This window comes from Hylobates moloch, unplaced genomic scaffold, assembly GCF_009828535.3.
Source record: "Hylobates moloch isolate HMO894 unplaced genomic scaffold, HMol_V3 SCAFFOLD_1, whole genome shotgun sequence".
In the NCBI taxonomy this organism is placed as follows: Eukaryota; Metazoa; Chordata; class Mammalia; order Primates; family Hylobatidae; genus Hylobates; species Hylobates moloch.
Window position 1 is genome coordinate 152,336,748 of NW_026652276.1, and position 72,089 is coordinate 152,408,836.

At 37.0% G+C, this 72,089-nt stretch overlaps 1 protein-coding gene and 2 pseudogenes across 1 annotated transcript; 2 read left to right on the plus strand and 1 right to left on the minus strand.

Annotated features, from left to right (window-relative positions):
• Positions 1-18,397: 18,397 nt before the first annotated feature.
• LOC116809613 (U6 snRNA-associated Sm-like protein LSm5) lies at positions 18,398-18,668 on the minus strand (annotated as a pseudogene).
• Positions 18,669-25,705: 7,037 nt separating this feature from the next.
• AGR3 (anterior gradient 3, protein disulphide isomerase family member) lies at positions 25,706-48,887 on the plus strand. Its single transcript, XM_032753453.2, has 8 exons — positions 25,706-25,745; positions 29,093-29,228; positions 33,879-33,942; positions 45,670-45,722; positions 46,269-46,345; positions 46,865-46,928; positions 47,702-47,785; positions 48,668-48,887. Exons 2-8 carry the CDS (start codon positions 29,120-29,122, stop codon positions 48,715-48,717), a joined length of 501 nt encoding a protein of 166 aa, XP_032609344.1. The 5' UTR covers positions 25,706-25,745; positions 29,093-29,119; the 3' UTR covers positions 48,718-48,887.
• Positions 42,041-44,083, plus strand: LOC116809614 (cell cycle checkpoint protein RAD17-like; annotated as a pseudogene).
• Positions 48,888-72,089: the final 23,202 nt, after the last annotated feature.

A 72,089-nucleotide genomic window follows, 5' to 3' on the forward strand; every position in this document is an offset into this window, starting at 1 on the left:
ATCCCATCCTGTATATATACTACAGTTTCTTTATTCAATCATTGATTGATGGGCATTTGGGTTGTTTCCACAATTTTGCAATTGTGAATTGTGCTGCTATAAACATGCACGTGCAAGTATCTTTTCATATAATGACTTATTTTCCTCTGGGTAGGTACCCAGTAGTGGGATTGCTGGATCAAATGGTAGTTCTACTTTTAGTTCTTTAAGGAATCTCCACACTGTTATCCATAGTGGCTGTACTAGTTTACATTCCCACCAGCAGCGTAGAAGTGTTCCCTGATCACCACATCCATGCCAACATCTACTGTTTTTTTTGGTTTTTTGATTGTGGCCATTCTTCCAGGAGTAAGGTGGTATCGCATTGTGGTTTTGATTTGCATTTCCCTGATCATTAGTGATGTTGAGCATTTTTTCATATATTTGTTGGCCACTTGTAACTAATGGTGTCTTTGGCCTTTAAATTTGCACCCATATCTTGACCCTTTGCATTTTTCCACTCTATCAAGAAGAATCAAAGAAATATAAACTCAAGGAAAAGTTCAATAAGAGAAAACAGAGCTAAGCCAGCTACCACAATCTCCTTGATAAGGCTCTCCCAAGAAAAAAGCAGCTTGGGCTGCTTTATCATGTCTGCTTCATGTAAACCCTTTGAGAGGAGTAGCCAAACAGAACATACCATGAGGAAACAGAAGCTTTTAACCTCTTTGAGCTTCACCAAAACATTCACTCCTTTAGTACAATAGCCCAGTGAAAACTTCACCCTTAACCCAAGTCAGAATTTTACTTTGCAAGGAATAAGATAAGCAAAGAGAGTTTTAAACATCTCAAAAAAAGGGATCAGAATTCAGGGGGGCCAGCAGAATACTATAAAGGAAGGTAGAGTATAATAGCAAAAGGGTAACTCAAGCTTAGTTTTATTCTCATGATTGCATCCAGCCAGGCCAAAGAGATTTAGTAAATACATAATAAAATATCTAGGATAGCATTTTTTCCAAAATTTCAATCAGCTTGAGAAAATCATTTATACACACAAAAAAGGACTCAGAACAATATTACAAAGTAACTTTGACCTGAAGAACCACTGTAGGAAGAGATCATGCCAATAATGCTTGACCAAAAATGAAAAATGAATGAGTCTCATCATGCACCACGGACCTTTTTGACTAAAAAATTTTAAAAATGTTCTTTCATCTAAGAAAATAACCACGTGTACATTTATGGAGAAATCCATCATAAACTAGCTGTCTGGACAATTCTTAATAAGTACTTGAAAATTTTAAACCTCAAACATATAAAGAATTACGATAAAGAACAAAAAAATGTGGTGGGAAATATGTGTAAGATGTGTCCAGTATAGGTAGTAAGTGAGTAACCTGTGAAACATGTTAGCATAGAATAAATGAAATAAGCAAGTAGAACATATGATATTTTTACATAGACTTAAAAGGATAAGGGGAAAAAAACCCAAAAGCATTATTTAGGAATAAAGAGGAAGGGAAGGATGAGGTAAACATTAACTATGCATAAGGCACAAACCTTCACTTCTTTTCATAAAGGAGTAACTGTTACAAGATTGGACAACAAGACAAGTAGACAAATACTGAAACAACTGTTTTTCATGAATTACACAATAGGGAATATAGGAGGTAATTCCTGAGAGGATAAACAATGAAGTGAGTTCTACGATCACCCCAGCTTTTTGCCTGGAGGTAATTTCTGGACCATAGCACAAGGAAGGATAATATTAACAGAGCTGAGGGGAAAAAGATTCAAGTTCAGGGAGACCACGAGGGTTAGAAATTATGGACCAGAGGATGGGTTAGGTATAGAAAGGGTTATATACTGAAAGAACTACAGAAATATGCATAGGGTTTTCCTTAAGTCTTTGGCTGAATGCCAATTTACAAACACATAAAGTGACATTCCAGGAGGCCAGAGAAGAGCTACTGCTGGGAAAGAACAAAAATCAAGAATCTGTAAACTAAACAATTCACTGAGTTCACACAGGGCTGGGAATTGTTTGAGTTTCCACCAGCCAGAGTGGAGAGACTTCATTGAACATATGAACATTCACAAGAAATCTCTTGGGTCACACCTTAATAGTGAGACTAAACTGCCCTAGAATAAAAGCTACACCAGGACCACCTTCAAAAAGCTTAAAAACATGGCCTGTAATAATCAAGACTGTCATGAAAAGATCCTACACATTTTAAATAAATTTTTTTAAATGCCTCAAAAACGTGAAAATTTAAATATTTGTCATCCAATCAAAAATTACCAAACATATAAGGAAGCAGAAAATTTAACCACTATACAGGAAAAAATCAATCAATATAAACAGATCCAAGAAAGACAGTGGTGAAAGAATTTACAAAGAATAATTCTAAACAAGCTTTTATAAATAGTATATTTTTAAGAATATAAAGAAAAACGTAAGTCTAGTAAACAGGGAAATAGAATATATAAAAATAATCAAAGGAAACTGTTGGAGATAAAAAATACAATATCTGAAATAAGAATTTCATGGAGTATGATTAACAGCACATTAGACACTTCAGGAAAAATGATCAACGACAATATATAACAACAGAAACTATGCATACTGGAGTACAGACAACGCTCCAAGAAATGTCAAATACATATATATTTATATATTATATAAACATTCACAAAGTGATAGAAGAGAGACAGGAAAGAAAGTGAAAAAAAAGTTGAAGGTATAATGGCTGAAAATGTTTCCAAATTTGGTAAAATTTTAAATTCACATATACAAGAAACTCAATTTATCCCAAGCAGGAAGAACTCAAAGTCAATCACAGCAAGTCAAATTTCTGAAAAATAGTGATAAAGAAAAAAATTCTAAAAACCAGACAGAACTAAAGGATTCAATATTTTAAAAAGAATAAATCTAAGTATTGTCATAAATTTTGTGTCAGAAATGATTTAACACAAAAAAACAATGTAATGATATCCTACAGTGCTGAAAGAAAAGAATGTCTATTTAGAATTCTAAATCCACTTTTAAAGAAACAGTCTTTAAAAAACAAAAGGCAAAATAAAGACATTTTTCAAAAGTGGGAGTGAAAAGAATTTATCAGCCACAAACATGCACTCAAGCAAGTAATTAAGGGCATTCTTTTGGCAAAAGGAAAATGATCACAATGAAAACTTGGTTCTACTCAAAGGAGTGAATAAAGCTTCAAATAGTCAGTATGTAAGAAAACATTTTTTAAATCTGTTTTAATTTCTCTAAATAGTAATTGATGGTATAAAGCAAAAATAATTCAATGTATTATGGGGTTTAAACATGTAGAAATATAATTCAACACATCTGTTCCAACCACTGATAGATCAAGTGGGCAAAATATGAATAAGGACATAGAAAATCTGAACACTGTCAACCACTCTAATCTAATTAATATTTATAGACCACCTTACCCAAAAATGACAAAATATATATCTTTTTGTTATATATCTGTGATATATATGTATCTATATATTTATATATACACACCCAAAAAAGAATAAATCTAAGTATTATCATAGATTTTTTGTCAGAAATAATTCAACACATCAAAATGAAATTAAAAATCAATAATAGAAATATACCCAAGAAATTCTCAATATTTAGAAATTAACGTGTTTTACCAATGTGTAAAAAAGGAAAAAAAGAGAAATTTAGAAAATCTTTTGAACTGAATCAAAATTCTTTGAAAAGATCAAAATTTGGGGGGATGCAGCTAAAATAGTGTGTAAAGGGAAATCTGTGAATTAAATATTTTTATTAGAAAAGAAGATGTGAAATCAGTGGCCTAAACTCCTACCTTAAGAAGTCAGAAAATGAAGAGCAAATTAAATAGAAAGGAATCAGAAATAAGGAAATAATAAAGTGTAAACCAATAAAATATATAACCAAAAATAGAGAAAAATCAATGAAACCAAAGTTGGTTCAATAAAAAGATTAATAAAGTTTATAAACTACAACATAGACTTATCTAGAAAAAAGAGAGAAACAAATTGCCAATATTAGAGAAAAGGCGACATTATGGCAGAGATTTTAAGCATAAGAAAATAACTTTATGAAAAACTATATTCCAACAAATTTGAATATATACATGACATAGTCAAATTCCTTAAAATATTCATATTACAATAACTGACCCAAGAAGAAAGAGAAAATCTGCATAGAATATCAACTTAACAAAACTGAATTCCATAATCAGAAGTTTTTCATTCCACTTCTGCACATATGGAGTAGAAGAAGTACCTTTTTCTACTATGCCCAATAAGGGCAACTAAACAGTCAGGACATTTATATATAAAATTAGCATACGACGACTCTGAAAGATGGAGAGAAGAAAGCAGACAAGTTAGAAACCTTTGGTCTTGAAAAAGATTATGTTCGTGAGTTTTGGGAATTTTTTTATCCTCTTATATCCCAAACTTAGTGTTGAAGAAGGCAGCAAGTCAAAAACACCAGCAGGAGTTGATCAACAAGAAATTTCAACAAAAGTCAGTTCATGCAACCAAAGAGCAGGAAAGGGACAACCTAGAAATACAGAACATTTTTAGACAATATCTACTCTACTCCACCAAAGTACCATATAAGAAAAACCCCTACAAATTCACGCTCACTAACACAGGTCAAATAAAGAATCTAGATTCCTATCATTGTCAGGCTGGAAGGAATCACCTCAACTTACCTGTCAGGGTGATGTCAAAGAAGGCCAAGGAGAAACCTGGATTTTTATATTCATGAGGTCACAGTGAGGTCTACTCTCACAGTGTCTGTGAAGACCACACAGGGAGCCTAGACTTCCACACCCACTAGGTGATAACAAAGTACTCTTTTCATTCACCTCTGGGTTAGTGTCAGAAACCTAGTAGAAAGTCGGGACATTCACCGTCACTCAGTATTAATGAGGTCATCTCCCCTGTGGCCTCATGGAGGCTGCATGGGGAAAAGTGGCAAAGTCCTCCTATTCTTCTCAGGCAGAGTGGTATTAGCAAGGCATAACGGGGAGTCAGTACTCCCACCCTAGGTGCCAACTGAGGCCATTTGGGGGAACTGGAATTTCATCTTCCCCTAAAAATAAGTGGGCATTATTTCCTAATTCCCTACCCTTATAACAGTGGAGTCAGAGGAGGACAGCTAAAACAGAAAATTTATTAAGATAGTCTCATAACATAACACCAAAAATGTCCAGGTTTCAGTGAATAACCATGCATCATACTAAGACCCAGAAAAGTATCAACCTGCATGAAAACAGACAATAGATGACAGAAATATTAAAATTCTCTGACAAGGATTTTTAAACAGTGATAATAAAAATCCTTTAATGAGCAATTACAAACATGATAAAACAAATTTTTTTAAAAAGACAGAAAAGAAAGAGAAAGTCTCAATAGATAAATAGAAGCTATTAAAAAATCAGAAGGAAATTTTAGAGCTGAAAAATACAGTAACAAAAATTAAAACTAACTAGATGGGCTCAACAGCAGAATGGAGAAAACAGAAGAAAGAATCAGTGAACTTGAAGATAGAATAAAATAAATGACCCACTCCGAACAACAAAAAGAAAATTGACTGGCAAAAAATAAACAGAGCCTCAAGAACCTGTGAGACCATAACAAAAGATCTAACATCCATGTCATTGGAATTTTGGAAGAGAAAGAAGGTAAGGCTGGAAGAATATTAAAATAAATAATGGCTAACAAATTTCCAAAAATGTAAATGACAGAAATTCACAGATTCAAGATTCTGAGTGAATCTCAAACAGAAAAAAACCCAGAGAACTCCTCCTAGAGACATATCATAATAAAAAATTCTAAATAACTAAATACAAAGAAAAAAATCTAGAGAGAAAAATTATACATTACCTAAAGGGAAAAAATATATTATCAATTAATTTGTGACAACAATTCAAATGACAGCAGATTTACCATCAGACACTATAGTGAACACATTTTTCAAGAGCAGAAAGAAAAAAAGAGTTACCAATACAAAATTCCATCCAGTGAAAATACCCTTTAAAAATTAGATGGGGAATCAAAATCAGATAAAGAGAAATTGTTGCCAGCAGATCTACCCTGAAAGAATGGCTAAAGGAAGTTCTTGAAATATAATGGAAATAATAAAAAGATAGAATCTGAGAACATCAGGAAGGAAGAACAAAAGAACAAGTAAGAATATCAGTAAATACAACAGACTTCTTGAGTTTTCTAAATTATGTTTCAAGGTTGAAGCAAACATTAGAACACCGAAGTAGCTCATAATTTATATAGAGTAAATTTTTAAGATAATTGTATTATAAGAAGAGGAAGGTTAAAGGCCATAAATGGAGATTAGTGGTTGTCATGGCTTACAGTTGAAAAAGGGAAGAGGATAGGGGTGACTATAAAAGGATAGTATGAGGGAGATTTTTGTGATGATGGAAGAGCTGTATATATTAACAGCATAAAAACTGCACACAACTATATACACATTTTGTGGCAATACCAGTTTCCTGGCATTGTTATTGTATTGTAGTTAGGTAAGATATAACCAACAAGGAAAACTGCTGAAGACTATGCAGAACCTCTCTGGACTATCTTTGCAATTCCTTGAGAATATATAATTATTTTAAAATAAAAGGCTTTTTTTTTTTTTAATTTTAAACTTTCCACAAATAAAACTCTTGTTCCAATTGTCTTTATGGTGAATTCTACCACATGTTTAAAATAAAGAAATGGAGGCATGTTTGGATGACGAAATAGGTGGAGGCAAGATGACTGATTAGAAAGCTAGGGTCCATGGCACTCACAGAGAGGAAAGAAAAGGGATGAGTGAATTCAGTACCTTCAACTGAGGTATCCAGGTTCTTGCATAAATAGGCAAGCAGCTGGACCAATGGAGAACAACGAGAAGCAGGGAGAGGCAGCAGCCTACCCAGGAGTGGCATGGAACCAAGGGAACTCCCACCCCCAGCCAGGGGAGGTGGTAAGTGATTGTGCAACCCCGCCCAGGAAGTCACACTTCCCCTATGGATCTTTGCAATCTGTGAATCAGGAGATCCCCTTGTGAGCCCAGGCCACCAGGGCCTTGGGTCCAATACACAGAGCTGTATGGAGTCTTGGCAGAGCAGCCACTCAGGCATGCAGAGACCTAGGAGTTTTACATACTCTGACCCCCAGGTCCCTGCCAAGGTGGAAAATCCATTGAAGAGAAAACACCAACACCAACACCAACAAAAAACACAAAAACTCCATTCAAAGGTCAGCAACCTCAAAGATTGAAGGTAGATAAGCCCATAAAGATGAGAAATAATCAATGAAAACAAACGCTGAAAACTCAAAGAGCCAGAATGCCTTTTCTCCTCCAAATGACCACAACATTTGTCCACCAAAGGCACAGAACTGGACTGAGGCAGAGATGGTTGTATTGACAGAAAGAGACTTCAGAAGGTGGGTAATAACCAACTTCACTGAGCTAAAGGAGCATGCTGTAACCCAATGCAAAGAAGCTAAGAATCATGATAAAACAATACAGGACCTTATAGTCAGAAAAGCCAGTTTAGAGAGGAACATAACTGAGCTGATGAAGCTGAAAAACACAACATGAGAACTTCACAATGCAGTCACAACTATCAATAGCAGAATAGAACAAGTGGAGGAAAGAACCTCAGAGCTTAAAGACTATATTTCTGAAATAAGACAGGCAGGTAAGAATAGAGAAAAAGGAATGAAAAGGAATGAACAAAACCTCTGAGAATTATGGGTTATGTAAAGAGACCGAACCTATGACAGATGAGGGTACCTGAAACAAACAAGGAAAATGGAACCAAGTTGGAACACATACCTCAGGATATCATTCAGGAGAACTTCCCCAACCTAGCATGACAGGTCAACATTCAAATTCAGGAAATGCAGGGAACCCCAGAAAGATACTCCATGAGAAGATCAACCCCAAGACAAATAATTGTCAGATTCTCCAAACTGAAATAGAAGAAAAAACATTAAGGGCAGTCAGAGAGAAAGGCCAGGTTACCTACAAAGGGAAACCCATCAGACTAACAGTGGACCTCTCAGTGGAAACCCTATAAACCAGAGGAATTTGGGAAGCCAATATTCAACATTCTTAAAGAAAATAGTTTCCAACCCAGAATTTTAATCCAGCCAAACTAAGCTTCATAAGCAAAAGATAAATAAGATCCTTTTCAGACAAGCAAATGCTGAGGGAATTCATTACCATCAGGCCTGTCTTTCAAGAGCTCCTGAAGGAAGCACTAAATATAGAAAGGAAAGACTGTTACCAGCCACTACAAAAACACACTGAAATACAGAGACCAGTGACACTATGAAGCAGCCACACAAACAAGTCTGCATGATAACCAGCTAGCATCATAATGGCAGGATCAAAGTCACACATAACAATATAATCTTAAATATAAATGGGCTAAATGCCCCCAAATAAAAGACACAGAATAGCAAGCTGGATAAATAGCCAAGACTCATCAGTATGCTGTCTTCAAGAGACCCATCTCATCTGCAAAGACACACACAGGCTCAAAATAAAGGAATGAAGGAAAATTTACAAAACAAATGGAAAACAGAAAAGCAGGGATTGCAGTCCTAGTTTCTGAAAAAAACAGACTTTAAACCAACAAAGATAAAAAAAAAAAAAAAGACAAAGAAGGGCATTACATAATGGTAAAGTGTTCAATTCAACAAGAGGGAACTATCCTAAATATACACGAACCCAATAGAGGAGCACCCAGATTCACAAAGCAAGTTCTTAGAGACCTACAAAGAGACCTAGACTTCCACATAGTAATAGTGGGAGACTTTAACACCCCACTGACAATATTAGACAGATCACCAAGACAAAATTAACAAAGTACCTAAATTCAGCTCTGGATCAAGTGGACCTAATAGATATCTACAGAACCCTCCACACAAAAACAACAGAATATGCATTCTTCTCATTGCTGCATGGCATTTCCTCTAAAATTGATCACATAAGCCAAAGTAAAACATGCCTCAGCAAATGCAAAAGAACTGAAATAATAACAAATAGTCTCTCAGACCATAGCATAATCAAATTAGAACTCAAGATTAAGAAATCCACTCAAAATCACACATCTACATGGAAGTTAGTTGAACAACCTACTACTGAATGATTCTTGGCTAAATAATAAAATTAAGGCAGACATCAAGAAGTTCTTTGAAACTAATGAGAACAAAGAGACGATGTACCAGAATCTCTGGAAAGCAGCTAAGTCAGTGTTAAGAGGAAAATTTATAGCACTAAATGTCCACATCAAAAAGCTAGAAAGATCTCAAGTTGACAACCTAACATTTCAACTGAAAGAACTAGAGAATCAAGACCAAACAAACCCTAAAGCTAGCAGAAGACAAAAAGTAACCAAGATCAGAGCCAAAATGAAGGAGACAGAAACACAAAAATCCCTTCAAAAAATCAGTGAATCCAGGAGATGGTTTTTTGAAAAAAATAGTAATAATAAAATAGACCACTAGCCAGACTAATAAATGAGAAAAGAGAAAAGAATCAAGTAAGCAAAATCAGAAATAAGGGGAATATCACCACTGACCCCACAGAAATACAAACAACCATCAGAGAATACTATAAACACCTCTATGCACATAAACTAGAAAATCTAGAAGAAATGGATAAATTCCTGGACACTCACACCCTCTAAAGACTGAACCAGGAAGAAACTGAATCCCTGAACAGACCAATAACATGTTCCGAAATTGAGGCAGTAGTAAATAGCCTACTAACCAAAAAAAAAGCCCAGGAAGAGACAGATTCACAGTGGAATTCTACCAGAGGTACAAAGAAGAGCTGGTACCATTTCTACTGAAACTATTCAAAAAACCGAAAAGGAGGGACTCCCCTCTAACTTATTCTATGAGGCATCATCCTGACACCAAAACCTGGCAGAGGTACAACAAAAAAAGAAAACTTCAGCTCAATAACCTTGATGAACATTGATGCAAAAATTGTCAATAACATACTGGCAAACTGAATCCACAGCATATCAAAAAGCTTATACACCATGATCAAGTTGACCTCATCCCTGGGATGCAAGATTAGTTCAACATATACAAGTCAATAAATTTAATTCATCACATAAATAGAGCTAAAGACAAAAACCATATGATTATTTCAATAGATGCAGAAAAGGCCTTCAATAAAATTGAGCATGTCTTTATGTTTAAAACTCTCAATAAGCTACATATTGAAGGAACATACCTCAAAATAGTAAGATCCATTATTGACAAGCTCATAGTCAATATCATACTGAATGGGCAATAGCTGGAAGCATTCCTCTTGAAAATCGACATAAGACAAGGATGCCCTCTCTCATCACTCCATTCAACATAGTATTGAAAGTTCTGGCCAGGGAAGAGAAAAGGTAAAGTGTGTTCAAATAGGAGGTAAGGAAGTCAAATTATCTTTGTTTGCAGATGACATGATCCTATATCTAGAAAACCCCAAAAGCTTCTTAAGCTGATAAGTTAAGCAAAGTCTCAGGATATAAAATCTATGTGCAAAAATTACAAGCGTTTCTGTACACCAACAACAGGCAAGCAGAGAGCAAAATCATGAATGAACTCCCATGCACAATTGCTACTAAAAGAATAAAATACCTAGGAATACAGCTAACAAAGGAAGTGAAGAACCTCTTCAAGAACTACAAACCACTGCTCAAAGAAATCAGAGGACACAAACAAATGGGAAAATATTCCATGCTCATGGAAAGGAAGAATCAATAGCATTAAAATGGCCATATTGCCCAAAGTAACTTACAGATTTAATGCTATTCCCATTAAATTGCCACTGACATTCTTCACAGAATTAGAAAATACTATTTTAAAATTCACATGGAACCAAAAAAGAGCCCAAATAGCTAAGACAATCCTAAGCAAGAAGAACAAAGCTGGGGGCATCATGCTATCCAAACTGTATACTATAAGGCTACAGTACCCAAAACACTGGTACTGGTATAAGAACAGACACATAGACCAATGGAACAGAATAGAGAAATCAGAAATGAGACCACACAGCTACAACCATCTGATCTTCTACAAACCTGACAAAAACAAGCAATAGGGAAAGGATTCCCTATTTAATAAACGGTACAAAAGAACTGGTTAGCCACATACAAAAAAATGAAATTCGACCCTTTCCTTACACCATATACAAAAATTAAGATGGATTAAAGACTTAAATATAAAACTTAAAACTATAAAAACCCTAGAAGAAAATCTAGGCAGTACCATTCAGGACAACCATGGGCAAAGATTTCATGATGAAAACACCAAAAGCAATTGCAATGAATGCCAAAATTGACAAATGGGATATAATTAAACTAAAGAGCTTCTGCATAGCAAAAGAAACTATCATCAGAGTGAACAGGCAACCTACAGAATGGGAGAAAATTTTTGCAGTTTATCCATCTGACAAAGGTCTAATATCCAGCATCTATAAGGAACTTAAACAAGTTTACCAGAAAAAAAAAAAACACTAAAAAGTGAGCAAAGAACATGAACAGACACATTTCAAAAGAAGACATACATGCAGCCAACAATCCTTTGGAAAAAAACTCAGTGACATTGATTATTAGAGAAATGCAAATCAAAACCACAATGAGATACCATCTCACACCAGTCAGAATGACTATTTTGAAAAAGTCAAAAAGTAACAGATGCTGGTGAGTTTATGGAGAAAAAGGAATAGTTAAACACTGTTGGTGCGAGTGTAAATTAGTTCAACCATTGTGGAAGACAGTGTGGCAATTCCTCAAGACCTAAAGACAGAAATACCATTTGACTCAGCAGTACCATTACTGGTTATATCCCCAAAGGAATATAAATCATTCTATTATAAAGACACATGCACATGTACGTTCATTGCAGCACTATTCACAATAGCAAAGACATGGAATCAACCTAAATGCCCATCAATAATAGACTGGATAAAGAAAATGTGGTACATATATACCATGAAATACTATGCAGCCACTAAAAAGAATGAGACTATGTCCTTGGCAGGGCCATAGATGGAGCTGGAGGCCTTTATATTTAGCAAACTAACGCAGGAACAGAAAACCAAATGCTACATGTTCTCACTTCTAAGTGGGAACTAAATGATGAGAACACATGGACACATAGAGGGGAACAGCATACACTGGGGCCTATTGGAGGGTGGAGGATAGGAGAAGGGAGAGGAGAGGGAAAAATAACTAAGTCATACTAGGCTTAATACATGGGTGATGAAATAATCAGTATAACAAACCCCCATGACACAAGTTTACCTATGTAACAAACCTCCACACATAACCCTGAACTTAAAATAAAAGTTAAAAAAATAGAAAAGAAAAAAATCAGAAAAAAAAAAAATAGTTGAGTGGCTAAACAAATTGAGATCTGTTTATATAGTGGAATAACACTTGGCAATAACAAGGAATGAACTACTGATACAAGAAATAACATGGATGAATCTCAAAAATGTGGTTAGCATAAGAAGCTAAACACAAAAGACCGCATTCTATATAATTTTATTTAGAAAAGACTAAATTAATCTATACAGACAGACAGAAGAGTAGTGGTTGTCTAGGGTTTAGGGTGGGCCATTGACTACAAAGTGGCACAAGGAAATTTTGGAAACTGATGAAAATATTCTTTATCTTAATTGTGCTGGAAGTTACATAAGTGTGTAATTTCTTCAAAAGTCTTGGAAATGTAATTTTCAATGGATGCATTTTTTTCAAATTAAATATCATTAAAGATGTAAAAGTACACATATATAAGTGTGTGTATATATATATCTTTATATATTTTTCTAGATTCAAATTATGCCACCTTCAGTAACATCATAGTTAAGTCAGTCACGCATTGTTGACACTTATTCTGGCTCCTCATGTTTTCTGCCCCATACAGACAAAAGTCATTGCTATATAAAAATAGCTACTGGTCATTTTGCCCTGTGGTCTCTCAGATATACCAAGGTGTCTTTGAGCACCTTCTTTCTGCTGAGCCTCCTTTCCCACATGCAACTCAGTCATCATTTGCCTACCATTAACAGGGAATACTAATGAAGTGGAAAGGGGCAGGATATATGGATATTATGCAGCTCTAGATTTAAGTATTGTAGTCCCTCCTTCTCATTTGCATCCCATCCAAGTTATGTTACTCTTTGTCCTTTGCTTCTCACTGTGTTCTGACTCAATAAGCCACGTAGTTTGAGGTCTTAATTTGGTCTGTGAGACCTTGGATCCTGACTTCTGAAACAGTAGCATAGTTAGAAGCTATCATGGCATCATGGTAATTTCTCACCTTGACAAGACTACAACCTAACTATATACTGTGAAATGTAAAGATGTACAATGGAATCAACCTTAAGAATTGGAATTTTTAAGACATTTGTACAAAAAAGATACATGTAACAATGAAATAGAGAGAAAACCCCTACATAAAAGTGGCCAAACAATGAGAAATAGTGGAATTAAAAGAAAGTAATTTCATATAATAGTAGAAAAATACAGTTCATTGTGACATCAATATGTATCTGGTATTGGTGAGATAAGGTCCCTAATCATGATGGTAATCAGTGATTACTAAAGTTATAGTGCCAAATATTAATAACATATTCATATTTTTAAATTGTATACTCCATTCACACTTTTGTCAGTGAAAACTTGGCATAATTAAAACAACGTGGCACAGGCACATTGAGACATATATAAGTAGTAGTCCTCTTTCCTTCCATTATAAAAACTTAGCAGTTTTAATGCATGCAAAGATTAATATAATGCAGATAATTTAGCTGTAAGTTTGGTTCTGAATCACCAAGAAAATGATACAAGTATTCAGAAGAACAGCTTAAATAATTATAGCAAATTCAAAACATTACCAAAATCACTGGTCTGAAATCAGTCATAGGTCCATTTCTTCTCAATGAGAATAATCGACAGAAAACAAAAATATCAATCAAGTATCAAATAAGATTTAGGTAACTACTATGGGCTCAGTAATCTAAGCACTGCACATGATGCGAAAACACCTTGAACGTGAAAACTGCCTGCTCTTAGGCCCTTGCAATCCAGTCTTCTTCAACCAATCTACATGAAACAGTTTACATATATTGCAAACTGGTGCATTAATTCTCATGTGGAGCAAAGGAAAAAAATCAGGACACTTTAAAACAAACTTTGTCACCAATACTGAGAACCCCACTCCTATCCCCAGTCTACTTCCTGGGATCACCAAGGTAATGTAGTTATGCTAGACACGAATCTGCCTTTCTGAATCTTCAGAGCTGTATCTGCCTCTTGATGCCCTTCAGAATCAAGGCCTTCATCACAGCTTGAAAAAAGATGTAGACATGCAAAGACCAAGCTTCTCTCTGCATATTTCATAAAATCTCCCTCCATGTGGGACCTTCCCATCACTAAAGCAATGTAAAAATTAGCAGCCCAGACCATTATCAAGAGGCTAATGAGAATGAACTTTGATACTTGTACTTGGAACCTAAACCAGAGATCTTGTGGGCTCTTGATAAGCCAAGTTATATATACACAGGCTGATATTCAACCAATAGATACCGGTACAGTCATCCCAGTTGTTAATATGTGTAAGTACTTCCCTCAGGAGTTGATAAATAGGCACTGCAGCAGTTGTTCCCCATCAGATCCTCCCTACACCCATATGGAGCACCCTTATTTTCCCCTGGAAGCCATAGCCATCACTAGATTTAATTCATTGGTACCTATGCCACATCAATTGTTAGATATTCTGAATCTATTCCAATAGTGTGTGCCAGTTCACACACATAAAAAGATATATTTAATATAATATCCCTTGGGAGGATGGACTTTTCAGTTCACCCAGTTGCCTAGCAATAATTGGAAACATTAGTTGGGTCCCCTGCACCCTCCAACTGTTTGTAGATATTTTGCTTAAGTAAACAAATGTGAATGTACCTCGTAATTCTACTCTTAACACACAAATACCAGTAACCTGGGGTTCTTCACATCTTTTTTTTTTTTTTTTTTTTTGAGATGGAGTCTCGCTCTGTCACCCAGGCTGGAGTGCAGTGGCGCGATCTGGGCTCACTGCAAGCTCCGCCTCCCGGGTTCACGCCATTCTCCTGCCTCAGCCTCTCCGAGTAGCTGGGACTACAGGCGCCCGCCACCACGCCCGGCTAATTTTTTTGTATTTTTAGTAGAGACGGGGTTTCACCGTGGTCTCGATCTCCTGACCTCGTGATCCGCCCGCCTCGGCCTCCCAAAGTGCTGGGATTACAAGCGTGAGCCACCACACCCGGCCACATCTTTAAGCAAAGAAACTTTGGAAACACCTGATAAAGTATATAACTGAAGAATATTTGAAAGACAACTTAAGCTTTAAGCATTGAGCTCATTAGAAGAACTAGACTTAGTGATCTGGTCCAGTAAAATTCTCATTTAGAACCTATTAGGAATATTCTGCACTGAAAATCCTTGGGGGCCTCTATCAGTTCTATTATCTATTAGGGGAAGAAATACCAAGATGTGCAAAGTGGTTAGGAGTTGTTCCTAGTCAACGTCTTAGGAAAATGAATGTGGCTGTCATACATATCTTAAAATGCTCCTTTTTCCCCATGGCAAGGTGGATAGGAAAATCATGTCACAAGTTCTTATCCAGGAACTTTGCACCACAATCTAAACATGTCTCTTTCCTCCACCATGTTCAAGTTTCACTTCACTGCTAGCTTGCCCACTCTGCTTTCCTTTGACTGTAGTGACATCTAATGTCAGAGTCAGAGAGCAGCTCAGCTCAGTTCCTGTTGAGCTTCCAAATTTACTCTTCAGGTTGTAAACCTACCTCCTCGGCAGACAGACAGTTCACTAAGATAATTTGTTGGGCCAAGAAAAACATGAACAAAACTGAATTAAACTTGTTTAAATTGAAATGGAATTAGTACTTGAATCGTGAATTTTCAAAACTAGCTCCTTCTCCTCTTGAGAGAAGTCTACCCTCTAAAAAATCATGTTTTGGGAAAATACGTAATACATCAGTCCATCTTATTGCTAAGAGAGTTTTCTCACTAGTTCCTGGGCTTAGTGGGCTCACTTGAATAATAGTTATATAATAAATAAGAGAAGCTAATATTTATTGGGAACTCATCAACTATCATTTTTTAAATACTGATTTATTTTCTCTTCCAAAAAAAGGAGCAACTTGACCTTTGTATTTGCTGTCTTATCTTCATTAACTACCAAAGAGCCTGCTCTAGGGTAGGCCCACATGTTTGGGAAGGTACTGCCTGCTTTCTGTCACTTTTCATGTTCTTTCACATTTCATCATTACAACACTTCTGTACGATAAACATTACCATCATTTCTATTTGCATTAGTAATTTGTCTGTGGTCATGGTGGCTACTGAGCAGGATTGGAACCCAGACATCCTAGCCCCAGTATACAAGGACCACTAGAGGCTGGATGCTCAGGGCAAATGGCCCCATGATCACTTCTCCTCGCATAACTAGCAAGCCATGACAACTGTTAAGGCAATGACAACAATGTTAGAGGAAGCATCACAAAAGGTGGGATTGAAATCAGTGGTCACACTGTGAAGTAAGGTGTGAAAAGAAAATTCTCTTTTCGTGTTCCTGCTTGACTAGAGAATCAATTCCTTGTCATGGTTCCCTATGGGTCTACTCCTCCAGATGTCAGAACCTGTCTACTCTCCTTCTCTAGGATTCCCACTCTTAACTACTATGCATACTGCCTTCCATAGTACGAAGAACACAAAATTTGGGTTCAAATGATCTAAGTTTAAGACCAGGCTCTGCTACTTATTGTGAGTTTGGACAAGTCATTCAACCTATGTTAGGTTCAATTTAAAGTGGAGTAAATGGTAGCATTCTATACAAGATGCCAAACTCAGCCCACATTCTTCTATTTTGAATATAGTAAGGAGACAATTATACCCACTTGGAAATGACAGAAAGATGTACTTAGTCAACCTGAAAATTCAAGAAATCTCTCTACGGCAGCACAAACAAGATGTGAGGACTGACATGCCCATAATCTAATATGTATAAAAGACAGCCTGCAGGGAGTAAGGGAAGGGACAGCACCTGCCTCCAACAGTTTGCAGTGGGGCCTGAAAATAAAGCTAAGTCATGTGATGATTTGTGGGAGAAATTGTTCATTCTGCTGGCATTTCCAGGAAGTACAATAAAACCTGGAGTCTTAATGCAGTGGGGAGCTACAAAGGCACCCACAGTGTAAACCTGACAAAGGTGCTGGCTTAGGAGATGAGGTCACTCTGGAGGTTTAATAGCTGGCTAAACCCCTTACAGAAGCATCTTATCATACAGATAAAAAAAAAACAAGATCTGTAGTCATAAACAAAACAATTTGAAAATAGAAAAGAGGTTTCAAACTGAAAAGTGTGATTGCTAACTTTTTTACTGTAATGGGAACAATAAAGAATAAACTGACTACTACAACGATCAAATCGGTTAAAAAAAAAAAAAACAAGGAGAAATTCAGGCCTTTGTGGAGGCAGGCTAAAGAGATGCGAATTATAAAGGACACACAGATAATAATGTCAGATTTCCAATACAGATGGTTTTACTTACAATTTTAACTTTATAATGGTGCAAAAGCCATATGCATTTAGTGGAAATCCTACTTTAAATTTTGAATTTTGATCTTTTTCCAGGCTAGTGATATGTAGTAGCAGACTCTCTTGTGCTGGGCAGAGGCAGCGAGCCTCAGCTCCCAGTCTGCCATGCGATCTGGAGGGTAAATCAATACTCTGCAGTGCAGTGTGTTGCCAGCTGATTTTACCCAGTTGAAGGCTAATGTAAGCGTTCTGAGCACACTTAAGGTAGGCTAGGCTGTTCAGTAGTTTAGGTACATTAAATGCATTTTTAATTTGCAATATCTTCAACTTATAATGTGTTTATCAAGATGTAACTCCACCGTAAGTTGAGGAACGTCTCAAATCTGGAAAACAAGCTTTCCAGAAATAAAGAGTTGATCATAATGAAAATCAATAACCAGCTAGATGATAAGAAGAAACATTTCCAGAAACTAAACACAGCCTTGGTGTTTATAATTAAACACATTTATTGAGTCTTAGGCAAAATTAAGAAGTAGCAATTTATATTTTATAATATCTTGATGAAATTTTTTAACCAAAACACTTCCATTTTAGTCTTCAAATAAACTCTTTTCTTTTTTTTCCAAGATAATCATGATTAACTTACAAAAATGGGTATACATCTTCAAAACATTTCCCTTAATAGGAAACTTAGCTTTATAGGATCTAAACACTAAAAGGCGAAAAAAAATCTATTTTCTTTTCATTCCAAGACAAAACAAGGAAACACATTCATACCTCAGGTCCTCCTCCTCCATGAACCAACATTATTATATTATTTCCATTTAGCGAAATCTGATCTAATTTAGTATTCTTTCTTCTGGTGGGATTTCAAACTCAGTGGTATCTTACAGTACCATATTGACAAAGTTATCAAATCCCAGAAGAGTATCAACAATTTCCTCATCACTCTTCATCACAATGAGAATTTTTGATTCTTAGATTTGTCTACAAGCTCTAGCAGTAGCAGCTGTAAGGAGCTGATACTAGTGTTAGCCGCCATAACTGTGATGGAAATGGCCTTGATTAATATTTTTTTTTTTTTTTTGGAGACAGAGTCTTGCTCTGTTGCCCAGGTTGGAGTGCAGTGGTGCCATCTTGGTTCACCACAACCTCCGTCTCCCAGGTTCTAACGATTCTCCTGCCTCAGTCTCCTGAGTAGCTGGGATTACAGGTGTGCAACACCATGCCCAGCTAATTTTTGTATTTTTAATAGAGACTGGGTTTTGTCATGCTGGCCAGGCTAGTCTCAAACTCCTGACCTCAGGTGATTCGCCCGCCTCAGCCTCCCAAAGTGCTGGGATTACAGGTGTGAGCCCACCACGCCCGGCTTTGATTAACATTTTTAATTTTAAGAACAAGCAAATAATTCTATAAGCTTCTAGACAAAAAAAAAAAAAAAACAGGTCGCACAATAACGACAGATGGTCCTCAAACCTTTCTTCCATAACAAATAGAGGATGGTGTACACTAAACAGACAGAACCCTCAACAGCTATATCTAAAATGTACTGAACTATGAATAATCCAACATTCAAGCAAGCTCTCATTCCCATGAGATGAAAAAAAAGGCATTTTAGACTTACAAAGATTAATTAATATCACCAATGTACCCTTCTTCTAAAATTATACACACACACACACACACACACACGCAAATTTTACCGAGCCTATTAGTAAAGCAAAATAAATAATGATAAAGATAGGACATAAAAGAAATTTCAATCAAAAATGAAACTAAATGTCAAAAAGGTTAAATATTTAATTATGAAATAAGCAAATGCTAAATAATGTTATCAATTAAGACGCTGCCTGATAGCTAAAAGTAACAAAAATTCATCTGGCTTAAACAATAGAAAGAAAATTTTTTTCTTAGAAAAAGCCCTGAGATATGACAGTTTCAGGCTGGAGGCTGGTTAAAATGGTGATTCTCATATGTAGACACACACACACAGGAGCACACACACACACACACACACAGAGATTCTCTCCATCTTTCTCTCAGGCTCTTTAAGGTACATCAACATTGTTCTTCCTAATCATCCTCATGAATCTAAGGTGGCTGTCAGAGTTCAATACATTGCATCCAGATATGACTGTATCAGTGGAAAAGGGAGTCATTTTCTTTACATTTATTGATTTTTTTTTTTTTTTGTCTGCAACAGAGTCTCGCTGTCATCCAGGCTGGAGTGCAGTGGCGCGATCTCGGCTCACTGCAGGCTCCGCCCCCCGGGGTTCACGCCATTCTCCTGCCTCAGCCTCCAGAGTAGCTGGGACTATAGGCGCCCGCCACCTCGCCCGGCTAATTTTTTGTATTTTTAGTAGAGACGGGGTTTCACTGTGTTAGCCAGGATGGTCTCGATCTCCTGACCTCGTGATCCGCCCGCCTCGGCCTCCCAAAGTGCTGGGATTACAGGCGTGAGCCACCGCGCCCGGCCACATTTATTGATTTTTATTAATGAAACGGAACTTTCCTTAGATTTCTGCTATTTCATCAGCAAGAATTGTATCACATGTTTATGCCTAAACCAACAGTGATTTAGAAAGGGGACCACCATGATTGGGTAAAAATGTCATCACTAATGACATTTTGGGATGGATAATTCTTTGTTGGAGGGAACTATTCTGTACATTGTTTAAAATCCTCCTTGCTGTCTACCCACTAGATACCTATAGCACCCTCCCCAATTGCAACAGTCAAAAATGTCTCCAGACGTTGCCAAATGTCCCCTGGTTAAGAACCACTGGAATACACTCATCAATGTAGCCCCAGAGTCTGGCTATGGGGCCCATCTTAAATATAAAACAGCACAGTAGAAAGGGAAAAGCTGAACCAAATCAGCATGCTTCAGAAAAGAGAGTTATATGAAAGAAAAATAGTCTTAAGTAAACAACCAACAATATCTTGTATGGTAATTCTTTAAAAGCAATATATAGCAATGGTAAAAATATGAACTTAAAATTCTGTATTAATCAACTAAGAGGGGTTGGGTGTAGTGGCTCACACCTGTAATCTCAGCACGTTGGGAGGCTGGGCAACTTAGTGAGACCCTGTCTCTACAAAAAACACAAAAATTAGCTGGGTATGGGTGGCACGTGCTTGTGGTCCCAGCTATTCTGGAGGCTGTGGTGGGAGGATCACTTGAGCCCAGAAGTTAGAGGCTGCAGTGAACTGTGATCATGCCACTGCACTCGAAGTTGGGAAACAGAGTGAGGCCCTGTCTCAAAAAATAAATAAATAAATAAAATCAATCAAGAGGGAAATGAATGAAGAGTTTTAGCAGGACTGAGGACTGTTAGTGTACGGTTTAATCATCAAGCACAGAAAATATCAATTTTTACTTATAAGAATATACAATTTAGTTGACTTTTAGAAATACATCTTTGAAAACTAATTTTCACTGTAGATTTGTATATACAATATTTAGCCCTTAAGAAGAAGATCAACTAGAGGAGCTATATTCTCTTTCAGGAGATAATCTTCTATTAGAATTTTTGAAGCTATCAAAATAAAATGATTCCCTATGGAAAGATTCATAGCTTCCCTAGAAACATATTTTATTCTATGGCTTGGTGCTTTTACATCTGCAGCTTATGAATATATTTATTTTTTCATGTTAAAACATAACTTTTAAAACTCGGATCACATTATAACACCTTATTTGCCAACTCAAAAAGTTCTTTATCCTCTAATCTCATGGTAAGACCACATCCATATTCTCCAGCCTGTTGTATGGAGCCAAATGCCCCACACATCACTCAAGAGCCCTACCACTCTTTCCTCCCCAAACCCATTATCGTCTCCCTCCTTTCCCTGCTTCTGTTACTCTCTGGCTCCGCTTTGTTCTTCCCATTTTCTGTATCTATCCTTCATCTACTTGAGAACTATTTGGGGATCTCACTTCAGATTTACCATAGCTGCCTCCGAGCTACACACAATCCATTTTAATTTTATTCACGTCTTCCAAAACAGGCCCTCCCTGACCTGGGCTGAGGAAACTGGCCAGGCTAAGTCCCTGATCTCCACCGTAGGAGGAAAAAATGCTATGCCTGTTTAAGATATAAGAGTATTTTTATGGGAAAAAGTACAAAGTTTATCACGACAAGCTACAGGTAAGAGCCTGATTGAAGGACTTGAATCTCTAATCCAAAAGTTACAGGCACAATTCTACTTAATCTTATTTAGCTCACAGGGCAAATACCAAGAAGAAAATCTCATTTATATTTATATTGTAAAAATACCACAGGTTTATCAAGTGTTTAGATGTACTACCCTGCAAGTTCAGAGCCTTTATGCTTAATGGAAATAAAACATTATTGTTTTGCAATAGGAAGTGTAACTAATTTTAACAGAGCAAGAACCTGTAATTACAGACATTGATTATGAGAGGCTTATAAAAACACTATGCATTTAAATGTTTGGTATAAAATTACATGGCTCAATAATGAATTCTGGAGCTATCTATTGCTTTAATCCAAAGAGTCTTTTTTCTCCAAACCCAATATAACTATTTGCCTCTACAGGATTTAGAAAATAGTCATACATAAATGCTCTCTGCAAGACATTATTCTCTTTCATTTACAGAATAGTTTCACAAATACCTGTCCTAATATGGTACAATCTTCAATATTATTACATAAAAAAGAGGTTCAGAAGTATTCCTTGAATGACACCATTTGTGTTAATATACAAACATAAATAGGTAGATATAGAAAGAGATAAACAGATTATTGATAGATGATAAACGGATAGAGACATGCTTTAACAGAGAGAAAGTGTTTCTGGAAGAAGACTCAGAAAGTAATTGTTATTGCCTCAAGAAGACCCATAGACTGGGCAAGAGGAATACCTACTTTCCACTGTCAGCCTTTTAAAATGTATATATATTTTCTTAGTAAGAGACTGATAAACTGAAATACAGACAGATGGACACACACACACACACACACAAAGTGAATAGGTAATCCTAATCCTATATTTAACTAATATTTATGTGACCAATTAAACTTGTAAAAATATAGAACAATGCCCTCAAAAGAATCAACTCCAAGAGCAAAATAGCTTGATTTATTATTAAAAGAGTATATAATTAAACACACTTATATTCTGTTCCTGAATAGAATGAAATAGAGAGGCCCTGCAATTTTGTAGCTTGGAAAATTAATGAAACATTTAAAATAATTATAAGGCAAGATGACTTATTTTACTTGTTTCATCTTGCAAAATTTTCTGTTGAAGAAGGTACTCTAAGCAGAGGCTAAAAGACAATATTTGAGATAATATTTCAGTAAGATTAAAATTAGAATTAAAACTGTCCTCCAGTGAACTGAACTTTCTCAAATTACCAGGTAACCCAACAGTTATAGAAAAATTATTTTCTTAATTAAAAATAGGATGTAATATGAGCTACAGGAAGAGTCAATTGAAGTTGTTGACAATTCCAAATCCATTAACCGTAAAATTGACTTTGAAGATTATTGCAGGCAATTTTATGAAAAAATAAATATGAGGTCACATTGAAAAAAGAAAGACAGTTAATGCCAGAAAAATACCAGCCACCTGGTATCAGATAGGTACAGTTAAGAAAATGATTAACATAAATATATACAAAGAATAATTTGTATAATTTGCCATCATGTACATGAATATACTTTAATTTTACTTCCAAGAATAATCTTTCATAGAACTATTTGTGATCTATTACACAATAAAACCAATTTTGTCTGACAAATAAATATTTCAAAATATTATTTTAAGATGCTATAATTCCAGTGACTTTATTACCTCCTTTTACTTTCAAAATTGTCCTGGGTTAGAGGACACATTGCATTATTACCCTAGTAGGAGAGACCCAAAGACACTGATCAGCTCAGACATTACAGGATCTAGTTTCACTACCCCACAGGTACTCGACTTCCTCTTTCTCACTCTTATCTTATAGTTTATTTAAATGAATATTATGTGAGAAGTTTAACAGGGATGCAGAATATTTTGAGATTTTTCCATAACCACTCTCAGTCAACAAGAAGTTGAAAGCATTCCCAGACTTTTCACTAACAGAGAAATGTAAGGCTTATTGCCCAGCCATTTCTTTGCTTTGCAAAGGCTGGTTGGATTTAAAATTAAAATTATATGTCAAGTTTCATAACCTTCAGCAAGAAGGATTCCATTTGAATAGCATGTCCCAGGGAAGGGTCCCTTTGAGAATCCTAAGTAAGGAAGAAAACACAGTTAGACAAGTACACAAATCAGCGGTACGGTTAAAGAATACACAGCCTAGCTACACGAAGTTTCTTTCAGGACAATGGAGAGTTTAATTAGGAAAACAGTAAAATTTTCTATATCAAATGAGAAAATCCATATAGCCATCTTTATAGAACAAAATCCAACATTCCTGGTTTTAAGAGATGTAGTTTAAGAATAATGGTTACCTTCTTAACATGGTCAACTCAGCCAAATCCAGCACTACATCTAAAGTTAAAATATTAGAAGCACACCCCCTTTAACATCAGGAGCAAGACAATCATCACTCCCATTCATGCACAGTATATTTGCTAATATATTCAGAGAAATTAGACCCTTCCCCACAAAAAAAAGAAACAAAAAAAGAGTGAGAGGAGGGAGGGATGGAGGGAGGTAGAAAGGAAGGGAGGAAGAGAGGGAAGGAAGAAGGGAGGAAAGGAGGGAGGAAGGGAGGGAGGGAGGAAGGAAGAAAGGAAGGAAAGGAAGGAAAGGAAGGAAAGGAAGGGAAGGAAGGGAAGGAAGGGAAGGAAGGAAGGAAGGAAGGAAGGAAGGAAGGAAGGAAGGAAGGAGAAGGAAGGAAGGAAGGAAGGAAGGAAGGAAGGAAGGAAGGAAGGAATTTATAAACAATACCCTGGATTAAGGTTCAACAAACATTTTCTGTAAACATTTACTAAAGATAGTAAATATTTTAGGTTTTGCAGATCATACAGTCCCTGTCACAAGCACAGTTGACCCTTAAACAACATAGATTTGAATTGTGTGGGCAAGTTCTGCATCCACAACCAAAAGTGGATCAAAAATACTGTGTTCACGGGATGCCAAACCTGCATATGTGGAGGACCAACTTTTCATATCTGTGTGTTACACGGGGCCAGATATGGGAGTGTGCACAGATTTTGGTATCCACTGTCCTGGACTGTACCGGACTTTGCTGTTGCAGTGCAAAAGTAGCCATAGACACTAGTAAGCAAATGCACATGGCTGCATGCCATCCGCCACATCTCTCTCTACTTATGGACACTGAAATTGAATTTCATGTAACTTTTACATATCACAAAATATGCTTCTTTTGGTTTTTTTTCCCCAACCATTTAAAAATGTCAAAATCGTTCCTGTTTCCTGGGCTGTACAAAAAACAGGTATACCAAATTTGATGACACCCTGCCCTACGTTATTTTAACAGTAATTAATTACTCTCAATTAATTAAACAGTATGTATTGATAAATTTAAACTTATCTAATTGCCTATTTTTCTAATTTTTTTGCGCAGTAAAGCTTTTATAGAAAAATTGTAAAGAATAATCAAATTATGAAAATATTCAATTTTAAAACAGAATTTTTATTTCCTTCTGTCTCAAAAAAAAAAAAAGTATCAAATCTCTTTAGCTGTTAATTATATTCCTGTAAACAGAGTAACCCTTTGGAATTTCTATTTGAACAATGGCATGCACACAGTTCTTAAATTCATTCCGGTTTCTTTCTTCCTTTTTTTTTTTTTGTGCTGAACTTCAGCCAAACATTAAATTACCTTGGGAAATAAAAGGTAAAAGAGAAAGAAGCACAAAGATGGTATTTGACCTTATTTTATGAGGACATTCAATCTTAATTTACAGAAAAAGAAAAGAGCTTTTTTAGTGTGAGAAGCATGAGAACTGGAAAGAAGTACAGAGTTTTTCAGACCAGCCTATTTTTCTAAGTTTGTTTTCCGGTAACTATGCTCTTGTTTCTATGCAGGTGAGGTTGTAGGTCAGGTGTGTGCGTGTGTCTATAAATCCACACCCATTTTTAACCAGAAACATCCAGAATACATTTCCAACAAGAGCACTGGCCAAGTCAGGTAAGCAAGCAAAGTTTCCAGATTACTTAATCAGTGGTCAAGCTTTGCTATATTTAAATAATCACCTTTTGCTATTTAAAAGTGAAGCTTTCAGTAAAGGGTAGGAAAGTAAAATGAATTTTTATTTTTCTTCTTTTACTGAACTGGATTTCCTTTGCTGGTTTCAGAGTTTTATCTCTATTTATACTAATGGTATTAGAATAAATTGACGTCAAGCACAAAAACGACTCTTTAAAAAGTATTCTACGAGTAATAATAGCTCTTCTTTATATTAAGTCTTGTTTTATTTTAAAATATAGGAACTTATAGTATCAGTTACTTATGTTAAATTACTTTTGAAAAATAAAATACTAGTGTCAGAAAATGCTAATTGACCAATGTTTATACAATCTAATTGCTGACACATGGTTATGTGCCTCCCAAATGCATTTTAAGTTGCTGTAGGCCTGTAACCACGCCATATTTATCTGTGTTCCCCCGAGTAGCTTAACCTTGCAACTGATACTAAAGGACCCTCAGCAGTTTACACTATATTTTACCAAGGAAAGCATTATTTATTCAAAATCTACAATGTACAAGTTGTACTGCTTTGTCACAGAATATATTTAATATCTATTTTATAATTTATCAGTGTAAAACCAGAAAACCAAGATTTTTATTTTTTAATTAGAAAGTATTTGACAATAATACATAAATACTTGAAATTTTAAAGAAAAAATGGCTCCCACTTAACTCTAAGCTTGGCAGCTTTAAAATAGCAAGAATGATGAAGCTATGCTTTTTCTTTTTTAAAATGCAGATTCCGCCTGCTTGTCTCTGTACCTAACATAGAAAAATCTTTCTAAAGGTTCCTCCAGATTGACTTTTCTTAACTCTTCTTTATATCCAAGATCCCTGGAAGAATTTTAATGAGGTTTTGGACCCTATTCGCATGGAAAAGGAACAGAGGCAGATAAAATTTTGCACACAATTTCCAGGGGTTTTGAGCCTTCTCTAGCTCATCCACAGGCCTTCTAGAAGCCTGCTGGATCCAGGTTAAGATCCTGTCCTAGATGGTTGTTTCAGTTCCTCCACTGCAACTCCCAACCTGTCTAACGAAGGCTGCCTTCCCTGGGTTGGGCTTCATGTTCCAGAGTCAACTGTCCCTGTCCTTTACTAAAATCCACCCTTTTTTTGTTTCAGTCTTTCAAGTATAAGATGACCGAGGCCTTAAGGTATAAGATGACATTCTGAAATGTTTTATGGTTTAATAAGTTATGAGAACTTAAACTGAAATTCTTATCGGGCATCATGATAATTGTTTAACAGGGTTTTTATATGCCTGGAAAGAAAGGACAGGAGGGGAGGGGAGGGGAGGAGAGGGGAGGGGAGGGGAGGGGAAAGAGGAGGGGAAAGGAGGGGAAAGAGGAGGGGAAAGGAGGGGAAAGGGAAGGGGAAAGGAGAGGAGGGGAAAGGAGGCCGGGCGACACAGCTCACCCTTGTAATCCCAGCACTTTGAGAGGCTGAAGCAGGTGGATCGTTTGAGGTCAGGAGTTTGAGATCAGCCTGGCCAACATGGTGAAACCCCATCTCTACTAAAAATACAAAAATTAGCCGGGCATGATGGCGGGTACCTGTAGTCCCAGGTACTTGGGAAGCTGAGGCAGGAGAATTGCTTGAACCCGGGAGGCGGAGGTTGCAGTGAGTGGAGATGGCACCACTGAACTCCAGCCTAGGTGACAAGAGCAAAACTCTGTCAAAAAAAAAAAAGAAAAAGAAAAAAAGATAGAAAGAGAGAGAAAAAGAAAAGAAAGAGAGAAAGAGGAAGGAAAGAAGGAAGGAAGGAAGGGGAAAGGGAAGGAAGGAAGGGGGAAGGGGAAGGAAGGAAGGGGAAGGGGAAGGAAGGAAGGGGAAGGGGAAGGAAGGAAGGGGAAGGGGAAGGAAGGAAGGGGAAGGGGAAGGGGAAGGGAAAGAGGGAGGGACTACTGGGGATTAGGGAGGGGAAATAAATTAAGGTTAACCTGGAGGGGTAACGATTTTCAGTCCACAGAGGGGCTGTAATAGATACACCACTGGGAAGGGGAAACTAGTATAATGGGAGGAATGAGGAAATGTCTGGAGAAATCTAGAATCTGTAAACTTCTTTACCACCAAATTGTTGTTCTCCTCTACGACTGTGGTTGCTATTTTACAATAACTAGGTGATTAAAATTGCCAAATGTTTTACCAATGCCAAAACATTGTGTCTTATTTTTCATTTTCCACAGTGCCTACTACAATAAAATACAGCAACATCCTTGTTTGAACAGAATCACTAAAGAATCAGTCACTAGCCATTTTGGCTAAGGAATTTTACTATTTTGGTGACGAATTCAATACTAAATAATGTAAGTCGATAGGAAAGACATCTTAAAGGAACTTTGAATCAATGTGAAGGATGTCTGTATTTTATATTTTGAGGTAAAGTTTCAAAACTGCATGCGCCAACCATTTTAAAATGAGTTTTACATGCTAATGCTGTAACTAAACATCTCACAAGTATTAAAGACTTTCTGTAATATATTTATCAAGTGGTTTATGACCAGATCAGGCCCAACTTTGGACTTTAGTCTTTATCTTAACGTGCAAAGTACAAAAGACGCACATTGAGTTAAGAATCAGTTTGAATTCTAGCTAACCAGGAGAGAATGTAATCATGACACGTCTACTCTTTTCTATACATATGTCTAATTTATAGTAATATGACAGTACTTGATTTTTATAAAGAGCTGTATCATAAACTGAAGGGCAAAAGTCTGAGTAATTGTTGGAAGGATGAGAAAGTCAAGAAACTATAAAGGAACTGAAGGACAAGAATCCTCCATATTCTATTTTTCCTCTGATTTCTATTTTAAGCAATATTTATTCATGTATAATCTTATCTTAGCATAGAGTTAAAATGTTTTGACCTATTTATTAGATGAAGGAGAATCAAAAGGCAAAGAATATTTCTGCATGCTAAAAGTCACTTCATAGTTTACAAGACATTAAAAAACATAATCCTATTTGAGTTTCATCTTGTTGGTGTGAACACTACAGGCCGGTTCAGAAGCAGGCTTTGTGTGCCCTGATCCAGCTCTCTTTTATTATACAGCACTATGCCCTGGAGGCTCAGAACATGACTTCTCACCAGCTGAGCATGTACTGAGTTGATTAAGTATTTTAAAAATAAAATGTGAATGGAAGTTCTATGTGGTTGGTTATACCATGTCAAACCAAAAAAGCAGAACAGTTTGTCATCACAGTATTGGTCCAACTCTTAGCAAATATCTTCTAATAATAGCTTGAAGTAACTCACTGGATGCTGAGAATTCCTTTCTGTCATCTAGCTTCTTCTGAGAGATTCTCTAGAAGACATGATGCTACACTCAGCCTTGGGTCTCTGCCTCTTACTCGTCACAGTTTCTTCCAACCTTGCCATTGCAATAAAAAAGGAAAAGAGGCCTCCTCAGACACTCTCAAGAGGTGCTGTAATCTCATTTTATTTTCTAAACTCAGTCATTTGGATTGCTTTTTAAAATATCTGGTGTCTTCACTCATAGTCTAATTATAAAGCAAATTCAACTAACTGAATGATTTTTGTTGTGTGTGACTTCAAAATGGATTTTCAAAAACAGAAGGAATCAGTTTATTTAAGGCAGTGAATCAAATCAACTAGCAAACAATAACATAAATTTGCATTATCTTTTGCCAAAATAATGGAGAATTGGCTTGCTGTCTATAACTTTGGTAACCAGAGTCCTAGAAAATAATGATTGATTGCTATGTCATATTGGTGTCCTAATAGCAATTTAAGATTCCTCAAAATTTGCTCAAATTCCCAGTCCTCTATTTCCCAGTCCTCCAAAAAAAAAATTTGGAATGATTTTATATAAGCCTTCCCAGAAAATTATACTATACCCCAAACCCTGAGAATTCGGGGTAACTAAGTCTTTGCTATATTGACTCTGGAAGACAGTGGTTTTAGACATAATCAAGGATTACCATCGGCTACATGTTTAGAAAACATTTCTTTTTGTATTTATTGTTTTACTTTGGCCTAAGAAACAAATATATATTCATGTGTAAAGAAACACTTTATAAAAAAAATTCTCTTTTTTTTTTTTTTTTTTTTGAGACAGAGTCTTCCTCTGTCACCCAGGCTGGAGTGCAGTGGCACGATCTTGGCTCACTGCAAGCTCTGCCTCCCAGGTTCACGCCATTCTCCTGCCTCAGCCTCCTGAGTAGCTGGGACCACAGGCGCCCGACACCATGCCTGGCTAATTTTTTGTAGTTTTAGTAGAGACGGGGTTTCACCGTATTAGCCAGGATGGTCTCGATCTCCTGACCTTGTGATCCACCCGCCTTGGCCTCCCAAAGTGCTGGGATTACAGGCATGAACCACTGCGCCCGGCCAAGAAAATATTCTCAAAGTTAGTTTCTATATCTCTAAGTAACAGAAGTAGGAACAGAATTATTTGTCCCCACATAGCTATTCAAAATTAGCAGTATTACCACAAAGTACTTGACCATTTGTTTGCTCCATTCACATTACCACTGCAAATAGTGGTCAAGTGCCTTGTAGTAATACTGCTAGTTTTGAATAACCATGTGGGAACAAATAATCCTGTTCCTACCTCTGATATATATATATATGTATATGTAATATATATGATTATAACATAAATTATATATTATATATGATATATATTATAGTATACATTTATGTTGTATTATAATAAATTATATATAAATATATGCTATAATATAAATATATTATATAATTTCAAATTCTAAAACATTGACTTGCTTCTCAAGTACACTCATTTCTTAACAGATGTATTGAGTGCCAGCCAAGTGCTCATCAATGTTTACCTAAGCTAATTAACTCTACTTCAGTTTAACAAACACACAAACTATATATACAGAAAGTCAATATATTTTTGCAAAAGAAAGGAATGAAAAAGTTGAAATATTTTCCTAAACATAACTCTCTCTCTATATATAAGCCTAATTGTTGTAAAACAATGAGCTCAGTAGCCTTAAAGTGACAAAGACTAAACTAGTTATTGCCCTTAAAGATTTTCCAGGTCTGCATTAAGCAGCACTGTGATAACTATACCTCAAGGCATCAATATTCTGTGTGCTAACTTGTAAATATTTATTTAAAACTCTTGTTGAATGTTTTGAAAAATATATTACATTTGTATGCCCTATTTTAAACAACTTAAAGGTTCTGTTATTTCAACTGATAAGAAACCAATTTAACACACAAGATGACTGATATTAGCTGAGAACACCATTATTGAGAATTGGTTTATATTTGGCAAAGTCTTTTACCATCTATTGCTACATGGGAGACAATGGAGAGAATGAGGCTCAGAATGAATGAAGATTAAAGGTAGGGGTGAGTGGGAGGAGTCTGGATACAGTATAAAGTGTAGCATATGGAGCCCCTTAGATCACAGGGCAGCACCAGTTAAGTAGAGAAGGTAGTAAGGAGAAAAGGAAGATTAATTAGAAAAAGGTAGTAGAAGGTTCAGGGAGAAAAAAATACACACACATAGAGTGATCCAAAAAAAATCCAACTTCCTTTGCATCAGAATTGCTGAGTACCTAGTCCAGTGATTGGCAGATAGTAAATACTTAATATATGTTAGATAAATGAATAAAATCTCAAAAGACAAGAAAATATAGCCAGAGATAGAGATAGGGCTAGAATTAGAGTAATGAGCAGAAGCCATGAAGTGCATTTAAACTGTGTACCAGCTTTGACCTATTGTGATTATAACAGAGTATATAAAAAAATCATTATAATGCAGTATGGCTTTCCTACAGAGCTATGGACAATTTGTTGAGAATAGAGATTATATTGCTCTATGTTTGTATTCCCACTGCTTTGTGGAGTAAGTTATGCAGCAGATGTTCCTTTACTGTTTGTGGAACTAAATTGAGCAGGAGCAGAGAATAGAAATTTTCCCCACTGCTAATGCTCCAGCATTGAATGATATTTGCAACAGAAGAGGGAAAATTAAGCAGAGGCCTAGTCTCACTAGCTGTTTTAGAATAACTTTTACTTAACGTAAAATGTGGTGTATAGATATTGCATGTGTGCAACCAAAGTTGGAAAGAGAATCTTTCAGGATTATTACAGAGAGCAAGAGTTCCTGTTAAGATGTGGCATTAAACTAACAAGAGATGTTTTTCAATGTTAACATTTTAAATCAGGCAAAAAAAAAACAAAAAACAAAAATGTTGCTGGTGAGTATATAAAATGATACAGCTACTTTAGAAAATAACCCGGCAGCTCCTCAAAAATATAAATATAGAGTTACCATTGGATCAGCAGTTCTGCTCCTAGGTATATACCCAAGATAAATGAAAATATATACCACTCAAAAACTTGTATACGTATGTTCATAGCGGCATTATTCATAAAAGACAAAGAGTGGAAACAACCCAAATATCCATTAACTGATGAACAGATAAATAAAATATGGTATATTCATACAATGGAATAATATTTGACCACAAAAAATGAATTAAATAATAAATTTCACTCTAAGGATGAACCTTAAAAAGGTCATGCTGAGTGAAAAAATCTAGTCACAAAAGCCTACATATTGCACGATTTCATTTATATGAAATGTCAAGCATAAGCAAATCTACAGAGACAGAAAGTAGATTGGGGTTTCTTAGGGCTGTGGCAGTTGAAGAAAATGGGGAGCAGGTGATAGCTAAATGGTATAGAGTTTCTTTTTGAGGAGATGAAAATGTTCTAAAATTGATATGATGATGGTTGTACAATTTCATGGATATGCTGAAAAAAGTATACATTTTCTTTTTTTTTTTTTTTTTTTTTGAGATGGAGTCTTGCTCTGTTAACCAGGCTGGTGGAGTGCAGTGGCGCGATCTTGGCTCACTGCAACATCCACCCCCAGGTTCAAGCGATTCTCCTGCCTCAGCCTCCTGAGTAGCTGGGACTACAGGCACATGCCACCACACCCAGCTAATTTTTGTATTTTTAGTAGAGACGGGGTTACACCATATTGACCAGGCTGGTCTTGAACTCCTGACCTCAAATGATCCACCCGCCTCAGTCTCACAAAGTGCTGGGATTACAGTCATGAGCCACCATGCCTGGCCAAAAGTATATATTTTCAATAGGTGAATTGTATTGGCGTATGAATTTTATTTCAATAAAGCTGTCGCCAGAAAACAAACATGAAAAACAAGCAAAAATCATGGAATCATATTTATCAAATTATTATCATATTTACCATGATATTAAAGCCAGAAACTGTGGTCTGACAACATTTGAAACGTACAAGAAAATCTGGGCCCAAACTGACTTCCAAATATTGCTAATTTTCACATTAATTCAATCTCTCTCACTCGTAGACTGAGACACTTCCTGAAAATACTCAGTAATGTTTTTGGAGGTTCTGCACATTCTTCTCCTTGACGATCTTATTCTTTAATTGCTAATAAACATTCCCAACTACTCATACCATTTCTTTAAGGCTAATGCATTCTCTCTATATTCATTGCTTTCTCTTTTTTCTCTCCATTATTTTGGGTGTTTCCAAAACACATGTGTTTTATTATGTCTCTCGGCCATGAAATTCCCACACAAGAATTTTTTCCATGTCAATTCAAAGCAAAACTTGGAATTCCCTTATTTCACAATGTATACTGATTTAGAAGAGGTCAACATCTCCTGGGACCCAAAATAGGAGGACATTGTAGAGTACAGCCCACAGGATTCCTAATAATATTACAAAGTATGCAAAGATGAACTGTTACTTTCCAAACATTCCTAAAGCCACAGCTTTTACATTATCCAAAGATGTCCTTTCAATCAGCTCTAATCATAACAACATGTATTAAGCACTTACTGGGTTCAAGGCCATGGGCCTTGAGGTTTGAAATGCAGTAGCAAAACCTCAGTACTGCAATCTAAAGGGAAATCACCTCCATATCTTGTGAAAATTGTGTGTCCTCTGCACCATATGTCAGCCAACAGCTTGATGGCTTAGTTAAATATTTGTAGGTAGATATCTGATTAATAGATACCCATTTCAGAGCTCTTCTCTAGTTCTGGGTTACTGCATTGATTTCTCTCTTCTATTTCAGGATGGGGAGATGACATCACTTGGGTACAAACTTATGAAGAAGGTCTCTTTTATGCTCAAAAAAGGTAACATGCCTCTCAGCTCATTTTTTTCCTTTTATATGTAGTAGACTCATAATAATTGTACATACTTATGGAATATAGAGTGATATGCTGATACATGTACACAATGTGTAGTGATCAAATCAGTGTAATTAGCATATGCATCTCCTCAAACATATCATTTCTTTCTGGTGGGAACACTCAAAATCCTCTCTACTAGCTTTTTTTTTTTTTTTTTTTTGAGACGGTGTCTCGCTCTGTCGCCCAGGCTGGAGTGCAGTGGCGCAATCTCGGCTCACTGCAAGCTCCGCCTCCCGGGTTCACGCCATTCTCCTGTCTCAGCCTCTCCGAGTAGCTGGGACTACAGGCGCCCACCACCACACCCGGCTAATTTTTTGTATTTTTAGTAGAGATGGGGTTTCACCGTGGTCTCGATCTCCTGACCTCGTGATCCGCCCGCCTCGGCCTCCCAAAGTGCTAGGATTACAAGCGTGAGCCACCGCGCCCGGCCTCTACTAGCTTTTTAAAAACATACAATAAACTATTGTTAACTGTATGTACCCTATAGTGCTGTAGAATACTACTCGAAATTATTCCTCCTATCTAGCTGTATTTTTGCATCTATTAATCAACCTCTCCTTATCCTTCCATCTCTGAACCCTTCCCAGCTTCTAATAACCAGAGTTCTACTCTCTACTTCTATTAGCACAACTTTTTTTTAAGCTACCCTATATGAGTCAGAATTTGTGGTATTTATCTTTCTATATCTGACTTATTTCACTTACCACATCCTCCAGGCTCATTCATGCTGCTGTGAATGACAGCATTTCATTATTTTTATGGCTAGGTAATAGTCCACTGTGAATATATAACACTTTTTCTTTATCCATCCATCCATTGATGGACATTTAGGTTGATTCTATATCTTGGCTATTGTGAATAGTGATTCCATAAATATGGAGATGCAAATATCTCTTTGATACACTGATTTTTAAAATAAATACTCAGTAGTAGGAAAGCTGGATCATATGGTAGTTATATTTTTAGTTGAGAATCCTCTATATGTTTGCATAATGGCTGTACTAATTTACATTCCTACCAACAGTGTATAAGAATTCCCTCTTCTCTGCATCCTCACCAGCATTTGTTATTTTTTATCTTTTTGATAATATCAGTTCTAACTGTGGTGGGATAATATCTCACTGTGGTTTTGATCTGCCTTTCCCTGATGATTAGAGATGTTGAGAATTCCTTCATATCCTTGGCCATTTTTGTGTCTTCTTTTGAGAAATGTCTATTCAGATCTTTTGCCCATTTTAAAATCAAATCATTTGGGGTTTTTTGTTGTTGAGTTGTTTGAGTTCCTTGTATATTCTAGATATAATGCCCTTGTCGAATGAATACTTTGCAAATAATTTTTCCTATTCTACAGGTTATCCCCTTATTCTTTTGTTTCCTTTGCTGTTCAGATGCTTCTCAGGTGATATAGTCCCATTTGTCTATTTTTGTTTTTGTTGCCTGTGCTTTTGAAGTCTTACCCATACATATTTTGCCGGGAACAATGTCCTGAAGGGCTTCCGTTATATTTTCTTCTAGGAGTGTTATAGTTTGGGGTCTTACATTCAAGTCTTTAGTCCATTTTCAATTTGTTTTTGCATATGGTGAGAGATAGGAGTCTAGTTTCATTCTTCTACATATGGATATCCAGGTTTTCCTGCACCATTTATTGAAGAGGGTATCCTTTCCCCAATGCATGTTCTTGCCACCTTTGGCAAAAATCAGCTGACTTTAAATATGTGGATTTATTTCTGGGTTCTCTATTCTATTCCATTGGTCTAGGTGTCTGTTTTTATACGAATACCATGCTGTTTTGTTTACTATAGCTTTGCAGTATATTTTGAAGTAGTATGATGCCTGCAGTTTTGTCCTTTTCATTCAGTATTGCTTTGAACTATTTGGAGTCTGTTGTGGTTCTATACAAATTTTAAGATTTTTTATTTCTATGAAAAATATCATTGGTATTTTGATAGAGATTGCATTGAATCTGTAGATTGCTTTCGGTAGTATGGTCACTTAGCAAAATTCATTCTTCCAATCCATGGCATGGGATGTCTTTCCATTTTTTGGTGTTCTCTTCAATTTCTTTCATCAATGTTTTATAGTTTTTATTGTAGGGATCTTTCACCTCCTTAGTTAATATATTCCTAGGTTGGTTTGTGTGTGTGTGTGTGTGTGTGCGTGTGTGTGTGTGTGTGTGTGTGTGTGTGTGTTTTGTTTGTTGTTTTTTTGAGATGGAGTCTCACTCTGTCGCCAGGCTGGAGTACAGTGGCGCAATCTCAGCTCACTGCAACCTCCACCTCCCAGGTTCCAGTGATTCTCTTGCCTCAGCCTCCTGAGTAGCTGGGATTACAGGCACATGCCACCATGCCCAGCTAATTTTTTTATTATTAGTAGAAACAGTGTTTCACCATGTTGGCCAGGCTGGTCTCGAACTCGTGATCTCAGGTGATCCACCCACCTCAACCTCCCAAAGTGCTGGGATTACAGGCGTTAGCCACCACGCCTGGCCTTTTTGTGGTTATTGTAAATAGCATTGCTTTCTTGTTTCTTTTTTTCAGCTAGTTTGTTATTGTTATATAGAAATGCTACTGGTTTTGCATGTTGATTTTGTATCCTCCCACTTTCCATTAATTTTAACAGATCATATAGATACCTCATAGATGAATCAAAAAAAGCATTTTAGTTTTCAAAAGGATGCCACAAGTATTTGCTCTGCTATTGTATGCCAAAGGGACTAATAGTTGCTATTAGAATGCATTTTATAAACAAAAGCTCTAAATACCTCTGTATTAATGTCTTTATTACTCAATCAAGCTTTTAAGTATGTTGTATAAACAAAGTAGTATTACTTATTAGGCATTATACAAGCTTAGACAGAAAACTGGTTTAGGGCAGCAGTTCTAAGGCCTGCCTGTTTGAATATCAGAACAATTTGAGTAGCTTTTTAAAAAATCCAAATTTATAATCAATCAGTCAAGTATTCCTTGAATGTCCACTGCTATGTGCCAGACACTGTTCTAGGCTCAATGACCAAGTATGATACCATTTTTATTCTTAAAGACCTACTAAGTTTTTTGGAATGAAGCTGAGAAACATATTATTAAAAGCTCCCCAAGAATTAATGAAATATCTAAAGAACATTCTATGGAAATACTCTTTAAAGATGAATAAAGATTCCAAATTGACTATTGTTTCAATATTGGACAAGTATTAGAAAAGAAAGAAGTCTACAGAAGAATCTTACTTCCAAATATCATTGTAACAAACAAACAACATATTAGTAAGGAGCACCAGCAGAACATTTAAAAAATATAATACCCTGATAAATTGAGGTTTAGTCTGGGAATGCCAGGGTGGTTTAGGATTAAGAAATGTGCTAATTAAAATAATTTAATATTTATAAGGAGACAATTCATACAAGTATGTCTCATCTCCATCAATTCTGAAAATGCATTAATAGAATAAAACATCTATATTTGAATTTTTAAGACTTTGTATTTGACAATATTAATTTATTTAAATTAATCCCAACAATAGCATTCCAGCAGTAGCAACAACAACAAAAAACCAACATCATGCTTACTGGGAAAACAAATAGAAGTGTCCCATTAAAGTGTGGATAAGACAAGTGTATCTACAATCACAACAATTACTAACATTTTTCTAGAGGTACTAACTAATGCAATTATAGGAGGAAAAAGAAAATGTACAAAGGAAAAGTTAAAAAATCTTTATTTGCAAATGATAATTTATATTATGTGAAAAACTAAAAAATTTAAATATTCAGAATAACAAAAATTCTGTTGAATTAGATGAGAATTGATATTTAAAAATTGACTGCATTTATATATAGAAAAACACATCCAAAAAAACTTGTAAAATACCTCATTTACAATGACAAAAAAGAAAATACCCCAGAATAAACTTGACAGATGTGCAAAATCTATATGAACCTAAACACACTGAAAAGAAAAAAGAAATTTCCAAACCAATGGCAGTGCTTATTATATTCTTGGATAGAAAGACTTTAACATCATAAAAATGCCAATTCTCTCCATACTTAAAAAACTTTTTAAGATGATCACAATAAATTGTGATAAGTTGTTTTTTTTTTTTTTTTTTCTTTTTGAGACGGAGTCTCGCTCTGTCGCCCAGGCTGGAGTGCAGTGGCTCAATCTCAGCTCACTGCAAGTTCCGCCTCCTGGGTTCACACCATTCTCCTGCCTCAGCCTCTCCGAGTAGCTGGGACTACAGGCACCCGCCACCACGCCCGGCTAATTTTTTTTATTTTTAGTAGAGACGGGGTTTCACCATGGTCTCTATCTCCTGACCTCGTGATCCACCTGCCTTGGCCTCCCAAAGTGCTAGGATTACAAGCGTGAGCCACCACGCCCGGCCGGTGATAAGATTTTTTAAAAAGATAATTCTAAAATTGAAATGAAAAAATAGACATGAGTAGTTAGGATAGTTAGGAACATTCTGAAAAGAGAGCAATAGGGATTAGGCCTTTATCATTATTAAACATTTTACAAAGCAATAATAAATAGTAAGTTACTTGTAAATACATAAAATATAATAAAAGTATAGAAATAAAACTTTGAATGTAAATGGATTTGGACCTCCAATCAAAAGACATGGAGTGACTCAATGGGTTAAAAAACAGGTTCCCCCTGCCCCCTGCAAAAAAAAAAAAAAAAAAAAAAAACTTACAAGACCCAACTATAGGCTCAAGCGATCCTCCTGCCTCAGCCTTTCAAGTGGCTGGGACTACAAGTGTGTGCCACCACATGGGCCAATTTTTGTACTTTTGGTAGAGACATGTTGCCCAGTCTAGTCTCAAACTCTAAGCTCAAGCAATCCTCCCGCCTTGGCCTCCCAAAGTGCTGGGATTACAGGCATCAGCCACCATGCCGGGCCTCACTTCACCTTGAAAGATGTTTATTAACTGCAATTGAAAGGATCTAAAAGTATATCCTATATAAATGGAAACAAAACAAAAAAAAGTAGCTACACTTATATCAGATAAAACAGACTTTAAATCAAAAAATGTCAACAGAAGCAAAGAAGGTCATTATATAATAACACAGAGATTAATTTACCAAGAAGGTATAACAATTATAAATATATGTTCATCCAACATCACAGTACCTAAATACATAAAGCAGATATTAATAGATCTGAAAAGAGGAATAGATTACAACACAATAATAGTAAGGGACTTCAATACCCCACTTTCAACAATGAACAGATCATCCAAAAAGTCAATAAGGAAAACGTTGGACTTGAACTACACTTTAGACCAAATGGACCTAACAAACATATACGAGCACTTAATCAAACTGCAAGAGAAGACACGTTCTCATAGCGTAGGGATTATTTTTTAGAACAGATCACATGATACACAAAACAAGTCTAACAAATTTAAGAAGACTGAAATTATATCAAGTATCTTTTCTGACCATCAACAGATGAATTGATAAAATATGGTATATGTACACAATAAAACACTATTCGGCCATTGAAATGAAGGAAATCCTGAATAGCTATCCAAAGAGCCTATCTCCTTTGATGCTCACAATCCACTTAAAATTAAAGCAGTATTTAAAAATCATTCCATATACCCAGACATTAGTCTGGGCAATGATTTTTTTTCATATGACCTCAAAAACATGAGTAACAAAAGCAAAAATAGACAAGTGAGATTACATCAAACTAAAAAGCTTCTGTACAGCAAAGGAGACAATAACAGAGTGAAGAAATAACCAACAGAAGACAATATATGAAAGCCATACATCTGAAGAGAGGCAAATATGCAAGGAGCTCAACTCAGTAACAAAACAAAAATGGAATTTGTGTTTTTAAAATGGGCAAAAGACCTAAATAGACATTTCTTAAAAGAAGACATACAGGCTGGGCACAGTGGCTCATACCTATAATCCCAGCACTTTGGGAGGCCAAGGCGGGCGGATCACTTGAGGTCAGGAGTTCGAGACTAGCCTGACCAACATGGAGAAACCCCATCTCTACTAAAAATACAAAATTAACCAGGCGTAGTGGTGCATGCCTGTAATCCCAGCTACTCGGGAGTCTAAGGCAGGAGAATGGCTTGAACCTGGGAGGCGGAGGTTGTGGTGAGCCAAGATCACACCATTGCACTCCAGCCTGGGCAACAAGAGTGAAACTCTATCTCAAAAAAAAAAAAAAAAGACATACAAAGGGCCAACAGGTAGATGAAAACAATACTTAACATCACTAATCATTAGGGAAATGCAAATTAATACCACAGTGAAATACCACCTCACTCCTTTTAGAAAGGCTATTATCAAAAAGATGAATAATAGCAAGTGTTGGCAAGAATGTGGAGAAAAGAGAACCCTTTTACACTGTTGGTGGGAATGTAAATTAGTACAGCCATTATGGAAAGCATAATGTATGGAGAGTACTCAAAAAATTAAAAATAGAACTACCATATGATCCAGCAATTCCCTGCTGGGCATATATCGAAAAGATAAAATCGGCATGTCTAAGAGATATCTGCACTCCCATGTTCGCTGTAATTTGCAACAACATAGAAGAACCTGGAGAACATTATGGTGAGTGAAACAAGCCAGATACAGTAAGACAAATGTCACATAATCTCACATGTGTAATCTAAAAAAGTCAAACTTATAGAAACAAAGGAAAATGGTGGTTACTAGAGTCTGGGGGTGAGGATGGGGAGTTCTTGCTCAAAGGACACACATTTCAGTTAAGTGAAATAAATTGAAGAGATCTGTTGTACATTGTGGGAATAATAGTTAATAACAATATATTTTATACATGAAAATTGCTGAGAGTAAATTTTAAATATTCTCACCACAAAAAATAAGTATGTGAGGTGGTGAATATGTTAAATAGCTTGATTTAGCCACTGCACAACGTATACACATATCAAAACAGCATACTGTACACCATAAATATATACAACTTTTACTTGTCAAATAAATAAGTAAATCAATTATTGATAGGTAGTTGACAAACTCCATAGATAAACAGATACTACAGGAATTTTTTAATACAGAAAATAGTATTTTAAATCAGGAATAGGGGAGACACGTTATGTAATAATTAGTATCAGAAGTTGATAGCCATCTGGGGAAAACAAATAAATTTGCATCCACATCTCACATTTATGCAAAAATAAATTAGAAAGATATAATTATGAAAATTAAATCATTAAGGTGCTAGAAGATACTACTGCAAAATTTTATTTCTTTAAATGCTTGGAATAGGGGAGAACCAAGATTATAGTGAGACAGGAAAGATACCTGGGGTATAAAAATAAAGCCTCTAATTTGAGTCCTCTAGATGCTCCCCTGGCCTCATGCTAGTGCTGTGTGCTAGGCTTGAGCATAGCCAAACAAAGAAAAGGAGAAGATAAAAGTCTAAAAAGAAATTACTAATATTTTCAATTACATGGAATTTTCTGCATAACCAAAAACTTACAGTAAACAAAGGAAAAATATTCTTTTAAATGGAAAACTGCAGCACATATTACAAGGGTGACTTTCTCTAATATACAACATACTCTTATATATTAATAAGAAAAAGGTCAACAAGTCAACAGAAAAAAGTGAGCAAAGAATATGAAAGTTCACAGAATAGAAAAATAACTCAAACATATAAGGTTGACTATTTTTTATAAGAAAGACAAACCACATTCGTTTCCCTCTTTTCACCTGTTGGAGAAAAAAAAATTTTAACTAATAACCAGCTTTAGTGAGAATAGCGAAAACAATTACTGCTCACACTACCAGAGAGAGTATGAACTGGTACAGCTTCTATGGAGAATATATATCAGAATTATAAATGCACACACTCTTTGACCCAGAAATTCTACTTCTGGAAATGTATTCACAAACATACCCACCTATGTGCAAAATCATTTTTTAAAAAAACAGCATGGTCTCTCATTTCAGAAACCTGGCATCTTCAGGGACAGTTACCTGCTTTTTAAGGTGGTGAATTATAGTTTAATGTATTACAGGTCCTATACTACGGATGGGAACTATTACAGCTTATAATGTCAAAAACTTTTCTTAGACCAAAGGTATCTTCCACAAAGGTAACAGACTGGATTGGTCCATCATTCAGTGATTTTCTAGAGTGTAGAGACATCTCTACTATTACTGCCACATCATTAGGTGTGAATAACTGAAGTCATAGAGAAAAAATGAGTCTTCTACATTAGAAGGTAAGATGTTTCCAGCTAGAAAAATAGGAAATCTGTCTTCCTTAGAACAGATTTATGGTTTAGAAAATTCAAAAGACTACCTGTCTGAAAATGAATCGTGGGTAGATAAATATAAACCAGAAACTTAGCATGAACTTGCTGTGCATGAAAAGAAAATTGAAGAAGCTGAAACCTGGTAAAAAGCTCAAGTCTTAGAAAGGCAACCAAAACAGGATGAATCTGTTTTATTAATAACAGGTCCTCCTGGATGTGGAAAGAAAATGACCAAAAAAAACACTATCAAAGGAGCATGGTATTCAAGTTCAAGAGTGGATTAATCCAGTTTTACCAGACTTCCAAAAAGATGATTTCAAGGAAATGTTTCATACTGAATCAAGCTTCCATATGTTTCCCTATCAGTCTCAGATAGCAGTTTTCAAAGAGTTTCTACTAAGAGCAACAAAGTACAACAAGTTACAAATGCTTGGAGATCATCTGAGAACTGATAAGAAGATAATTCTGGTTGAAGATTTACCTAACCAGTTTATCGGGATTCTCATACTTTACATGAAGTTCTATGGAAGTATGTGAAGATTGGTCAATATCCTCTTATATTTATAATCTCTGACAGTCTCAGTGGTGATAATAATCAAAGTTTCTTGTTTCCCAAAGAAATCAGGAAGAATGTTCTACCTCAAATATTAGTTTCAATCCTGTGGCACCAACAATTATGATGAAATTTGTTAATCAAATAGTGACTATAGAAGCTAACGAGAATGGAGGAAAAATTACTGTCCCTGACAAAACTTCTCTAGAGGTGCTCTGTCAAGGATGTTCTGGTGATATGAGAAGTGCAATAAACAGCCTCCAGATTTCGTCTTCAAGAGGAGAAAACAACTTATGGCCAAGGAAAAAAAGAATGTCTTTAAAATCAAATGCTATGCTGTCAAAATCAAAACGAAGAAAAAAAACTGATAGGGTTTTTGAAAATCAAGAGGTCCAAGCTATTGGTGGCAAAGATGTTTCTCTGTTTCTTTTCTGAGCTTTGGGGAAAATTCTATACAGTAAAAGAGCATCTTTAACAGAACTGGATTCACCTTGGTTGCCCTCTCATTTATCTGCATATGAACGGGATACACACTTGTTGAACCTGAGGGGGTAGTAGAAATGTCACACATGCCAGGAGACTTATTTAATTTATATCTTCACCAAAACTACATAGATTTCTTCATGGAAATTGATGATATTGTGAGAGCCGGTGAATTTCTAAGTTCTGCAGATATCCTCAGTGGTGACTGGAATACATGCTCTTTACTCAGGAAATATAGGACATCTACAGCTACGAGAGGTGTGATACATTCCAGCAAAGCCGGAGGATATGCTCATTGCCAAGGAGGAGAATCAAGTTTTTGACCGTTGCACACACCCCAGTGGTTTCTAATCAATAAAAAGTGTTGGGAAAATTGCCTGGCAGCAAAAGCACTTTTTCCTGACTTCTGCCTACGAGCTTTATGCCTCAAAACTCAGCTACTGCCATACCTTGCTCTACTAACCATTCCAATGAGAAATCAAGCTCAGATTTCTTTTATCCAAGATATTGGAAGGCTCCCTCTGAAGCAACACTTTGGAAGACTGAAAATGGAAGCCCTGACTGACAGGGAACATGGAATGATAGACCCTGACAGCGGAAATGAAGCCCAGCTTAATGGAGGACATTCTGCAGAGGAATCTCTGGGTCAAGCCGCTTAGGACACAAAGCCGGAAACCTGGTCTCCTCCTCTGAGTTAGAATAGTGCCAGTGAACTGCCTGCCAGCCAGCCTCAGCCCTTTCCAGCCCAAGGAGATGTGGAAGAAAAGGTAATAATAGAAGACTATGAGAGTGATGGGACATAGAAGCCAGCCTGCTAATCAGATTGCTACTTCACAGATTCATTGTTTCATTCAGTAGTACTTCAGCAGAGTTAATATACTTCTCTGATGAATTACACAACAGTTTGTTAATTCTCCGTTCTTGTAGTATTTCATCACGAGAAACTAACTCTTCTGTCACCTTGAAGTAAATAGAAGATCAAGCCTTCAAATAATCTCTGAATGTTTTTCTGTAGGATTTATTAAATCTGTGAGTGGTTTAAGGAGAGGTCAATGTGTATAAAGTGTGTTTGAACATTATGCCAAATATCAAAATGTGAAGGACTAATTCAGAATGCAAAAACTTTATAGGGGGTTGTAAATATGAACTATACAAGAGTTTAGTATGCAATTATGAGTGTAAAGAAATTGTGTGCCTTAAAAAAACAGCATGTTTAGCAAATAAATGTACAAATGTAAATGTTTAGGAACAATCTAAACACAAGAGATTGGAAACAATTTAAATATCCATCTTTGGGGAGACTAATAAGATAAAATATATAATAGAACATAATATAAAAGAACAGTGGCATATCTAAGATTTATATTTTAAAAGCAAAATGTAGATACTTGTGTGCTAGTATTTTCGTTTTTTAAAAAGAAATATATACACATAAATGTGAACACGCATCTGGGTATATACAATATATAAACATATTCATATAGATTTTCAGTTATACGACCTGAAAACCTCTGGGAGAAAATATAAGAAAAAGTAATACAGCATAGTTACAGAAGCCAGCAGGAGGAAGAATTTTTATCTTTTTAACTTTTTATGGTTAAAATCAAAATGACCCCCCAAAAATGTATTAAATAGAGAACTCCCATTCAGGTTGTTTGTACATTCTGCAATGTGCAAGAACGAAAGGATATGAAAATAGCCAAATATTAACAGCTTTTTTGTAAAAACTTTTTTAAAAACTAAATTTAAAAGTCTTTGACTTTCCTGAAATCTTATAGTAAGTGTTCATTGGAAATGAATACATTGTTCATAATATCCCTTTATCTCTGGATACAGAATTGATTTTCTCTAACTGCACTATAGAGTACATAAGAATTACCTAATAAGCTTGTTAAGCTACAGATTCCTGAAACCACCCCAACCCCAGAGATTCTGATTAAATGGGTCTGGGATGAAGCCTTTGGTTTTTTGTTTGTCTCTTTGAGACAGAGTCTCGCTCTGTCACCCAGGCTGGAGCGCAGTGGCGCCATCTCGGCTCACTGCAACCTCGCCTCCTGGGTTCAAGTGATTCTCATGTCTCAGCCTCCAGAGCAGCTGGGACTACAGGCTCACGCCACCATGCCCAGCTAATTTTGGAATGAAGCCTTTCCTAATTTTGGAATGGAGCCTTTGAATTTAAGTTCCTAATAAGTTACCTAGTGATACTGATACTATCAGTTCTGGGGCCACAAATACAGTAACACTGCTATTGACTATAGTGCTATGATTTGTAAATCTGAGATTACTACTGTAAGTCTTATTGAAGCTAATAAAATTTTAAATCTAACTCTACTGTATGTTTTGACCCAAAGTTAATCATTTGACTTAATTCCATACTTTCTTTGTTTAGTAAGAAGCCATTAATGGTTATTCATCACCTGGAGGATTGTCAATACTCCCAAGGTAATTTTAGCCCCTGAGATATTATAATATATAATATTTCCAATATAAAATAGGAAAAGTGACCTGGTAATAATAGCTAAGAAGGCGCTCAGCAAATCCCATTAAAAACAAATAGACAACTGCCAGAGTACCATCATTTTACTAAAGTGCTTAAAGACCACAATGATTGTTACCAATCTACTGAATATTTCTATTATATTCCCTTGGGCATTAGATATTCCTCTTCTTCCCAAGAAAAGAAAAGGGTGAGCTGAGAGGATGTAGAAACACTGAAAAAAAGTTGTTGTCTTAATCAATGAGTCAATGAGTTACATAAAATTATAAAACTAGTGTCTTCACCGTGATTAACCTTTGATGTCTCCTTGAACGGACTGTCCCTCATTGCTTTCCAATGAGGGACAAAGTGGCAATAGGCCAATGAATTATTAATATTTACACCTGAGTTATATATGCAAACAAATGCTAAATATTAGCTTTATTTTGCTATGTTACATTAAAGGTCTCTTGATCCTTAAAACTAACTGGCAATTTTGTTTTCCCCTACAGCACTAAAGAAAGTATTTGCCCAAAATGAAGAAATACAAGAAATGGCTCAGAATAAGTTCATCATGCTAAACCTTATGGTACATAAACTTTATGATGTTTTCTTAATATTATAATTTCATGGAAAATTCTTTTTCTTTTTTTTTTTTTTTTAGACGGAGTCTCGCTCTGTCGCCCAGGCTGGAGTGCAGTGGCATAATCTGGGCTCACAGCAACCTCAGCGTCCCTGGCTCAAGCAATTCTCCTCTCAGCCTCCCAAGTAGCTGGGACTACAGGCACCTGCCACCATGCCCAGCTAATGTTTGTATTTAGTAGAGACGGGGTTTCACCTTGTTGGTTAGGCTGGTCTCAAACTCCTGACCTCAGGTGATCCACCCGCCTCAGCCTCCCAAAGTGCTGGGATTACAGGCATGAGCCACCGTGCCCAGCCTCCTTTTTTTCTATTTTTAAAGCACAAAGAGCTAAATGTTGATAATACAGAAAGTTATATGGAATTATAAAAGGCCAAAATAGAATTTACTGACAGTCACACAAAATCATCTTGAAACTATCAAAAACAAATGAATTCAATAACATTCTTTTTTTTCTTCTCCTGCTAGCATGAAACCACTGATAAGAATTTATCACCTGATGGGCAATATGTGCCTAGAATCATGTTTGTAGGTATGTATGTGATCTCATTTCATCAGATCTACAAAATTAGTAAAAATCAGCATTCTTGCTTTTATTTTTAAATGCTAGTTCAAGTACTATTCTTTTTAAAGATAAGTCATTTCTAATCCAATAATATCAGCTCTTGTTAGTTCTACAATCAAAATCCACTATATCTGTAATTTGAAAATTTTAAGTATTTTTTCAAAGCATGTATGCTGTTAAATCTGTATCCCAATGTACTTTCAATATAGTGCCCCAGACTAGATTGACAGAGATCTATGACACACTAAAAGGAGAATTCAGGTTAATTCATCATGAACCGACATGTATGAAAACTAATTTTGCTTATAAATTGGCTTGACATTTGTTTTAGATTAAGAAACAAAAATGATTTTAAGAACATTTTATGGATGTAGCCAGAGGCCATTATCCTAAGCAAATTAACACAGAAACAGAAAACCAAATAGTGAATGTTCACACATATAAATATGAGCTAAACACTGGTTATACACGGACATAAAGAGAGGAACAATAGACAATAGGAACTCCAAAATGGGGGAAGGAGGGAGGGGGCCAAAGGATGAAAAACTAACTGTTGGGTACTATGTTCACTATTTGGGTGTTGGTTCAGTTGAAGCCCAAACTTCAGCATCACTCAATATATCTATGTAATAAACTTGTACACATAACCCCCAAATATAAAATAATAATAAAATTTTTACAAGAGTAAAGAAAAGAGCATGCTAAATTATACTTTCGTGACTTGGTTTTTTTCTTGACAGACCCTTCTTTAACAGTTAGAGCTGATATAGCTGGAAGATACTCGAACAGATTGTACACATATGAGCCTCGGGATTTACCCCTATGTAAGTATTCACAAATGATCTCAAACAGTGGTCATAGCTGACCCCTGACTATTTGTTAAGGGCCAATGATGCCCTACATCAGTGCTTCTACACACCAGTCACTGAGGCTAGTGGTGGTGTTTAAATGCCAACTTCTAGCTCCCACCAAAATCAGAATTTTGGGGGTACCTCAGAATCTATTTTAACAGGGATGTCTAAGGGATTTTATGATTACTAAATTCTGAGCTCACTAAAAAGAATACAGTACACGTTAAAATGGCACAAACTTGAGACAGTCGATTCTCCTAGTATCAAAGATCTCATGTGATTTTATCAAATGATAGTAAAATCATTTCATCTTTCTTTAATGCCTATAAGCAAGGAGGTACAGTCTTACTTAGGACTTTAATCCTTTTTTCTTTTTTTTTTTTTTTTTTTGTAAAGACAGGGTCTTGGTATGTTGCCCAGGCTGGTCTCAAACTCCTGGCCTCAAGTGATCCTCCCACCTCAGCCTCCCAAAATGCTGGGATTACAAGCATGCCCTACCATGCCTGGCCAAATCTATTTTTTACGACATTCATTATCAACTATATTTAATAAGACAACTGTGCCTATAAGATCTAGCAATACTAATACAAAGCGATCCATTAAAAAAAAAAAAAGAGGTACTCCTCAAAACCCCTCTGATGAAATTGTTCAAGATAAAGTTGATCAACCAGCTCTCAATGGTCTAATCCCTAAATTTACATGTACACTTTTAGCATATTCTTTAATGTCATAGATGAATTCCCATATTCAAAGCTATTAATTTAAATGGGTCAATTTCAGGTTCTAGAGTTAATAGATCATAGCATTTGTACTTTCATTTATTAATAGCATAATATATATTAACTCTTATTTCAGTGATAGAAAACATGAAGAAAGCATTAAGACTTATTCAATCAGAGCTATAAGAGATGATGGAAAAAAGCCTTCACTTCAGAGAAGTCAAATTTCATGAAGAAAACCTCTGGCACATTGACAAATACTAAATGTGCAAGTATATAGATTTTGTAATATTACTATTTAGTTTTTTTAATGTGTTTGCAATAGTCTTATTAAAATAAATGTTTTTTAAATCTGAGACTGACAATATAGTTTTATTTCTGCCTCATCAGTAGCAAAGAAAGCCTGCCGAGTTATAGTGGAGACAGGAGGACCTAAATAAGAGATGCCTATACCGTTTGTCTCTGTTTCTTCACCTCTCCTTCACTCCATCAACTAATCTAATTTTATTTTTAATTTTCTAAATTTTTTTTTTTTTGAGATGCAGTCTCACTATGTTCCCCAGGCTGGTCTCGAACTCCTGGGCTCAAGCAATCCTCCAACCTTGGCCTGCCAGAGTGCTGAGATTATAGGCCTGAGCCACTGTCCTGGTCTAACCACCAACTAATCTAATTTTAATTCTGTCTCCTCCACTGTACCATACCTGCTAACCCAGGTCATAAATGATCTCCATGTTACCAAAACAAGTGGATAAATCTCTGCCCACTTTTGATTTTAATTTTTAGCTACATATTACAGCACTAACCACTTACTTCTTTTCATACTTTACACTAAGACATTTAAAACCTAATTATATTTTAAAAATTCAACTACATTTATTTATTTATTTATTTATTTATTTATTTATTTGAGACAAAGTTTTGCTCTGTTGCCCAGGCTAGAGTGCAGCAGTGCACTCTTGGCTCACTGCAACTTCCACATCCCCACCGCTACCCGTTCAAGTTATTCTCCTGTCTCAGCCTCCCAAGTAGCTGGGATTATAGGTGTGTACCACCACACCTGGCTAATTTTTGTATTTTTAGTAGAGACGGGGTTTCACCATGTTGGCCAGGCTGGTCTCAAACTCCTGACCTCAGGTGATCTACCACCTCAGCCTCCCAAAGTGTTGGGATTACAGGCCTGAGCCACTGCATCCAGCTACATGTTTTTCTTAATTATTGGGTAGATACTTTAAAACTTTTACTAATTTTAAAAAAAGTGTAACTACTTCAGGAAAATTGAAGAATTTCTCCAATTAACTAGTAGGAAAGGATTATATTTATTCTGAAATGATCAAATATCCAATCATCAACTCAGTTCTTTACAGGAAGCCTCCAGAGAGTTAATACCATGTCTTCTATTTATTTAAATAACAGCAACACGAAGAAAAAATCCTGCTAATAGAAATCCTAAAATCAGCTGGGAGTAATTATCAGAAGGTAGAAAATATTTTAGAGGCTGGGTGTGGTGGCTCATACCTGTAATCCCAGCACTTTGGGAGGCTGAGATGGGAGGATCACTTGAGGTCAGGAGTTCAAGACTAGCCTGGTCAACATAGTGAAACCCCATCGCTACTAAAAATAGAAAAATTAGCCAGGCATGCTGGTGAGCACCTGTAATCCCAGCTACTCAGGAGGCTGAGGCAGGAGAATTGCTTGAACCTGGGAGGTGGAGGTTTCAGTGAGCCAAGATCATTCCATTGCACTCCAGCCTGGGCAACAAGAGTGAAACTCAGTCTCAAAAAAAAAAAAAAAAAAAAAAAAAAAAAAAAAAAAAAAAAAAAAAAGAAAGAAAATGTTTTAGATGGGCAAAAATTTTCCTAACTCACAGGATTTTATTGCATTTATGAAAATTTGAATTGCTTTGTGATATAAAACTACACTTTTATATGGGATAGATATGCAATGTCTATGATATAGACACCTGTAATTTCAACATTTGATGAGTCAGAGAAAAACAGGTTTCCTTTGGGTCTTATTTGATCACTATTCTGTTAATTTTAAGCAGGCTTGTAGTAAATTGATCTATTTGGATATACATAGGTTACATGATTATCAGTACTAGAGACCCATGTATCCTATTTATTTACAAAAGAATATTAAATATCCTGTTTTAATTTTTATATTACAGCCTATTTTTATTTTTTAGATAAAAGTCTAGAGTTTTTATTTTAATGAATGCTAAGAGATCAGAATGCACTGGCATTCTCTGATTTAATAGTTTAACATATGAAGACTAAGAAATATAGCTGATTCCATGGTTGCATAAATAGTTCAGGGGAACAAAATATTAGCAGTTATTTGCAGTGGACTACAAAAGAGATCAGTTGACAATTTAGTTTTTTTTAAGAATTAATAAATAACATTGAACATTCACTTATCTTTCTTCAATTAGCATAAAAATGTTACTAAATGATAAATTGTTCTTTGTAATAAAAATGTATATACCTTTACATTTTAATATGCATGTTTCTATTTTGTTATACATATAATTTTATTATGCATATAATTATATGTATGCCAACATTTAATATGCACATATTTTACATATAAATATTTGATAATCAGTTTCAGTCATTGTAATCTTGTAACCAACTTAGTTTTCCTTCTCTACCCACTTTAACAAACTCTGTAATCCTCACTGGGTGCAGTGGCATGTGCTACTGGGGAAGCTGAGGCAGGAGGATTACTTTAGCCCAAGGGTTTGAGGCTGCAATGAGCTATGATCAAGTCTATGAATAGCCACTGTACTCTGGCTTGGGCAACATAGTGAGACCCCAACATGTTTAAAAAAAAAAACACCCTTTCTATTGTAGTTGATATTTCTACCCCACATCTTCTCATAAAATTGTTTTCATTCCATTCCTTCTTAGGTTACCCCTACTTCGGAAATGTAGGACTACGCTTAGTGAATGTGTGTGTGGGTGTGTATGTGTATATACATATAGGGGTGTGTGTGTATGTGTGTGTGTATGTATATAAATTTACTTCCATTTGTTTTTACCCTTATAACCTCCAAGAAATTATTACTTCCCTAACACAGCCAACAGTTAAAAAAAAATTACCAACATCATCTAACTGAAATAGTATGCACAATTCTATGTGCAAAGCATTTTAATGCAGGCTTTCAGAGTTTTCATTTGCATTTCAAAGAGATAACAGTCAAAAAAGTTATACATTCAAAAGGGATTAATTAGATAAAGTACGGCGTTGCCATATAAAGTACAGGCCATCCAGTTAAATTTAAATAGAGGATAAACAACATTTTCAAAATATAAGCATGTCCTGTTTAATATTTGAGACATTCTGAAATGTATTTGTTGTTTATGTGATATTTTAAATTAAACTGGGTGACCTGTATTTTTATTTGCTAATATTGTCAATAGTAGTTTAGAATTATTGCACTAGATCCTTCACCTCTTCCTTGTCCTTCCCATTTGTTTTCCTAAAATAGCAACATTTCTATTCAGATCAAGCTCTCAATTTCTGAAATCAAAATAAAACCTAAATTATTTCCTAGCATTTAATCTTTCCCAATTATTCAATGATTAATTTTCACTCTGCCAGATACTTTGATATTGTGGATCCAAAGATAGACTGAATAAAAGAAATTCACAGTCTAGTGCTAAGATATATCACTGGTGGGAAATAACTCCTTACTAAATAAGCTAATAAAATAATGTGAAATCAGTAGAGAAACAGCTCAACCTCCTAGTAGAACCGTCAGGCTTTACACAAGATGCAGTACCCATGAATCCTGAATGAAAGGAGAATGTATTTCACCATCATGGAAAACAACATGATAAAATAGAAGATCAGGTATATCATAGGGGATGAAGAAATTATTGTTCATTGGTATAATCTTAAAATATATAAGTATAAAAAATTTTCTAGGTGGGATCTTTCAGACTTTTAGATTAGAGTTAGTAAGAGTAGGCCAAGCCTCAGGGAAGCATACTTTTTAAACCCATTGATTTCATACACACATAAAGATTACTTGAGTTTACAAGTAGTACTTCTTACAATGCAATTATATACAATATGTATATTCATGAACCTCCTTACTGAGTAAAGAAAGCATTCTTTTCTTCTTATAAAATTTGTTTTTTGTGCAACATCTGTCTTTTTCACTAAATGGAAAATTCTTGGGAGCAGAAAGTCCCTGTCCCCAGGCCCCTTCTCTTTCACACACCCATGCCCACACACAATCTCACAAAATAAGTTGTGTGAGTGTTAGGAGGGTGACAGAATTGTGGAGAGCACCCACAATAGGAGGCCATTAAACACTTGGCTCCCCTGGTGTTAGCAGTGATTCAGTTTCTGAACATCTTTTCTGGAATGAATTCATTGGAATGCAACTAGATTTTTGCTAAGTAGTGATTACTGCAACTTCTGGAAGTATATCATAGTTACTTTCCAGGATAGGATACTGTAACAGGTTGAATTGTGTCCCTTCCACACAAAAAAGTTATAGGTTGAAGTCCTATCCCCCAGTACCTCAGAATGGAGGTATTTCCTATTTGGAAATAAGGTCATTAAAAATGGGAATAAGTTTTAGTGTCCTATAGTACTGTAGGATGACTATAGTAAACAACAATATACAGTTTCAAATAGCTAGAAGATATTGAATGTTCCCAATACAAGGAATGATAAACACTTGAGATGATCGATATGTGAATTACCCTGATGTGATCATTATACATTATATGTGTCATAACATTATGTACCCCATAGACATGTATGATTATTATGTGTCAATTAAATTTTTTAAAGGAAAATGTTATTAGATGAGGTCATACTGGAGTAGAATGGGCCCCTAACCCAATATGACTGGGTTCCTTATATAAAGAAGAAATTTGGATATAGAGACATGTCTACAGAAGGAATGCCATGTGAGCAGGAAGCAGAGTGTGATCACGCAGCAGAAGCCAAGGAATGCTCAAGGTTGTCAGTGAACATACTGGATAATAGGCACGGAAAAGATTCTCCTTCACAGCCCTACGAAGGAACCAACCCTGCCAACAACACCTTGATCTCAGATCTCTACCCTCCAGATCTGTGAGGCAATAAATTGATTGTTTAAGCCACTCAATGTGTGGTGCTTTTTATGACAGCTCTAGCAAACCAATACAGATGCTTTTTCCTCACCTCTCCAATTTACATGATTTCCATGATGGGTGGGAAAACACCAGAACTTCCTATCACACACTTCAAAACAAGCTATGCTAGAATGGAAGAATCATTTCTCACAATAAGTTTGTCAGGTTTTTGTTCTATCCTCCAAACAAAGTTCTGCCCTGTTAAGTATTATTTCAGTACCAAAGAGCTTTATGTCATTGTTTAAGTTAATCAAGTCTATGAAATACCCAAAGTCAATGCTGTAGTTTTAATTCAAAAGCAACAGTCATTCTCAGAGAAGGAGCTCATTACCATCAGCCACAGTGGCCTACGCCTGTAATCCCACCACTTTGGGAGGCTGAGGCGGGTGGATCACTTGAGGTCAGGAGTTTGAGACTAGCCTGGCCAACATGGCAAAACCCCATCTCTACTAAAAATACAAAAAAAAAAAAAATTAGCCAGGCATGGTGGCATGCACCTGTAGTCCCAGCTACTCGGGAGGCTGAGGCATGAGAATCATTTGAAAGAGAGAGGCGGAGCTTGCAGCCAGCTGAGATCACCATACTGCACTCCAGCCTGGGCAACAGAGCAAAACTCCATCTCAAAAAACAGGAGTTTGAGACTAGCCTGGCCAACATGGCAAAACCCCATCTCTACTAAAAATACAAAAAAAAAAAAAATTAGCCAGGCATGGTGGCATGCACCTGTAGTCCCAGCTACTCGGGAGGCTGAGGCATGAGAATCATTTGAAAGAGAGAGGCGGAGCTTGCAGCGAGCTGAGATCACCATACTGCACTCCAGCCTGGGCAACAGAGCAAAACTCCATCTCAAAAAAAAAAAAAAAAAAAAAAAGAGCTAATTACTATATTTGGTATTTTTGTTTTTATTAAAGCCAACATATATTGAACCTTTTCTATGTTCCAGTCACTGTGCTGAGGTCTTTGAATGGATTATCTGATTAATATTTTACTATCAATGTGAAATATTGTTATACTCATTTTACTAAGGAGTTAGCTGTGGACTGAAGATTTTCAATAACTTGGTAAAAAGGTTGCACAGCTAATGAGTAGAGCCAGGGCTCAAACCCAGCAAGTTTGGCTCCTGAGTTAATACTATTGTGCTTTATTTTACATACTGTGAAAAATAGAAGACAATCAAAATTGACACCATACAATTGTTACCGACGGGTCTATGTTCTTAGAGCTCCCAAGATAGGGTGGGCTGCTCCCAAGATGTCGGCAAGCCTTTTGTTCTTTGATCTGGGGTTCTTGGCCTCATGGATTCCAAGGAATAGAACCTCGGGCTATGCAGTGAGTGTTATAGTTCTATTAGAAGCCGTGGGTCACAGAAGAGAACCAGGGAACCCAGTGACCAGTGTTCAGCTCAATTAGGACGAACCCGGGCCCTTAGCCACACAGGAACAATGGCGAACCTCTAGCCGGATCAGAAGTGGCAGTGGGTACCTTGCTGGATCAGAAGCGCAGCGGACACCCTGCCGGATCTGGAGGGGTGAAAGTCAACGGTGGGTCTGCGACAGCAGCGTTCAACAGTGGTGGACTATGAGTGAAAGCTCAGCTCAAGCCGGAACAAACACTGACCAGAAGAGTGTGCAGTTGCAAGATTTAATAGAGTGAAAACAGAGCTCCCATACAACGGGAGGGGACCCAAAAAGGGTTGCCACTCCCTGCTCGAATGCCTGGGTTTATATCCTGATCACTGTCCCTCCCCCTGTGCTCTCAGGCGATAGATGATTTGATTATTTCTTTACCTCCTGCTTTTAGCCTAATTGGTATTTTAATGAGCTTTCTTTTTACTACCTGATTGGTCAGGTGTGAGCTGAGTTACAAGCCCCGTGATTAAAGGTGGGTGTGGTCACCTTCCCCAGCTAGGTTTAGGAATTCTTAGTCCGCCTAGGAAATCCAGCTAGTCCTATCTCTCACAATGACTGAAAATCCTTAGAGTATATCCTTTGTTAAAGAAAGGCAGTTAACATCAATTTTAATTATGTTTTATAGCAAAATCACAGGCAATCCTTCTTTTCCTAGCCCCAAGTTTTCACTTTGCCCCCCAACAAACCAAAGGGCAAGGTTCTATCAGTTTTTGGTGGATCAGTGTAACTGTGATGTTCAAGCTGAGAGGCTTGAGGGCCAGGAGGGGAGGGACAAGGTAGTATTGTTTTAATATCATGTACACATGCACCCTCATTTAAAAATCCCTGATCTAAATGCCCCAGTGTTCTTACTCTATAATATTATGCAATGTTACCCATAAAAAAATTTTTAAGAAGACAAGTGATCTTTGGCAGCATTCTTAACTTTCTTTCAAACCTCTTCCCTAGTCATTCATTGCCCTCTTAACATCACTCACTACTCAACTCCCTCCCCTCCACACTTTACTCTGGTTTATTCTAGGTAAACTCTTACTTTGGGATCTTTTGCTCTCCTCAGTCTCTTTTGCTTTTCCTCAAGCCTCCTGCCCACGCCACCCCTCCCCCTGCCCCACCCCAATATCTTTCAAAACCTTATCTGCCCTTTGTCTAGATTCCCCTTAGAAATCATTCATGATTAAAGTAGCAAATATCTTCTGTAAGGTATTTGCAATTAACAGTATTCCCACCTGTATTTCCATATTTAACAGTGGAAAGCTGAGGAAATCAAAGCTTTAAGAAGTTCCAGGCCCCAACAGTAAGTGATGAAAGAGAGTAAGTGAGGCTTTCAAGTACCTCTATGATCCAGTTTGGCTCTGTGTCCCACCCAAATCTCATGTGGAATTGTAATCCCCACTTGTTGAAGGAGAAGCCTGGTGGGAGGTTATTGGATTATGGGGGGCTCAGATTTCCCCCATGCTGTTCTCCAGATAGTGAGCTCTCACCAGATCTGATGGTTTAAAAGTGTGTGCCACTTCCGCTTTCACTCACTCTGCCACCATGTGAAAAAAAGGTGCCTGCTTCCCCTTTGCCTTCTGGCATGATTGTCAGTTTCCTGAGGCCTCCCAGTCATGCTTCCTGAAAAGCCTGTGGAACTGTGAGTCAATTAAACTTCTTTTCTTCATAAATTACCCAGTCTCAGGTAGTTCTTTATAGCAATGTGAAAACGGACTAATACACTCTAAAATCGCCTATTCTATCTACCAAAACCTGGATCTTGTACCATATTGAGGTCATACTCTTCTGATTTTATTACCTGTATGGAACACTTAAGAATCTTACTAATACTAATCACAGAACTCTGGTAGCAAAAAAAAAAAAAAAAAAAATCGCAAGAATTTATGATAAAGACCCCAAAAGCAAATACAATAAAATTAAAAATGAGACTTAAAGATCTCTGCAAAACAAAAGAAATTATCAACAGAGTTGAAAACAACCTACAGAGTGGGAGAAAATATTTATGCACTATGTGTCCAACAAAGGACTGAGATACACGATCTACAAGGAACTTAAGCAAATCAACAAGAAAAAGACAAAGGGCGGTCGCCGCTGTAACCGCTTCCACCCCACCATGCAGGGCACAGCGACACACAGGCCCCTGCAGGAGGCAGCTGCCCACATGGGGAGCTCTGCCCGCCTGAGCACGGCAGCCACGCCTCCTGCCACCACAGACCCGACCGCCTAGGTTCCTTCGAGGCTGGGATTTGCTTTAAGATGTGCCCCCAGCAGGAGGCTCTGGGGGGAGAGCCGCGGAAGCCCGTGACGATTCTTGAGTGGAGCCCGTGCCCTCCTCAGCCGCAGATCCCACTCTGGGCGCGAGGCTGAAGCCACTGGGTTTTGACGTTGGAGGTGCGCGCCCGCAAGGGTCATCTGAGGACCTGTCCCGTCCCTCACGGCCAGCACTGCTGCCACCTCCCCCGAACCCCCCACCCCCCGTTCCCCGTTCTCCATATCTAGGGCCTTATTCTCTCTCTGAGCAGACCCGGCAGCCTCCCTCCCATCTCCAGCTGCCTCCCGCCTCAGCACCCCGACTCCTCCCTCAGTGGGGGTGCCAGGCTGGAGTGGGGGGATCCCCGTTCCCCGACCCCTCAGCGTGCCCCTGGATCCCCCGCAGTGGCCTGGGTGAGTGCGGCCCTTCAGCAGGATCAGCTCCGAAGTCGTCAGGGCCAGCAATGCCTGCCTGTGCGCTTAGCCCTGGAGGAAGAAAACACTAACAGAAAGGAGAAGTGCCACAGCTTTTAACCCGGATAAAGTCCTGCAAAAACGGCCTAGTACCAGGGAAAGTCCTTCCGCTAGCATCACACATGTGCAATTCTGTCATCATTTGCGTGCTCCAGTAGGACTCTGCGGATTGACAGCCAGACAGAACTCGGAAGAGGCCTGCACAGACAGGAGCAGCATCTTTTCCTATTCAATGATCTGTTAGTTGTGGCCAAACTCAAATACAACATAACTGTAAGATACAAAATAAAATTAGATTAACTGGTATGTGGACAGTAAGCTGTCTGGATCAAGTGGCAGAAGGCAACACCAATGCCATGATATCCTTGGTTCTGGGCTGACCCACAGTGAACTTTGTGGTCACTTTCAGTTCTCCAGAAAAGAAGGACAAATAGCTCTCTCTCCTTCAGGGATACATCAACCTAAAGAAAGAGAAGGGACGGCCCAAAGGGCATTTCCCTCAAAATCTGCACCAAGGACATTGAGAATTATGCCTATTCTAAAACTATAACAGTAATGGATTCACATACAGCAAATGAAGTTATCAACATATCATTACCAATGCTAAGGATAGCTGGCCCTGAGAGAGGTTACAAGTTATGGGTCAATTCTGGCAAAGAAGAGGCTTCATGCCCACCCATTGGGCATGAAGATCGGTATGGAATAAAAATGAGCCACCTTCAAAACACTGCACTGCTAACACCAGAACCAAAGGACTCTACCACCCTTTTCAACCAGCAAGCACCCTTCCTCACAGACCAGCTCTTGGCCTGTGGAGGATATGGCCAGCCCAGACTCAGGGCCTACAGTGACCTGTAGTCCCAGCTACTCGGGAGGCTGAGGAACGAGAATCGCTTGAACCCGGGAGGCTGGGTTTGCTGTGAGCCGAGATTGCACCACTGCATTCCAGCCTGGGCTGCAGAGCAAGACTGTCTCAAATAAATAAATAAATGTGTATTTTTTTCTGCATGCAGAAACTAGAAACTACTGCTTTTAAAATTCTTTGGTTTTCAAGGCACTGATAACGTACGTGTATGAAGTCCATGCTGCCTGTTAAATAAAATGCCTTTTTGCAGAATTAACCATCACACCAGAAAGAAAAAAAACTACATTATGAAGTGGGCAAAGGACATGAACAGAACAAACACTTCTCAAAAGAAGACATACAAGCGGCCAGCAAAAATATGAAAAAATATTCAATATCATGAATCATTAGGGAGATGCAAGTCATAACCACAGTGAGATACCATCTCACACCAGTCAGAATGACTATTTTTAAAAAATCAAAAAATAACAGATGTGGCTGAAGCTTTGGAAAAAAGGGACTGTTTATACACTGTTGGTGGGAATGCAAATGAGTTCAGCCACTGTGGAAAGCAATTTGGAGATTTCTTAGAGAATTAAAAACAGAATTACCTTGTGACCCAGCAAATCCTATTACTGGGTATATACCCATAGGAAAATAAATCTACTACCAAAAAGACATCTGCACTCATATGTTCATCACAGCACTATTCACAATAGCAAAGATATGGAATCAATCCAGGTGCTCATTAACAGTGGATTGAGTAAAGAAAATGTGGTACATACACACCATAGAATACTACACAACCATAAAAAAGAACAAATCATGTCCTTTGTAGCAACATAGATGCAACTAGAGTCTGTCATCCTAAGCAAATTAATACAGAAACAGAAAACCAAATACTGCATGTTCTCACTTATAAGTGGGAGCTAAATATTGGGTACACATGGACTTAAAGATGGGAACAATAGATGCTGAGGACTCCGAAAGGTAAGAGAGGCAAGGATTGAAAAACCGTCTATGGAGTACTATGTTTGCTACTTGAATGATAGGATCATTAAAAGCCCAAACCTCTGCATCATGCAATGTACCCATGTAGCAAACTTGCATATGTACCCCCTGAATCTAAAATAATAAAAAATTGCAGAGTAAAGCACTATACCTCAAACAAACAGGTTTTGCTTGATTTGCTTTCATACCTAGATTTGGCAAATAACATGTAGATATTTGTCTAAATAACCCAAGAGTCTTAGACAACCAACTTTCAAAATCTAAAATACAATAACTAGTGGATTTTTTGCCTTCATTTTGTATAAGGGTTTTCCCAAAGAATAATCTAAGAGGCAAGCCCTTCAGGGGAACACTTGATGTGTTATGGTGAGTCTGAAACTTTTGTCCTCTAAAGAGCATTTTTTTTTTTTTTTTTTTTTAGAGACAAGGTCTCACTGTCACCCAGACTGTAGTGCAGTGATACAATCACAGTTTACTGCAGCCTCGACCTCTCAGGCTCAAGCCACCCTTCCATCTCAGCCTTCCTAGTAGCTGGGACCACAGGTGCATGGCACCGTGCCTAGACAATTTTTTATATTTTTGTAGAGACAGGGTCTCGCTATGTTGCCCAGGCTGGTCTCAAACTCCTGGGCTCAAGTCATCCTCCCGCCTCTGCCTCCCAAAGTGCTAGGATTACAGGCATGAGCCACCACGCCCAGCCAGGAGGGCTTCTTTTAAAAGCGATAGTAGCTACTTCAGGGAACAAGCCTCCACTATAAATTCATTTTCCTGATTCTATAAGCTTCCTGTTGAGTGGCAAGAACAAATATTTCAGGGAGAATTCTAAGGTATAGTATCAGTCGAATGTCTGTCAGTTTAAAATGGGGACTTGTGGTCATTTAAAAGATAAACTAGTGAGAGGATGGCTTGAGATCCGGGGAGCGGAGGTTGCAGTGAGCCGAGGTCACGCCACTGCACTCCAGCCTGGGTGACAGAGTGAGGGTCCATCTCAAAAAATAAATAAATCAATAAAAAATAAAAGATAAACTACTATGAGCAGAGTGTCTTTTTTTCTACCCTGCTCTCAGTACTTGCTAGGAATAAGGTAATGAAGATCCCTTTCTTGCTCAGTTAATGTAACAGCAGTCATGCCTATTGACATAATCGCAGAATGCCAAATGATCTATTCTTTCATTTAATTCCTTGCACTAGAACATCAGAGCGGAGAATCCACAGATGCACCCACATATCCAAAGCTGATGGTATTTTGGCCTCTTTCTGCCCCCATTACTGTGAAAAGATTTCTCCAAGGGAACCTGAAAGTAGTCTTTGTGGGTTGCAGCAAACGTACACACCCTTTTGGAATTTTATCAGGCAATCTTAGCACAGGGCAGCTCAAACAAAGCAGGGCCCCACAGCGTCAGTGGCCTTCACTTAAGCACTAAAGGAACAGGATACCAGCCTGTAACCGTCTCCTTACAGGTGGGTGTTGGCTCATTTTAAGCAGATGGTGGATTTATGATTCTAATGTGCCATATATTGCTCAATGGACAAATATTTGCACTGGACCAGAATAAATAAAAAAAATTCTTCAGCTTAGCTTCCAAAGAATATCAGAAGTTTTAGGACACCTCAGCATTTAAACACTATAGGAAGTGAGTGAATGAGCCACGACTCCTATCTTTCCTTTTTCTTCTGCTTCAAACCTGCCCTGAAAAACGAAAGAAAATGTTTGGAAGGCACAAGCATAGTGAGTTATATTCAGGAATTGCTATGTTTCTCCCATGAGATCACTCTTAAAAATGTACAGTTTAAGCATATTTTAACTGTAACAAAAAGATTCAAGTTAAATTTCCAACTGGAACCAGAAAATGGAGCCTATCTACTTTTCTTTCTCTAGTAATTTCTGTTGTTTCTTTCCATAGGATGACGGTGGTCATTTTTTCCCCCAGGTGTGAATGTACTCATGAAGAAATCTGAGTAATGCTCAACAGGTTTAACAGAACATTAGTTTCACATTACACCTTTAGGGCAAGGGTATCTGCTCTGTCTCTTCTTTATGGGCTTTTCCTTTTTGTTTTTCATATACTTGTTGAAGAGCTGGATATTTTTATTTGATCTGGTTTCCCTGCAGAACTTGAAAGGGCTGCGCCACTGCCGAGCTATGGGACAGATGGATTTCAACAGGGTGATAACATTATGGGAAGCGCATTAACCTTCTCCAAAGCAGCAACAAAAGAAAAGCAAGATTCAACCACTGGAATGAAAAACTATTTCACAAATTCAGTGAATGTTTTAAGTCCTCTAAAATTTGGCATTTTGACTTTTGGAATTAATGAGTAGGAAAATTTATTTAAAATGAATATTCCCCCAAAAAGAGAAGTCATTTGAACCCTAAACTCTCTCATCCAACATGGCTAGAAAATTAGATTTAAGAAGAAAGATAATTTGATTCATCTGAGTTTCTCTACAAGGAAACATCAATTAGAGTGAAAGAAGAATACACGCTTTCCAAGGAACTTCTTGCATTTCCCTCCAGGAGGAAGGTCCAGAGAAATAATTGGGTCTTTTAATCCTCCAAGAATGGTCTCCAATGGCTGGTACTAGGACCAAAAGTCTCAGCAACCACGGGGAGATGGCAGTGTAGTAAGACATGGGGGTAGGTGGAATAAAAGAGAAACAAACGAGATGGGTATCTGCAAGAGATGTGGGAAAAATATTAGAGACAGACACACACGTGTATACACACACATTCATTCTTCCCCTCTCCCCTCTCTCTTCTACAAATTTGAGAGAATTAAAGGAGGAAAGGAAAGGCACTTAAGAGAAATGAGGCTATGAACTATGGCATAGATCTCCATTAATGTTCTTTGAGAACTGCAAGTAAATATGGGAATATTTTCAATTCTTTTTATGGGATAGAGCCGTATAGTGCCTGAGAGTTATTTGAATTAGAATTATTACTTTGGTAAAATATTCTGCTTACTTTATTTTTCTCTGAAATATATGGACATATAAGTGACATTCTGCTTAATTATGATTCATCATGAAATATTATCTTCAAAGCATAGATATTAGAACATATCTGTCTTAAATATAAAACATGATTAAATTATTCTTTGATTATATACATATCTTTCACTCCCTACTCAAACTCTCATCAGGATTCCACAGTGTTAATACCTCTCTTGAAACAATTCCTCTTTTTGTTACTGTAACTCTCCATCCTCCATTTCCCATCTGCCTTTCTGGCCAATTTTCCCTAATCTCATCCCAAGCTCTTCTAGTCAACCTCCAAACTTTGAAGTGCATGAGCTCTATCCCAGGCTCTCCTTAACTCTTTATCTACAATCTCTCCAAAGATTACTTCATCTCATTTCATTTATTTAAAACCCAATTACATGTTGATGTCTTGCAAACCATATCTTCAGCCTTGATTTCTCCACTGAGTCACACACTCATATATAAAATTATATAATTGACATATCCTCAAAGAAAAACAGTTCTTTTACACTTTAACATATCGCGAACTGAAATCCTTGTTTTCCACCCATGCCCAAACCAGCTACTGCCATTTCAGTAAATGGCATCATCTTAATTTTTTAAACCAAAACCTTCCTACAGTTTTGGGGAGGTCATCCATGATTATCTGTATTCCTCGTTTTCTAAAAACAACTCTTTAACAAGTCCTGTTGATGCTAGTGCCAACATATATTTTTTTCCATATGTGTTTTTCTCTATTTGCAATGTCACTAGCCTAGGTTTAATCACTTCTGCCTTGCATACATTACTACAATTTCATCTTACCCTTTCCTCCATGCTCTGGTTTTTCCCTTTGTGAGTCAATAGATACCGTTATATGTAAACTAGAATAAACCTTTTAAAAATGGCACAAGAGCAATGCCGTTCCCTGGCATAAAACCATTACTTTTCAATGGACTGTGACTCTACAGGCCAAAACAAGGAAATCCAAATCAAATTGGCTTAAACAATGAAGGACATTTATTAACTTATATTTTAAAAATCCAGAGCTCAAAATTGTCATCAAAGTCCTGTTTTCTGCTTTCTTCTACCATCCACAATATTGAATTTCTCCCAGTGACAGCTCATAAGATGTCTACAAAATGCAATCAGGACAACAGGTTGTTTTCATCTCCAAAAGGAAGGAGCAAGGGTCTTGTGGTTTTCCCTTATTGGCTCTCTTGAGTCACAGGTTCACCCTGGAAACAACATCTTGACCACAGAGTTGAAATATGCTGATAGGCCCAAGCCAACCAGGACCCAATCATGGAAATGGAGAGGAGTCAGCTTCCTCTTGAAGTGCCTGATCAATGCATAAAGGAAGGGAAGACTCAAAAAGTGGGGAACATGACGGCCGGGTGCGGTGGCTCACACCTGTAATCCCAGCACTTTGGGAGGCCAAGGCAGGTGGATCACTTGAGGTCAGGAGTTCGAGACCAGCCTGGCCAAAATGGTGAAACCCCGTCTCAACTAAAAAAAGACAAAAATTAGCCAGGCGCAGTGGCAGGAGCCTGTGGTCCCAGCTACAAGGGAGGCTGAGGTAGGAGAATCGCTTGAACACGGGCAGCAGAGGTTGCAGTGAGCCAAGATTGCGCCACTGCACTCCAGCCTGGGCGACAGAGAGAGACTGCCTCAAAAAAAAAAAAAAAAAAAAGAAAAGAAAGAAAAAAAAACAGAAAAAAAAGTAGGGAACATCAAAAGAGGAAAATGGAAGTTAAGGAGGCAACTAACAATATCAATGATTCCTAGCAGGTCAAGTGCTTATGATCCATTTCTGTTTCCCTGCTCTCCTCTCCATCAGTTGAGTATCAATCTCTCTCTTGCTCACTTGTGATGTCAGGGACACTGGCTGCTTACTTTGTTCTATCATGCTGAGAATCTCTTTCCTACCTCAGATTATTTGCACTTGCTGCTCCTGCCTGAAACATTTTTTCCCAGACAGCTCTTCAAATGACTGGTTCCTTTTGTTCTCTAATCTAAACTCAGAACACTGTCTCTTTGGCTTTAGTAAACCCTGGCAGTTGTACACACCAACCATCTAACCATGTAGTCTTAGAAAGGACTACATCTCTTTGGGATTGCATCATATGCAATATAATTACTTAAAAAGTCATTCTACCTTTAATTACTACAATGTATACATTATGAACTGAAATAGATGCTTCATTTAATCTAAAAACAGTTACTTGCTATTTTTCCCTTTGAAACAAAAGGAAATTCTCAGAGGAGTATAGAAGGAACCAATCTCTTGAAACCTTTCTTCCTCAGCAGACCAGAAAGTCAGTTGTAAGAGCAACAACCCGACTAAAAGAAAGAATGTAAACTAAAAGATGTGGAGCTATTGAGTCAGGGATTATGGCTACAATGGCCCCAGTAGATCAGCCATTTACCACCTGGTTGGTCACTACAATGCCTTCCTTTTATAAGCACTACCTAAAAGAATCCCAAGTCTTATTATAATGTGATCATTCTTTTAATGAATATCAGGACCTTGGACTGGCCCACTCCAGCACATGAAAATCACTACACACATGAAAATCACTAAGTTAAACCTGTAGGAACATGACTGAACTCTGAAAATTGGATACGGTGGATGAAAACAAGAATCAGCAATGTTTAGCACTTTCACCACTACCAATGATGAAAAAAACTGTAAGTTGATATGAAAGCTTGCAAGGTACTCTGATATTTTGGAAAATGCTAAATATAAGATAATCAATTTAGGGAAAAATATTACAAGAAAAATGTCAGAATAAAATGAGGTACCAGAGAACTTTGATGCAGGAGCTGCCTTATTTATGAAAGAGTAGACTAAATGGCAACACCAGCAGTTCCCCAAATAAATTGGGCTGGGTTTGGGCTGTATCCCTATGAAACCTAATTCTAGCAGTGACTTTTTTAAATATTGATCACCAAGTGTCTGTATGTGAAGACAATTACCCGAGGGAAATGGGCTTTCATACATATACTTTCAAGGTAACAATGGATGCTAACAGTGGCCTTATTTTAGAGCCTGCTAGATCTGACACTCTTTCACTATTCAGTTTAACATTGCAGCAACCACTTAGGAGGGTTCTTGAATTATTTGTCCTGTCCTTATCTATGTATGCCATTGTTGCAACAATAGTGTATGTCAGATTCCAGTACCTGGTAGGTTAAAAATGTAAAATATATGCATTTTACCAAAATAAGACCGCCTCTATTGTAAGAAGGATCATTATTTTATATATAACACTAAAAATGACTTAAAATATTGCCAATTTGATGACGAAACATGACCAATTGTAAAAGGCATTCTCATTTCAGAGTTGGCAAAATGTTGAAAAAAAATGTGCATCTGAGGATAGAAGAAATATAATTGTAAAGGACAGAATTTAAAGCTAATCTTGATTTCTAAGGTTAGATTTCCTAATTCACAGTTTCCTGGATCCCAGAAACTGTGGATTAAGTTACTAAACTGTTAAGCTACTAAAAAAAAAGAGATACAACTGTAACTCTAACACTTTGGGAGGCCACCAGGGATGGATCACTTGAACCAAGGTGTTGGAGACCAGGAAGGGCAACATGGCAAAACCCTGTGCCTACAAAATATTTTTTTTAAAAACGGTTGGGCATGGTGCCACATACTGTAGTCCCAGCTACTTGGGAGGCTGAGGTGGAAGGATCAGTTGAGCCAGGGGGTGGAGGTTGCAATGAGCTGAGATCGCGCCACTGCACTCCAGCCTGGGTGACAGAGCGAGACTCTGTCTCAAAAAAAAAAAAGAAAAAAGAAAGAAAGTGTTCCAGATGCTACAGCTAAGTAACAAACCATCTCTAAACACAGTTCTGTATCTTAAAAGAGCGATTTTTTAATGTTCACTGATTTTGTGGGTATTTCACACAGAGCACAGCTCCTGATGTCAGAGGCCTCAGCTGGGAAGATTTGAAGGCGAGGAGAGGAGGGTGTGACTCAATAGCTGAGGATTAGAATCATCTTAAGCAGTCTTCACTAACATGTCTGGCAGTTGATGCTGGCTGTCAGCAGGGACCGCAGCTGGTCTGTCAGCCAGAAAACATACCTGTGTATTCTCCACGTGGTCTCCCAATGTGGACCAGTTTTGGTTCTCACAGCGTGGCAGCTGGGTTCCAAGAGCAGACATCCCAAGAGAGCCAGACAGAAGTCTTATTGCTTTTATGACCTTGTGTTGGAAGTCACATAGTGTCACATAGTACCACCAGATTTATGAGGAAACAAGAAACCCACATTTCAAATGGAAGGAGTGTCAAGGTCACACTGAAAGAGGAGCATGTGAAATGAAAGCTATTGTTGCACGCTATTGAGAAAACACAACCTGATGGAGAGTAAGGGAGATAGTGAGAGGCAAACTTTTAAGACAACCTGAAAGATGACTACCTCTAATGGCACAGCCATATGACAAAACAATTTGAGGATGCACTTAATTTTGAAGAGTCAAATAACCATTGCCTAAACACAACAATTCATTCAGAACTATTGAAAGCATACTAGGCTTCTATACTTTGAAAGAGAGTGGACTATCACAAATTTTTCAGAGCCACTTCTCAAATTAGGCAGTGCAAAGGTAACAAACAAAATAAAGGTTTTTTTCAGATATATAGATAATCAGGACTTATCATAAACTAGATAAGTAGAAAAATTCAGTCGAGCTAGCATGTGCCTAGGAAATGAACAAAAACAACTTATTTGTAAGCATTCTGTTCATTTTCAGGACTAAATTGTAAAATTCTTATGATTTAAAAATAGTGGTCCTTTATTGTGCACTGGTGTGCAAAGAGCTTTAGTGGAATGTGCACTTTTTAAATATCTGATCTTTGTAACATTATGAAATTCGTATATTTCCCTCCAATTTATAGATAAGAAAGCTAAAGCTCAGTCTAAATAATTTAACTAATTCTACCTGCATCCCAAATTCATGCACATTCTATTATCAAAGACTACTTTTGGTTTGTTTATAAAATTGTCTTCCAGAGAACACAAGTTAAAAATAATCCGGACACTTCTGGCCAGAGTTTGAAATAGGGCCAGGTTAACTTTGAGTATTTTTGTGAAGATTATGAACCAGGAGAAAAAAAATAAATTAATTTGAAACGGGTGGATAGCAGATATCTTCAGGAAGATTTCTTAATGTGACAAAACACAAATTTTGAACAAAAAGAAATAAATATTGAGAGAGAGTTCCAGAAATCAATAAATACAAAAAAGTAATAGATACACACATCTGAAGTAGTCTGCATCGATTGGCTGGAAAAATAAATATAGATGTTAAACCAATGTTTCTGAAGCTTAATATTGCCATTTTAAAAAAATAGACATTTACAGGAAAATGTTTCAGAATTTTTAACATAGCAGACTTTTTCATTTTTCTTCATTCTTCCTTGACTTCTCCTTAGGTAGTGACCTGAGCCTCCCTCAGGGACATCTTTAGATTTGTATCTCTCTTTTCTTTTATTTTTGAGATGGGGTCTCACTCTATCTCCCAGGCTGGAATGCAGTGGCAGGATCACAGATCACTGCAACCGCCCCCTCCGGGCCTCAAAAGATCCTCCCACCTCTGCCTCTGGAGTAGCTGGGACTACAGGCCCGTGCCATCACATCCTGTTAATTTTTGTTTTTTGTTTTGTTGTTGTTTTTGTTTGGTAAAGACGAGGTTTCACCGTGTTGCCTCAGCTAGTCTCAAACTCTTATGATCAAGCAATCTGCCCACTTCAGCCTCATAAAGTGCTTGGGGTTACAGGCGTGAGCCACCAGGTCCAGCCTACATTTTTCATATTGTCTAGATTAACATGCCCTTTCCACTTTCTCTCAGATAATAGAGTATTTTATTGAGCTAGTAAGATTTTGTTATTTAGAAAGTTTTTTTCAGTATAGTCAAATAAAGGGATTTTTGTTGTAGTTTGATATGTAAGCCAGAAGGAATCCTGAGTATTTTAAACATGTGTCACAGCACAAATTATAAAACTTTATAAAAGATAATCTGATACTGATACTTCCATCTAAGTAGTGCATAAAGCTCTCTTATGAAGTTGACTATTTACCTAACATCTTGCTGAAGTTAGGAAAACACTTTTCCTTCTTAAATTGAGAAGCATGACCAACTTTTAATGTACAGACACGCAAGCAGAAAATCCAAAAGCAAGTTAAGAATATTAAGCTACATTCTTTCCACAAATAAGCTAGTTTTGAATATTTAAAAGAAGAAAAAAGAAACACTCTTTTCTGAAGCCTTACCCAATAAGAGTTTACATAACACTGTCTTATAACAAAATGCCAAAATCATCCTGACTGGTTTTAGAACCAAATTATTAATTGAATACATTTGAGAGTAATTTTAAATGTGAGCAAGTGCACACACATACAAAGTAGAGTGAGCCAAGATATAAAACAGTGGTGGGTGGTGGGAGTTGTTCTTGTTTTTGGGTTTTTTTTTCTTAACTGTCTTTCTATATTACCTAAAGTTAGTTACTTTGGTTTAAATCCTTCCCTATTCCAAAAGCTTCTATATCTGAGACCCTGATTTTTTCTTAACCTTTAGATTCAAAATTTGGAATTAAGAGTGCTGACTTTACCATTTTACCATGGAGTAAATCGTAATTTAAAGAAAACCAGCAGTTAAAATATTTCTGCAGCTAGCAACGATTACCAGATCTGTTTCTGCAGTTACCTCTAGGTCATCTGACCCAGAATGGATGGACTTAAACAGAATCACCAGAGGCCAAGCAAGTGCTCCTGGCTTATTTAAATACACTGGCTGCTTCAGACTAATCCTTGAAAAGGGAAGTAAAAATTTCAGACCCTAACACTGATAAACATTCACCCAGTAGTAAACGACAACTACTCAAAGGTCCATCCTTTATAATCAGTCTTCAACTTATCTTCAAAACTAGGGAAAACACTCTCTTTTGGAATAAACACCATTATTCATTTGCACCTAAGGTTCTAAATTCAAATCCATTGTTGAGTAGGAGGTCATCTGAACTAGTTTTCCAATCTCTGATCTGGAACTACAAGTAGGACCCCAGGGGAACGTAACTAGTTAGCAGAAGGCCACCCTCATCTGCTGCTGGGGACAGCTTTATAGAAGGCCAAGAATTTTTTAGATACTAAAGGATATAGAAAGTCCTTTGGGTTAGAAACACTCCCAGGTCTTCTAATCCATTCCCTACTTTATCGTGTGTGTTGTTCTGTTTGATACTTTCAGAGCTCTCAAAATCTCACAGACACCAATCAACACCATCAGTCAACCACTGTGTAGACTGCTGAATTGGCTAACAGATCTGCAATTTTCCCCAGATTCTTAGTGAATAGCTCATTTGTACTTCAGGAAGTAAAATGAACTAGTTAAAAATAAGTATAGTTTACCTCCAAGTTTAGACAGTAACTGGATCTAGCTTATCCAATTTCTGCTAAAGTCTTCACTTTAGCGAATGGATAAAAATGGTCGGTTTTTAATATATAAGATAAACTGTATAGACAAAGTGATTGCAACCTAATGCTATTTGGTTTTATAACTACTCAAGTTTTTAATTAGTTGTCTTAAATAAGTAAATGTTCCTACTTGAAATCTTATTTACACCACTTTTTGGCATAGACTCACTTTTCCAAAGGCATTTGATTCTAAACATTAATCAAAGTTTAACGTCAACTAGCCGGATATATATTATCATAAAGTCCAAAATAATGATAATCGACAGTATGACATCAGAGCAACACAAAAGACACTGTTTCAAACTGGCACTTAACTATTTATGGAGTTGCAGCATTAAAAATGTTCAACCCAAAGTTTACTTTTTTTTCCCTCTGCTGTACCTAAATACTCAGACTCATCAATGACAAAGGTTTAAATTAAAAGAACAAAAGGAACCAAAGAAAAATAATAATATAAATAATGGTATCCTCTCCTCAAGGGTCATGCAGTGACTGTGGAGCTTTCCGGACAGAACTAACAGAGGAAGATAAATTAGGGGCAAATGTCACTGGATCTTAGTACAAAGTACCAACCATTCTAAAAGGGCAAATTTGAAGTATCTACCTAGGTGGCTGTAACCAATAGGTGTCAATTAACAACATACTCTGATTCCTGGCTTCAGTATAGCAGCATTTGCAGGAATGTTTCTGCTCTCTGTTGGGCCCCATCTCATCTCTGCAGTCAGTCTTCCTCTAATTTCTCTCAGCACTTGTTGGTAGGGTGTGTTGTGTCCAAGAACCCAGGTGTTAAAGAGGGGCTAGATTCAAATTCCAGTTCAGCCATTTTTAACCTATGTTAGATAAATCACCTAATTTGTTTCAAAACCTCCATTGCTTTATGTAAATAATTATATAATTGTATTATTAATAATGGCACCCACTTGACAGATTGTTTTAAGGAAGAGGGATAATGCAGCAAAACACCAAACTTAGCACCTAACAAGTGTTTGATAAATAGTAATTATTCATTCGATAAATATTTATCCGATATTACCATTACGAGCTGCAAAGAATCATGAGTTGAATAAATTGAGTTGAATTCCCTCCTAATCTTCATATATTTTGAACTCTTCACCGCAACAACCAAAGTATAAGAAGAGGAAATATTTTAACCACCACTAATAGGAATATTTTCTGACAGCCCATACATGTAGTCCAGCACACATTATCTGTATGTGAGGGCATCTTAGAATATTTGTATTGCCATATCATCATAATAGCTTGAAACTTGAGAATAACCACTCTCCTTTTCATCTGCAGGCCCAACCTCCATTCTCCCTGAAACTGCCTTTGCAAAAATTATAACTGAGAAAATTATGATACTAAAAGATATCTGACCTAACCAATTCCATCTTGCTTCTAATCTCCAAGCTGTCCTTATTCATTTCTGGGCATAGGCTGAACTAACTTTGAGAGGAACTTAGCTTATAGTTTGACTTTGAAACAAAGATGGTAACAGCCCTTTCCCGAAATAAACCCCCTTCCTGCCTGGGGACTAGACTGCCTTTGCAGGACTAACAAATTAGCTACAAGATAAGAAATTATGGTTTAGGAGTCATGTGGCTGGAGGCTGAAAGATTCTAAAACTCCCAAATTTCTCCTCGGGATAACATCACTGTTGTAAAACCTAACATCAGTGCTTCAGATATTTTGCAGACCTTGCAGTGGGTGAATGAGCCGCAACACTCACACAGATGAACTGGCTCATCTGATCTGGTGATCCTCACCCAGGAACTGACTCAGTACAAGAGGACAGTTTCAACTCCCTGTGATTTCACCTCTGACCTGACCAATTAGCACTCCCCATTTTTATCCTTAAAAATTATCCTATCCACCAAATTATCCTTAAAAACCCCAAACACTGAGTTTTGGGGGAGAATGGTTTGAGCAACAATAAAACTCTGGTCTCCCGTCCAGACAGCTCTGTGTGAATTAAACTCTCTATTGCAATTCCCCTG

Coding starts and splice junctions, on each gene's coding strand:
- AGR3 (XM_032753453.2), top strand. CDS start 29,120: ATGATGCTACACTCAGCCTTGGGTCTCTGCCTCTTACTCGTCACAGTT. Junction 33,943..45,669: donor CTCTTTTATGCTCAAAAAAG/GTAACATGCCTC, acceptor TTCTTTGTTTAG/TAAGAAGCCATTAATGGTTA. Junction 45,723..46,268: donor GGATTGTCAATACTCCCAAG/GTAATTTTAGCC, acceptor TTTCCCCTACAG/CACTAAAGAAAGTATTTGCC.